The sequence below is a fragment of the Carcharhinus amblyrhynchos genome, chromosome 19, assembly GCF_965287045.1.
Source record: "Carcharhinus amblyrhynchos chromosome 19, sCarAmb.v2.hapA, whole genome shotgun sequence".
Lineage (NCBI taxonomy): Eukaryota > Metazoa > Chordata > Chondrichthyes > Carcharhiniformes > Carcharhinidae > Carcharhinus > Carcharhinus amblyrhynchos.
Window position 1 is genome coordinate 16,192,954 of NC_137342.1, and position 72,089 is coordinate 16,265,042.

At 42.8% G+C, this 72,089-nt stretch overlaps 1 protein-coding gene across 1 annotated transcript; it reads left to right on the forward strand.

Moving 5' to 3' along the window:
• The first annotated feature begins 2,575 nt into the window (after positions 1–2,575).
• Positions 2,576–25,850, forward strand: LOC145355329 (intestinal mucin-like protein). Its single transcript, XM_080207293.1, has 9 exons — positions 2,576–2,748; positions 2,882–3,092; positions 5,326–5,495; positions 8,919–8,988; positions 12,315–12,415; positions 12,558–12,589; positions 17,897–18,007; positions 20,090–20,141; positions 25,708–25,850. The coding sequence occupies exons 1-9, from the start codon at positions 2,583–2,585 to the stop codon at positions 25,827–25,829; spliced, it is 1,035 nt and encodes a 344-aa protein (XP_080063419.1). The 5' UTR covers positions 2,576–2,582; the 3' UTR covers positions 25,830–25,850.
• Positions 25,851–72,089: the final 46,239 nt, after the last annotated feature.

Genomic DNA, 72,089 nt, shown 5'->3' on the forward strand with positions numbered 1-72,089 from the left:
GATTGCAGTTGTTCTCCTTGGAGCAAACAAGACTGAGGTGTGGCATGATTGTGATGTGTAAACCTGTGAGGGGCATAGATAGAGTAAACACAGTAAGAAGTCTCACAACACCAGGTTAAAGTCCAACAGATTTATTTGGTAGCAAAAGCCACTAGCTTTCAGTGCACTGCACCTTCATGCACTCACTTCAGTGAGTGGGATTTCTGTTCACAAACAGGGCATATAAAGACACAGACTCAATTTACAAAATAATGGTTGGAATGTGAGTCTTTACAGGTAATCAAGTCTTAAAGGTACAGACAATATGAGTGGAGAGAGGGTTAAGCACAGGTTAAAGAGATGTGTATTGTCTCCTGCCAGGACAGTTATGAGATTTTGCAAGTTCAGGCAAGTCATGGGGGTTACACAGAGTGTGACATAAACCCAAGATCCCGGTTGAGGCCATCTTCGTGTGTGTGGAGCTTGGCTATCAGTCTCTGCTAAGTGAATCTGCGTTGTTGTGTGTTGTGAAGGCCACCTTGAAGAACGCTTACCCAAAGATCAGAGGCCAAATGCTTGTGACTGCTGAAGTGTTCCCCAACAGGAAGAGAAACTCTTGCCTGGTGATTGTCGAGCAGTGTTCATTCCTCTGTTGTCCTAGCATCTGCATGGTCTCCCCAATGTACCATGCCTCGGGACATCATTTCCTGCAGCATATCAGGTAGACAACGTTAGCTGAGTTGCAAGAGTATGTACTGTATACCTGGTGGATGATGTTCTCATGTGATATGATGGCATTCGTGTTGATGATCTAGCACATCTTGCAGAGGTTGCTGTGGCAGGGTTGTGTGGTACCATGGTCACAGTTCTCCTGAAGGCTGGGTAGTTTGCAGTGGACAATAGCCTGTTTGAGGTTGTGCGGTTGTTTGAAGGCAAGAAGTGGGGGTGTGGGGCTGGCCTTGGCGAGATGTTCGTCTTCATCAATAACATGTTGAAGGCTCCAGAGAAGACTATCTATGTGGAGTTTACATATTCTCCACATGTCTGAGTGGGTTTCCTCCGGGTGGCTCAGGTTTCCTCCCACAATCCAAAGCTGAGTGGGTTAGGTTGATTGACCATGCTAAATTACCCCCTAGAGTCAGGGGGATTAGCAGGGTAAATGTTTGGAATTACGGGGATACGACCTGGGTGGGATTGTTGTCGGTGCAGGATCAGTAGGTCAAATGGCCTCCTTCTGCACTGCAGACTCTATGGGCCTAATTTTACCATTGCATTGCACCCGTTTTTGGTGCTAAAACTTTGTAAAATCGGGCATGAGACGAATAGAGCGATCTGCGCCCGCACCGATTCCCCTTTTACCAAGGCCCGAAAATGGACGCGATTGGGACTGCTACTGAAATGGGTGCGATGTCAATTTAAATGCATTTGTATGCAAAAAAGTGGCCTGGGAGCAATGTGGCAGGAGAATGTTTTTCAAATTTTTTTCACTGCACTTGCACAGTTAAAGGCACCAATCAGAGTTGCAGCGTTTTGGTTCCATAAGCCCCACCCACAGCACGATTCAGATTTGTGACTTTTTTGTTCAGGCTGAGTGTGTATGGGGGCACCTGAGAGCGGGTTTACAAGTGGGATCTCAATCATGCCCAGGTTCAGCACTGAGAATCAAAATGGTAAAATCGGGCCCTTTGATTCTATGATCATCAACCTGCAACATTGGGCAGGATTTTGCCAAAACCTATAAAACCCTGACATTCATCAGAAGTGTGTATTGGCAACAGACATGGGTGATTGACGGAACTCCCCCGACAGTTTTATGGATGGCAGCTCATTGTGTCATGATGTAGAGATGCCGGCATTGTGGCTGAATGAGACGTCTCATTGTGTCACCAGGAGCCATGCGGTCAGGCTGGCTGCACAGCACAAAGTGCTGAGTGCTACCAGAGAACATAGCCACTGTAGGGAAAGGCATGTTTCCTGCAGCCTCCAGCAGTACAGGCCAACAAGGTTTTTGAATAATAACAAATCTATTGATGGTAGAGGGGGCAACCTTCTGAGGAAATTACTGGCGCATAAGGGCTGCCTTCCCCGCTTAAAAAAAAATGATCGCCTCTCAGCTGATCCTTTGGGAGACATTTAGACAATCATCTTGCCGCTCTGGAGAGCTTGATCTGCTTTCTGCAAGATGCCAGTGACGTGGTAAAACAGCCTTTAATAGGACTTCTGCAAAGTCAAGTGACCTCCCTGGAGAGAAACCTATCCGTTTCCATCAGTGAAATGCCCTGACTGCATGACATAGTCAGGGAGTCTCTTGCCATGGTTCCTTGCAATCTTACCTGCACCCTACTGCCTCATTCCTGTAGCACGCAGGGCTGATAAAATTCTCACCATCTCGCTCTCTCCGCAGGTGCCACCTGGCCTGCCGAGTATTTCCAGCATTTTCAGGATTTGTTCTGAATCTCCAGCATCCGCAACATCTTGCTTTTGTTATAGTTAACAATGTCCAAATTTACAATGTTGGAGACGTGATAGGCTGCTTGCTCATTCGGGATGGTTCGAATAAAACCGTGTTTTAAATCTTGCAGCTAACAGTTGATGGAAATGAAATGGAAATTCCCTACGCAGCAGGTGAAATAAGTGTCACGCAACAGAACTCCAGATCTTTGCGTATTTATTTCAGTGAGATTAAAACAACAATCACTGCTAGCCTTCACGACTTTAGAATCATGGTGGCTGGAAGGTTTTTCTTCAATAATACACAAGGACAGTGTGGTATGTGATTTCACAAATTCTGAATACATTGCTTGCCATATTTATGTTCCATTGCAGTGTAAAGTTGCTGCTGATTTGATGTTAGTCATGCAATTAGGACAAATGTTTCACATTTTTTTTCCCTCTTTCTCAGGTACTTGCACAAATGCTCCCACTGATGATTGCATGAGACCAGATGGCAAAATAGAAAGCTCCAACTGTTGTCACAAAACAGCATTGGACTGGAAGGTTAATGACCCCAGCAAGCCGTATTGTAAGTCAGCTCCTCAGAACGAGACCTGTACACCATCTCCAACTCCTCCACCTTGTGACATGCCACCAGTGTGCGAGATCCTTTCAGGGCCGTAAGTAAAACTTTAAATTATAACTTGATACATTTCAAAGATAGTTTTCAAATGTCTATGGGCTGATTTTCCTTCTGGCGCTGCTCTCTGAGGTGGGGAGCATTTCCAGGTCGTGACACCCTTGTTGGTGCCTGATAGGACATTTAATGCACGGGCCAGTCGGTGGCCTTGGTGAATGCTGACCACTCATGTAGGCGCACGAGGTAAGAGGGAATATAGGAGCCCCTCCAGCACAGAGATATTGGTAGACAGGAGAGAATGTGGGCACTTCGAGATGGACGAACTTACTGAAAAGCCTCATAACTCTTTAACGTACAAAAACGCCACAGCTTCCAGACTTGAGTTGTGCAGGGGCATCCCCTCCACCAGGTGATCACAGCTGTGGCCCTATGGTTATTGTGAGCGTGAGGGACTGTGTTTCCAAACTGGACAGATTCTCCCTCTCTGCTCCCAACTCCTAGTTTGTTGCTCTCGGGAGGAGGGGTGCGGCACCTGAAATTCTCAGCCATATTTCAACTGACGGACTTGCATGTCAACTGGAAAATTCTAGATGGTGCCTGGGAACTGGAATTAATTGGCCTAGCAGACTACCCACTGTTTGTGGGCAGGCAGCCATCACCAATCCCTACCCCACTCCAAGCCTGAATGAAACGGCCTGGTGGCAGATGGGAGGGAGCCCAGTGTGCTTGCTGGCAGAAATAAACCATGGAGTCACCCACATCTGGTCCCACCTCGTCATGATGTGAAGATGCCGTTGTTGGACTGGGGTGGGCACAGTAAGACGTCTCACAACACCAGGTTAACGTCCAACAGGTTTATTTGGTAGCACGAGCTTTCGGAGTGTCGCCCTTTCTTCAGTTGAATGAGGAGCTGTGCTCACAAACGGGGCATATACAGACACAAACTCAATTTACAAGATAATGGTGGGAATGCAATTCTTTACAGGTAATCAAGTCTTAAAGGTACTGACAATTTGAGTGGAGAGAGGGTTAAGCACAGTTAAAAAGATGTGTATTGTCTCCAACCAGGACAATTAGTGAGATTTTGCAAGCCCAGGCAAGCCATGGAGGTTACAGATAGTGTAACATGAACCCAAGATCCTGGTTGACGCCATCCTCATGTGTGCAGAACTTGTCAGGCAGTTAGAAATTTTGCACCATGTGACTAGGGAGTAATATTTGTTGAAAGGTCAGCAGGAAGTCTGGTGATTATTTATGGAGTAATGGAACATGCACATCCCATGAACATCAGTTCTCGTGACAGCTGCCCACTTGTGGAATCATTTGACAGGATTTTTTTGTTGGTTAATGCATCAGATAGAAACTTGTACCTTCATAGGTACACCTTTGTACCTTTATATTGCCCTCAGTGGTTACTTCCAATCTCACAATGCTCATTGTGTTGAAGTGCTGAGCTTTCTCCTTTGTTAACTCAATGTGTTTTAAGGTACATGATTTGATAAACTGCTGTATAAATACAAACATTATAATTGTAGAATTGGAGAGAAAAAGACAGATACTGCTGGGTTGGCTCAACAATATGCATCACATCATCAATTCTTCTCTTCCAAACCTAATGAAACATGAGACCATGCATTTCTTGCACTGCTGTAGAACTAACAGGTCACGCTCTGGAGAGTTTTCATGAGAAACTTTTTATTAACTCATTTGTCTAACTTTCTCTACTTGGAAAATCAGATATGAAGTTGGGGGGAGGGAATGGGAGGGGCTGGAGCGTTTTGGGGGGGAAATGATGAACTATCTCATTGGATGGAGAGGTTCTGCTGAATGTCAAGGCAGTAGTTATAAACTGACTCTTGCCTCTGTGTGTCAGCGTACATTATCTGTGGGTGTTCTGTACGTAATTCTTCCTGGCTTCTTCCTTTCACCTATTCAACCCTGTGTCCTGCACTTTCCGATCGGTTCCTCATCTTTAGAATGAGAAACACAGTGATAGATTCTGCAGTGATGCATTAGCTTGTGAATGCACACATCTGTAAAATGGTTAAGAAAGAGAAAAATTGATAATCCCTAAAAAATCCCTAAAAGAAATGTGGTTTTCACTCTTTTAATGTGTTGAAGTGTCAATTTAGTTAACATTTCAACTAAATAAACTGTCATTTTAGCCATCACATTGGTGCCTAGAATTAACTAAAAATGTAACTTGAAATTTAATAAGATATTGCTCACAGTCTTGTGGCTTTTTCTCAGTGATATTTGTGTTTCCTCCACAGAGCATTTGAAAAATGTGACCCAAAGGAACTTATGCGTTACAAAAAAACCTGTAGAACTGACCACTGCCTGACCAACTCTACAGAACTGGAATGTGGCAATGTTGAATCAGCTGCCATCAGCTGCAGAGAAAACACATGTGTTGACTGGAGATCTTTGACTGATGAATGCCGTGAGTATCCTGCACTGAGAAAACAGTCAAATCAAACTTTATTAAGAAAATACAGCTTTGAAACAGTCAATGGCTTATTTTAATAAATGTGAGAACTTGGGGACAATCCTGATCCCATGTGGATCTTGGGTCAGCTGGTATTAAAGGGAAAAATGGAGTAAGTTGCTTGCCCTGATTTTCAGCCTGGAGCATTTTAATGCCTGGGCCCCACCTATATGTTTCCAGAAATCATCCCCAAATAGGCAGAAAGCAGCAACTGCCTGGCTAGCTGGTTGGAGATGTTCAGTTGGAGAAGATTTGTTGATTTCAAAGGAAAGCATGTTCAGAAGCAGGTAGTCCCGGGGAGAGACTTCAGGATGGTCTTGTGAGGGAAGGTTTGAGATATGTTGGGGGCAGGATTGGGGGTGTGAGGCCAATGGTTTGGAGTCCTTCGCAGGTGAGGCTGTGACTTTTCTTGTGGATCTAGGAGTAGCATTTCTGTCCTTCCTGGCAAAAAAAGGTAAGATTTCAAATAAAAATAATTAAAATACTTCTACTCCCACCCATATATGCCTCGAAGAGCATACACACAGACTGCTAAGGTACAAAAGAAAGGATAGCTTAAGTAGATTTTAAAAGTCCAATAAAATTTCTGGTATACAAACATTGTACTTTGATGACTTGGGTAGTTTCAAACTGGGCTTGATGATATTTCTGGATTCGTGCACTGAGACCATTTCAAGATGTTGACAGATAACATATCTTTTCTCCTGGAGTCGGTAACTGTTGGGTTGATTTTTAAAATACTGCCTACACTGTGTGAATGCTCAACTAACAGCCAGGGAAGATTGTAAGATCGATGGAGAGAGAGAGAGTACTCAGTTAAAATACTTTCTTAGGCTCTCTGACTTGGAAAAAAGCAGTTTATAAAAAACAAAAACAAGGGTTAGCTGGCTCATCACATGATCCCTTCTCTCCATCTGACCAATTACCCAAACAAGGTCATAGCAAGTTGATTCCCGATTCCTGCTTTAGACATGATTAGATTATGGCTGGGAGTGTTCTTTTCTCAACCATAGCCCATTGTCCAAAGTAATTTTGTCCAATGACATGTTCCCCATTTACTTGTATATGTAGGTGAGTGTCTGAATGATTTGTGGATGGGTTGGGAAATGTGGGCTTGAATTCTCTGAACTCGCCTGTGACTGGGATTCTTCGTTCTCATTGGTAGAGGTAGTAGGTTATGCGAGACCAGAGAATTCTGGCTGTGGTTATTTGCATTCCTCCAAGTCGATTGTCTTTGATGGGTTCTTCTGAATAGCCTGGCTCACTTTTCAATGGCATTAGAATGTTTAAGATACCGTCCTGCAAACGTTTCCTCCCCTGCTCCTTCCTTAGAAGCTGATGTTTTGAGTCACTGAATCACTTTTGTTCAGTATTCTAAAACTCAACCAGTGATTTCAGCCCACTAAATAAGTGAGGCCATTGCTAATATATGGCATGACTTTCTAACAATACCCCACCTCAAGCTTCACTTTCCCACTGCTGATCGTGATGTCGGACGTAGAAATGACAATGCCAGTGTCTCCTGTGGTGTCTGCAGATTGGCAGGGTGAACATAGAGTTGGTGTCTCCCTCCTGCAGGAAGACTTGAAAAGGATAACCATGTACCTGGACAAGACATGCAATCAATTATTGGCTTCTCCTTCCTCCCTCCTCCTGACTAATCTTTGCTCTGTCCATCTACTTAAATCCATGTGAGGAGACCAAAATTTGTTTCTGTGGGCACAATCTTACCAAAAGAATGGCAGTGTTGGTTCCAGCTAGAAAAATGACATGTTTCTCTCCAGATCTTATGACACTCTATCAAAAAAAGGGTGTGCTTCACACTGTTGTGTAGAGGCGCGGAGCCTAAACATACTGGAAAAGCCTGGCTGCACTGAGATCAGGGTGCCAAGTTTAAAGGGCACCCCAATTAGAGGAAAAAGTAACCTCCCTTTCACCTCACTACAGAGGTCTCAGGGATTCCTCCCTCTCCCTGCAACCAGAGCCAGCATTCACCCCTTCCTGCAATCACCCCACGCCCTCTCTCCCTTGCAATCAGAGCTGGCATTCACTGCCACCCCCACTCTCCCCCACCCTGTCCCCCCCACCACCATCCTCCTCCCATCTATGACTAGAGCCAACATTCACCACTCTCTCTCTCTCTCTCACTCATGATTAGACCCAGCACCCCAACTCCTCCCCCAAACAGTCACAGCCAACAGACCCCACCCCACATAGCCAGTGATGGCACCCTCCCCCCTCCCCCCTTCCCCCTTCCCATCTAATATTGGACCTATCCTCCCCCAAGCCCACTGCTGATCGTGATGTCGGATGTAGAAATGACAACGCCAGTGTCTTCTGTGGTGTCTGCAGATGGGCAGGGTGAACATAGAGTTGGTGTCTCCCTCCTGCAGGAAGACTTGAAGAGGATAAACATGTACCTGGACAAGACATGCAACCCCAAGCAGTCAGTGCTGGCACACCTCTCACCACCCCCCCCACCCCCATACAGTCAATGATGGCACCCCATTGTCTCACACATTGGAGCTCCTATTTTCGCTGCCCCCACCCCACCACCACAAATAAATGATTCATCCCCTACCCCCCCATGAGGCTCCCACTAGGGTCTGCCCCTGACATTGCCCCTAGCATAGGTTGCCAATTGCCAAGGCACTGCCTGACCACATCCCTCTCTCCTGGGAAATCTCCACAACAGGTTCACAGCTGAGTGAAACTGCTGTAGATTGTGCAAATGTGACGTCACTTTAACAAAGTTAGCACCGTTTGGGCTCCATATACAGTGAGGAGGATAGTTAATAGTATGTTAATGCATTCAAATGTATTAAAATCAGGTTCACGCCAGTTGTGGTTTCGCTAGATCTTGAGCCCCCGCTACCATTCCCATGGACGGCGAGCACGGGCTCAAGGTCGCCCTCTTTGGTTCTATTTCACGTGCCCAAAATGTTTTATTCTGTTTCACTCCCAAACTTCTTAAACAAAACTTGCTTTCTCTGTAATAGACCTAAAGATAAAACCAAAATATTGCGGATGCTGGAATCTGAATTAAAAACAGAAAATGCTGAAAAATCTCAGGAGGTCTGACAACATCTGTGGGGGAGAGAATAGAGCCAATGTTTCGAGTCAGGATGACTCTTCATCAGAGCTAAAGAACATATTACAGTCAAAGAACTAAAAAAAAACTGCATGAGCATATTTTAGAACATTCTCTGGTAGAAAATACAACTAACCTCAATTTCAAAGTTTAGAAATGCCAGTGGGTGTGTGTGCTAATGTTTGTACCAGGGTACTGGCATTACTAGTTTTAAAATTAGGTCATGATTTCTTTAATTTCTGATGGTTTTTCTGAATGCTTACTTATTTTTAAATCACTTTGAATAGCTTTTGAATGCAACGTAGGATTCGTATATAAGCCTTGTGAAAAGAAGAGAGATGATTATTGTGTAAACAAGTAAGTATGATATAGTTTCCTTTATATAGTTTCAGTTTGACCCTGTTTTGTATGTTATCTAATGCTTATGATAAATGCTTAGCATCAAAAGTACCTTTCCCCTCACCAGTCTGTCCACAACAAGCAAACAAAGCTGGAATTGTCCAACTTGTGCTGCTGCCCACAGAGCTTTGTGTATGAGAATCACATATCATCCTACACGGCCTGGAGTTACAGTCCATGTCGTCTGGAGCTCATGAAGAAATAAAGAGATTGAGTGGACTAAGCCTTCATATCCCAGAGTTTGGGAGAACGAGACGTGATGTCATTGAAATATGAAATCCTAAGAGTAGATGTTAGGGGGATATTTTCTCCGGTTGGTCAGCCTAAAAGAAGGTTATCTTGGATTGCAACAGTATCTTGATCAATTGGGCCAGTGGACTGATGAATGGCAGATGGAGTTTAATTTAAATAAATGTGAGGTGATGCATTTTGGTTGATTGAACCGGGGCAGGTCTTATTCAGTAATGGTAGGGTGTTGCGGAGAGTTACAGAACAAAGAGATCTCAGAGTATAGGTTCATAGCTGCTTGTAAGTGGAGTCACAGGTGGACAGGGTGGTAAAAAAGGCATTCAGCATTCTTGGTTTCATTGGTGAGAGCATTGAATACAGGTGTTGAAGTTGTATAAGACATTGGTAAGGCTGCCCTTGAAATACTGTGTACAGCTCTGGTCACCCTATTATAGAAAGGATACTATTAAACTAGAAAGAGTTAAAAAAAAAATTACTAGGATGCTACCGGGACTTGATGGTTTGAGTTGTAAGGAGAGGCTTGATAAACTGGGACTTCTTTCTCTGGAGCGTAGAAGGCTGACGGGTGATCTTATAGAGGTCTATAAAATAATGAGGGGCATAAATCAGCTAGAAAGTTAATATCTTTCCCAAAGGTAAGGGAGTCTAAAACCAGAGGACATAGGTTTAAGGTGAGAGGAGAGAGATTCATAAGGATCCAGAGGAGCAATTTTTTCACACAAACGTTTGTGGTGTCTGGAAGAACCTGCCAGAGATAGTAGTAAAGGCGGGCACAGTTTTGTCTTTTAAAAAGCGTTTAGACAGTTACATGGGTAAGATAAGTATAGAGGGATATGGGCCAAAGGTGGGCAATTGGGACTAGCTTAGGGGTTTTAAAAGAAAGGGTGGCATGGACAAGTTGGGCCAAAGGGCCTGTTTCCATGCTGTAAACCTCTATGAATCTATGACTATATGAAAAAAAAGGGTAAAAGATCTAATGGCACCATCTCGAAGAAGAGCAGGGAGTCATCACAGTCTCTCTCTCTCTCTCTCTCTATATGTATATATATTCCTCAATCAACCTCACAAAAACAGATTATGTGATCAGCATCAATTGCTGTGCGCAAATAGGCTACTGCATTTTCTAAACTGCAAGTGATTACACTTCAAATGCACTCCTTTGAATAAAGCTCTTTGAAATTTCTGGTGGTCATGAAAAGCTCTATATATGTATATATATATACATATACACAAGTTTTAGATTTTTTGTGGACACAGTTTGAGAAGAAAGGATTAACCATTTAGGGCTGAGATGAAATCACCATAGGAGACCTTCAGGGTAATGGCATCATCAGCTGCTTCATCAATGACCTTCCCTCCATCATGATGATTGCACAATGTTTAACACCATTCATAGCCGGTCAGATACCAAAGAAGTCCATATTCAAATTCAGTAAGACCTGAAAAATATCCTGGCTTGGGCTGAGGAGGGCAAATAACATTACTGGATTCAGTTCATTTAAAATTAGGTTATGATTTCTTTAATTTCTGATGGTTTTCATGACTGCTCAGAAGGTTCATCAATAACCTTTCTTCCATCATAGGATCAGAAGCGGCAATGTTCACTGATGATTGTGTAATACTCAGTTCCATTTGCAGCTTCTCAGAAAATAAAGTTGTCTCTGCCTGTTTGCAGTAAGACCAGAACAAAATTCACTCTCAGGCTGATAAATGGCAAGTAACTTCTGCTCCACAAGTGTCCAGCAATGAGTGTGAGCATCAAGAAGACATGATACAACCTTGCTTAACATTCAGCAGCCTTGCCATTATCAAATGCCTGGCATCAGCATCCAGGATAAAAGAAGAGTTGTTACTGTTGACCAAAAATTGAATTGGATCAGGAAGATAAATAATGTGCTTGTAAAAAATGGCCAGAGCCTTGGTTTTGTAAGGTGTAGCGTTACTTGCAGGCTCTAAAACTTCTTCATTGTCTACAAGATTCAAGTCAAGAGTGTGATGAAATACCACTATTTGCCTGCATGTGTCAATCTCCATAAACACTGAAGAGGTTTGTCACCATGCAAGATAAAGCAGCTTTCTTGATTGGCACTTTAAACATTCACTTCCTCCATCATTGGCATGGAAAGGTACCATCTACAAGATGCACTGCAGAAACACTCCTCATCGACAGTGATTTCTGAACCCACTACTTCTACCACCTACAGGAACAGGCAGAAGGTTTATAGGACCATCAAGCCACTTACCTGACTTGGAACTATAATGCCACTCCTTCATCTTTACTGTGTCAAAATGCTGGAAATTTATCCCCAACACTATGGATGTACCTACAATACCCAGTGGTTCAAGAATGCCATTCACCACCACCTTCTCATGGGTCATAAATAATGGACATTAATGAGTCTACATCCCTTGAATGAATAAGCAAAAAAAAAGCAACTCATTAGATTAAAACTAAAGAAACATAATCACTGTTTAATACCAATTCTTCCAAATCCCAAACAATCAAACCAAGTGTGCAATTTAATTCGGATATTAGTTCATTAAAAAAGTATGTTACAAGCAATGATTGACAACCATATTTTATTGCATCCCAGTTTAATTTTTCAAATTTTAATATTAACATATTAACATTTTAATTTAGGCTTGAATTCCCTCAGTCTTTCCTCAATAATCTGGTTGTAACTCCCGACTGCATTGGGTCCCCACCATTCCTGAGAATTCCTGGTCAAACTTGTGGGAACCGGAACCCCCATCACTTTTTTACAGGCCCAATGACAGCAAGAATGGGACATGAGAAACTTGCTGCCATCTTCCACTAATAGAAGTCAGGCCAATTCTGGATTTTCCAACTACATTGGGCAGGCAGATGCCAGATACGTGTCTGAAGTAACCCTCTAGTCCCATGCTTTCCCATCAGACTCACAAAATGTGGCAGGGTCAGTGCTGGAGCATTACTGCTGGGTTAAGTCCTGAAGACATGTGTGGCCATTATTGGGTACTCTTTAGAATACTAACAGCAGCATTCTCATTTTCAGTACGGTGATGCAGGGGACGAATTACTCCTCCTATGAAGAAGGCTGTTTTTGCCCAGCTGGAAAGAAGTTATCTGAAGACAAAACCACATGTGTTTCTACATGTAAGTTTGTTTACCTTCACTCAATATGCAAACCAATTGATAGTTTTGTAGTCAGTCAGATGAAAATAGGAATTCATGAATAGCTTTGATCATTGTATCACATAACATCATGGAACTGATGAAGCTTTTCCTTTTTCATCAGGTTGTCTGGACAATAACGGAACACGAAGAAGGGTAAGTGATTCGGAATTTGATGTTTCCTTTATGCAGAATAGGTTTGTAAATAGTTATTTATTAATTGTGGCACACTTGTCATATTAGAGAATGGAATTGTTTCATCATTCCAAGGCTTTCATTTGAATAGTGGCATTGAAGAGTTTTGATTGGTTATGGGGATTTATTTGGAGAAGAGGCTCAAAGTGAACACCTGCCTTTTGGAATTGTGTTGTTTTATTACACTTAAACAGTGTCATCTTCTGTTAACATGTAATATGTTGTATCTAATATGTTACAGTGCATCCAATATGTCAAATAAATTAAGTGCAGCAGTAGCCTTGATTTTTCAAAATGTAAGAATTTGGTTGAGAGTTAATGCATTAACAATTCATTGAAGTGATGATGTTCTATGCTGCTTCTTGAAGTATCATTATTGCCCATATTATTTTTGAAAGAAAAAAGAAATGCTGGTGAAGTTAGTCTTCTTGCACTCATCAGAGCAGATATAAAAACACTGGGGGCGATCTTACCTTCTTGTCCTGCCTATTGATTGGTGGAATGAGCTGGCAAGATCTCGAGAGAGACAGAAAAATCGGGTTTGTGTCCGATATCTAGCCTCTCACGATCTTACTGGGCCTGAATATCCAGTGAGATCAGCCTCACGCAGTCATCGGGGTTCTCAACTTTGCAACATTTTGTTTGTGGCAAACACCCCTTGTGTTGCCACTGCAAACTAGCAGCATGAAACAGTAGATTCACTTGTTGCTCAAATTTTTGAGATGCTTTACCTCCAGGGTAATTTGAGGTAAACTGACCACTTTTTAGGTCTCAGGGCCAGCAAGCAATGTTCACATGAGGGAACATTCTCGCTCAGGATGGCTTTGATGTGCCCTATTTTAGCATCAAGCTTACATATTGAACAAATGGATCAGGCCCTGTTCACAAGATTTCTGCTAAGTCCAATCCTGTAGCGAGTGAAGCCATACAAATCCCAATATGTATATTGACCATTGAAGTAAGTTTGTGGCTGGCCTGAGGGATAATACTAACCTGATCAGATCATTGAATCATCCCAGAACATTGTGGGAAGCTAGGGAGGAAATTGCTGGTCCCTAGCCAAGATATTTGAATCATCGATAGTCACAGGTGATGTGCCTGAACACTGGAGAGCGGTAAATGTTGTGCCTTTGTTTAAGAAGGGCTGCAGGGAAAAGCCTGGGAACTACAGGCCAGTGTGCTTCATATCTGTGGTGGGTAAATTGTTGGAAGGTATGTTGAGAGACAGGATCTACAGGCACGCAAGGACTGATTAGGGACAGTCAGCATGGCTTGTCCACTGACAGGTCGCTGCCATCAAGCCAAAAAGATCTTCTCCCTATCACACAAATAAGTCATCTGGGGTATGTATTTCAGTGTCTCTGTGATGTCAGGTAATAAGCTGTACATCCCAATGACTGTGTTAGGGTGCTGGACCAGAATCCCAAATTACATTTGGAAGATGGAATCCAACAATTTTTCTGTTGTGGCATAAATATGAGGATAAGATGCTTTACTCCAGGAGTAATTCCACTGACAAATTAGAGGTCCTTTGTAGGAAAACAAATTTTATTTAATAACATTGTTTAAATATTACTCGAACAAATTAAGTAGCTTAACTATTGAAAGTTGAACATTATTTACAATTGAAGGGAAGAACTTTACTTTCTAGCTTATGTCTATTTCAGTTCCAAATAAACAACATTCCTCTTAGAGATGCAAGTGCCACTTTAATACAGTTAGCAACCATAAGTGTACTTGTTATAAATGGTATCAGCAGTCCTAAAGTTTTCAGAGATTTTGTGGGGAGAGAGAGAGATCACAGGACAGCCTATACATGCTTCTGACTTTAACAGAGCAGCCACTCCAACTGTAAAACACCTTTTTCTCTATATAGACCCAGTTCTTTATATTATCAGATGACCCTGTCAATCAACCTCCTAAGAGTATATTTCAAAATAAGAAAAAGCCCATCTGCTCTATAAAAGTAACAAATTACTAGCTGAAGTGAATAACTAACATGCTTTTACATCCTGGAGTAAAGTGTTTTCTGAACACGCTGGTTGCATGCAGAAAACATTGGAAGTTTAAACATTCCTTGTAAACAAGAAAAAATATATATTTATATAGATCATGTGTGTATCATCACAACTGGCAGAACAAATCAAACCAGCACTCCCCTTCAGTTGTTCACAATAAGCAGAGTACTGACCATACTCAAACAACACATGCTTGTAAAACTCTGAACATGATGTCTAACTTGTGATTCTGCAATTGGAAAGCATTTGCTGAACAATCCTGAGTGTGCTAACAATTCATAATTATTAGTTGGGCTCACAGTGTGACTTAAAGTAAAGTTTATTTATTAGTCACATTTTTATTTATTAAGCTTGCATTAACACTGCAATGAAGTTATTGTGAAAATAACTCGTCGCCACACTGAGTACACTAAGGGACAATTTAGCATGGCCAGTCCACCTAATCAGCACATTTTTTGGATTGTGGGAGGAAATCCACACAGACACAGGGAGAATGTGCAAACTCCACACAGACACTGACCTAAGCCAGGAATTGAACCCGGGTCCCTGGCGCTGCGAGGTAGCAGGTCTAACCACTATGCCATGAAGTTACGTATAGCCTTCTGCAGAGACATGTCCTCAGCAGGCAAAATTAATATGTCCAAACATTATACCTCAGAGCCAACTTGCCAGCCAATCAGCACCCTTTTCTTGTGCAGTATAAAATACTGTTTCCTTTTAAATCTGGCATTTTTGCACTCCTGGTGAGTGCAAAACAGAAATCTTTGACAGAATGTCTCTTTTTGCACCCAAACTCAAGTTCTGTACTACCAATCAACTAGTTGCCTAGATTGGCAATATTTTGAAACCCCCAGGTTTGTTGAGAAGATGTATCACTTGATGGGAGGATTTAGGGTAATTTGGAAACTTGCTTGTTGCAGGTGGGAAGTCTGGATCTCGGTACTTTAATATTTCACATGTGGCAGTTTTCAAGTTTCTAGGTTTAACCACAATAAAAAAAATAGACAAATATGAAAATGAAATTATATTTAGCTTCCAGCAGCAATGTAATTTTTGACAACCGAAAAGCATAGTGGCAGAGTAGAATTTGTGTGCTTTTCTTTGTAACTTCTAACATAAGAACATAAGAAATAGGAGCAGGAGTAGGCCATCTAGCCCTTTGAGCCTGCCTTGCCATTCAACAAAATCATGGCTGATCTGAAGTGGATCAGTTCCACTTACCCACCTGCTCCCCATAATCCTTAATTCCCTTAACGATCAGAAATCTATCTACCTGTGACTTAAACATATTCAACAAGGTAGCCTCCACCACTTCAATGGGCAGAGAATTCTAGAGATTCACCACCCTCTGAGAGAAGAAGTTCCTCCTCAACTCTGTTCTAAATTGCACCCCCCCCCACCCCCCACTTATTTTGAGGCTGTGCCTTCCAGTTCTGGTTTACTTTCTAAGTGGAAAGAATCTCTCTACCTCTACCCTATCTAGTCCCTTCATTATCTTGTAAGTCTCCACAAGATCCCCCCCTCAGCCTTCTAAACTCCAACGAGTACAGGCCCAGTCTATTCAATCTCTCCTCATAAGCTAACCCCCTCACCTCTGCTATCAGCCTGGTAAACCTTCTCTGTACTTCCCTCCAAGGCCAATATATCCTTTCGCAAATAAGGGGACCAAAACTGCACTCCAGTTGCAGCCTCACCAGTGCCTTGTACAGTTGCAGCAAGACGTCCCTGCTTTTATATTCTATCCTCCTTGTGATAAAGGCCAACATTCCATTCGCCTTCTTGATCACCTGCTGCACCTGCAGACTGAGTTTTTGCAATTCATGCACAAGGACCCCCAGATCCCTCTGTACAGTAGTATGCTGCAACTTTTCACCATTTAAATAATATCCCATCCTACAATTATTTCTTCCAAAGTGGGTAACTTCACATTTGCTAATGTTATACCCCATCTGCCAGGTCCTCGCCCACTCACTCAGCCTATCCAAATCTCTCCGCAGACTTTCCGCATCCTCCACGCAATTCGCTTTTCCACTCAGCTTCGTGTTATCAGCAAATTTTGTTACCCTACATTCAGCCCCCTCCTCCAGATCGTCTATGTATATGGTAAACAGTTGAGGTCCCAGCACCAATCCCTGCGGAATGCCCCTAGTCACCAACTGCCAACCAGAAAAGCATCCATTGATTCCAACACTCTGCTTCCTGTCAGATGGCCAATCCTCAATCCATGCTAACACTTTATCCCCAACTCCGTGTACCCTAACCTCCTGCAACCATCTTTTGTGAAGCACCTTATTGAACACCTTCTGGAAATCTAAAAACACCACATCCACCAGTTCCCCTCTGTCTACCGCACTAGTCACATCTTCATAAAAATCCAGTAAATTCGTCAAGCACGACTTCCCCTTCATGAATCCGTGCTGCGTCTGCTTGATTGAACCATTCTTTTCTAGATGTCCTGCTATTTCTTCTTTAATATGGACTCTAGCATTTTCCCAACTACGGACTACCTTAACTACCTTCTACCTTAACTTCAACAGAATCCTCAGCTAAATTGTGTAAAAGGCTACTTGAATCATTTCCGCAGGGATTCACTGCTTTCCAGTGCTATAACCCCTGCAGAAATTTCAGGCAGACATTTCTATTCAATCATAGTTTTAACTCTGCTTTACAACTTTGAGGTTAATCAATCCTTTTTTTTCCTAAAGAGTTGTTCATGTTTGTTTGATGTGCAACCAGGATATTCTTCCTGGAAATTCACCTACCTTCTTGATAAACCTTATAGCCACCATGTCTGATGACAGCAGACATTCCAAATGGTAAACATGGGACCAGGATCCTGACCTGGAACTCTAAAGAGTTTTAACGCATATAGAAACTCTTCTGCACATAGTTCCCTGAGAAAATCGTCCAGTCTCTTCAGTGGGTGGGTGCTTAAGGTGCACCTCTAGTGGCAAGCGTGTGGAACTGAAGGAATCCATCCCTGAACTTGTAAATAAAGCAGAAAATGCTGGAAAATCTCAGCAACTCTGACAGCATCTGTGGAGAGAGAATAGAGCCAACGTTTCAAGTCTGGATGACTGTTTGTCCAAGCTCTATTATATTAAATAAGTATATTGAGATTATTTATTATGTTGATTATGAAAACCCTACAAATTTCCCCTTAATGGTGACATTAAATTATTTGCTTTATTGGCTTTGGAAGCATCAGTTGCATTTCCTTTTTTCATTGTGTTGCATTTGTCATTCCTAGGAAAATGAAATTTGGGATCATCCCAGCAATGGCTGTATTACCTACAAATGTACTTCCTCTGGTGTCACAACACAGGAACGGACTTGTGGCTATCAGCCTGTTTGCGAAGAGGTTTGTACAGTATTTTGATCACCTTTACCAGATGTTCCTTCATTTTGAAGAATCCTAATCAAGTACAGATAAAGTAGTTAGATTAAACTGGCATTGTTCAGAGGATATGACTACAGGCATCAATACATGATGGAAGAAATTATATTGTGAAATAATTTTAACTGCAGTGAATAATCCAGCTTAAATTTTTATACTTTATTTAATTAGGAACATCTAGAATAAAATATATACAACAATATTCTATTTAACTATTTTTTTTTAACTATCATAGAATCCCAACAGTGCAGAAGAAGGCCATTTGGCCCATTGAGTCTGCACCAACCACAATCTTACCTAGGCCCTATCCCCATAACTCCACATATTTACCCTGCTAATCCCCTTGATACTAAGGTCAATTTAGCATAGCCAATCAACCTAATCCGCACATCTTTATCTGGGACTTAAGAATCTACTGATGACCGTGAAACCATTGTTGATTATGGAAAAACCCATCTGGTTCATTAATGTCATTCAGGGAAGGAAATTTGCTGTCCTTACCCAGTCTGGCCTGCATGTGACTCCAGAGCCACATGTGACTCTCCACTGCCCTCCAAAGGCAATTAGGGATGGCAAAAAATGCTGGCCAGCTGGTGATGCCCACATTCCATGAATTAGTAATTAAAAAAAACTTTGAACTGTGGGAGGAAACCAGAGCACCTACAGGAAACCCACGCAGACATGGGGAGAATGTGCAAACTCCACACAGACAGTGACTTGAGGGCAGAATTGAACCCAGCTCCCTGGCGCTGTGAGGCAGCAGTGCTAACTATTGTGCTGCCCCAAATATGGAGTTATAGAATGCATATTTTTTATGTAACCTCATATTGCTAATCTGAACCAATATCATTTGATATCCATCAAAAAACTAAAAAGAAAATTATTACTTTAACATTGCTTCCATGTCAGCATTAATATTACTGCAGGATGCTCTGCTCAACTTATGACAATATGAAATTTTGTCTTATGCTGTTGCTTCTGTAATTCAGGACAAGCTAATAATATATTCAGCAGGAAGTGTAATAGCTGCTAATGGGTATCACTGAAGTTCTTCATACAGTTTGCAGATGTTATAGTTATTACAAGTGTTAAATCTGCAGGTTATTATCATTAGCTGCTCTCACACGATGAGGTAGCACCTCTTTCTTCATCCATTATTGTTCATTTGCTTGACCTCTTTTCTAATTTGCTACTCCCTGTCTCAATCTCTCTGTGGCTCCACAGTTTCATCCCTCTTCTTTCCCTCTCCTGCAATTTTTATGTGGCTGTTACACAATTCAGTTTCTGTTTTTTTTTCTTACATCTTACAATCTCTCTGCATTCCAATTGTACATTGGTGCTGATTTTGTCTTGCCTTCTCTCCCAAACTTATTACATGGTATTAGTTAGTATACCAGGACTGCATTCTGCCTGACGTGTTTGAATCCACATATATTTCTGGGTTAACACCAGTCTTGCAAAGACGGGTGATCATCCACTACAGCAGTACTGTCTGGCTACTGTGGGACTGTCCATCTCCTCACCAAAAATAAATCTTCCATTGCATAAAAACAAAGTAAGTCACTCACCTTTCATTCAATAAGCCTCTGTGCGCACATTTATCTTTCCTCTTATCTGTATTTCTGCTCTTTCTTTCTCGTTTCTTTCTTTCTGTTAAAGAATGTATCTTGTGAAGGTAAGGGTGAGCGGATTAGGACTGTCTCAAACTCAACCAGGTATCAGAAACAGATGTCATAGAGTGGTGAAATGGTAACAACATCAGAAGACTCTGATTCTTAGAAGTGGTTTGCCAATGACTAGCTCTGTAAATAAAAAAGATGGTGATTCTCTAAAGCCTAACAGAATTTGTTTTAAACTGAATGTGTTGTTGGTGGAGGAATTTCAGAAAAATATGAGTGAGTAAATGAAAAGTTTAAGTTCTCCCTTTTTTCGTCATGCATTAAAACATATGATCATTGTATATTTTTTCAGGCACAGAAGTTATATTACTGTAGATTTGAAGAGTATGTAAATATTAACTATTTACTGTTTATTTTCTTTGTTTAGTCTGACAAAATATGGGATGACAGAAAATGCTGTTATAAATGTAGACCCCCAGGTAACTATTTTCGAACATGTTCAATTTTAGGGAAGCATTTGTGAATCCAAATTTATGAGAAATATTTCTAATTTCTAAATCAATCATTATTCACCAATCACCCATATTGCTAGATCCAAATAATTCACCCTTTGCCTACCATAGCTTCAGGCTGCAGAGAATGTTAAACAGTGTGATACAGTTAAATGAACAATGAACCTTCCTCTAACTCTACGATTCTGGGTTCATTTAACCCAGAATAAAGGAATAACAATCTCCCCTGTTTTCTGACTGTAAAGAAGAAACCTGTATTTATACAGTGGCCTTCACAATTTCAGGACTTCCTCAAGTATTTGCAACCAACACCAAAGTATTTCTGAAATGCCATATTGTAGGTGTAGTATCTTGCAAAGATGGGCAACTGCCAAGTAAATTGATGAATGAACGGTTCATTAAGGTAAGTAACTATTTACAGAGAGTGACATAAAGGCTGACGTACTCCATGAGTCCAGGCACCGAACTGGCAAGGAAAACCCACACTCAGCTCCAGGATTTGAGTGTTTCAGCCCAAATGGCTAAATGGCTCAAATGGCCCTATGGAAACTTGCCCTGTAAAGGGGAATGCTACATAGCTCTGACTTGAAGTTCCCGATTAACACATTTCAATAACAATTGAACTATTTACAGTATTATTCAACAAATGGATCTCAAACATGGCCCCTTATAAGATAAGTGGGTCTAAGGACTTCCTGGTCCTTTGGGAGTGCTGTAGTTCACTAACGGATGCTCTGGCAGTAGAGGCTTGAACTTCAATGAGTGGACTCTCGACTTGCAAAGATGTGTCAGTGCAGATAGCTTCTCCAGTTTCCACTGGAACATTACTTGGCTCTTCCTCGGGGTAGCTTGCTGAAGCATTATTTTCATCTGGAGCAATATCACTGACAGGCACACTAGGGACAAAGTGTCCCACTGGTCCTGTGTGGGATTCTCTCCTTCTCAAATGGTTCTGGGTTTCTTTTTAACCCTTTTCTCTTGGACAGCTATTTCATTTGACACTGAACCTGTTCAGGCCATGACCATTCCAGGGATCCACTTTAGACCAGTACTATAATTCTCTGCATATACCAAGTCATCTGCCTCAAATACCCTTTCTGTTTTTGTAGCGTCGTGATGCTTCATCTGTGTGTTCTGCTTTGCCTCTACCCTCCCCACCGAATTCAGGAATATCAGATCCAACTTTGTTCTAATGCATCTGCCCATTAGTAACTCAGTAGGTGCTAAATTGAGATCTAATTCTATGGGTGATCAGGAAGCGGGCCAGTTTTGTTTGTAGAGAAGCTGATGACTGTTTATACATGGTGGCTTTGAACGGCTCTCTCGGCCAGTCCATTTGAAGCAGGGTGGTAGGGTGCAGTTCAAATGTGTTGAACTCCATTGGTTCTCATGAAATGCTGGAACTCTTCACTAGTGAAAGCAGTCCTATTATCTGAGACTAGCACCTTGGCAACCCATGGATGGCGAATGTCTGTTGTAATTTCTTGACCATTGTTGATGAGGTCATGGACATCATTTCATTTATGTTCAACTATTTGGAATGTACTTCTATTATGGATAGAACATGGTGCCCGTGAATGGGCCTGTAAAATCAATGTGCAGTTGCACCTGTGGTTCAACTGGCCACTCCCAAGGATGCATTAGGGCCAGAGACAGCAATTCTTGCTGCATTTGACATTGGTCACATTGTGTGACCAAATTCTCAATGTTGGTATCCCTACAGGCCACCACACATAATTGCATGTGAGCATCTTCATCTTTGTCATCACAGGATGGGCACAATGAAACTCCTGTAATAACCACCTTTGCTCTCCTTAATACTCACAACATAACTCATCTTTTTTTATCTGAAAGAACCTTAATTGGTCAGACCTGTCATCATAATGCCAACTGTGAAAGATCATATGTTTGACTTCGATAGAATGGAGTCTTTCTGGGTCCAAAACTCGACCTGTTGCATCAACATGGGCAATGTATTGGAAATGTTTAAGGAAGAACAATTTCCTGTGGCACCAGTGTAGGCGATATTTTTGAATAGCGAAAACTGGTTTAAAGCTTTCATGCTTGAAATATCTGTGCCTGGACTATGTCGAAGAGTATACTTGTAGGCTGTTAGCAATAGAGCCCACTGTTTGACCCTCACTGAAGCTATGGGAGGAATGGACTTATCCACCTTGATAGGCCCAATAAAGGGTTATGGTCAGTGATTATTATGAAATGCTATCCATAAAGGTATTGATGGAATTTCATCAATCTGAAGGTGATAGTATATCCCTCTTCTTCGATTTGAGAGTAAGCTTTTTCAGCATCAGTCAGAGTCCATCTTAGGCAATAAAAACACTCTGATTCCATAAGGAGACATGTTGCAAAGAAGAATTATCTCTTTTGAAAGGTTAAAATGAATTAAGAAACTGGATGACTGCAAAGCTAGTTTTACCCGTTCAATGGCTTCTTTCCAATGTTCTTCCCAACACCACCTCTGGTGCTTCTTGAGCAGTGTGTGTATTGGTGCCAACACTTTAGAAGGATTAGGAGTAAATCTTCCATAAAAGCTCACAATTCCTAAAAAATATTTCAATTCCAATATATTTATGGAGGCTGATACTTCCTTAATTGTTTTTATCTTCTCCATCTTTAGGGAGCAGCCCTTTTGCAACCACTTTGAAGTACATTAATTCATGAGCTTGAAACATATATTACTTCCATTTTAGTCTCATTCTGTCCTTCTTAAGTCTCTTTAAAACTTCTTTGAGATTTGCCAGATGCTCCTGTTTGGATGCTCCTGCGACCAGCACATCATCTAGATAGACAACCACTTTCAGTAAGTCCTGTTATAAGCTTTCCATCGTGTGCTGGAAAATTGCACATGCTGATTAGATTGCGAAGGGTAACTGAGTATACTGGTGTAATCGTCTGTAGGTATTTATTGTAATATATTCTCTAGATGCCTCATCTAATTCTAATCATGTCGAGTTCAGTGTAAGTTACGCTTTCTGCTAATTTAGCATACAAATCTTCAATTCTGGTATTGGGTATCAATATGATTTTTCTGCTTCATTCATGGTTAATCTGTGTTTCCCATGTATCCTAATGGTTCTACCTGACTTAAGCATGGGCATGATGGGAACCGCCCACTCTGAAATCTGCACATGTTTGATGATGCCTAATTCTGCTAGCCACTTAAGTTCAGACTCAGCCTTCTCCCCTGTGGCATTAGGCTATTCTCATAGACTTTGATGTAGCCTCAGGATTCACTTAATTATTTCACTTCTAGGCCCTACATCTTGCCTAATTCATCTTGGAACATTTCCTGGAATATTTTTAAGACATCATGGAAATTTCCATCATTGATTTTGAAAATTTCCAGCCAATTTAATCCAATTTGGTGGTCAATCTCAGGCCATCAAACTTGATCCTTGCCCCCCCCCCCCCCCCCCCCACTATTATTAAAGGCAGTTGAGCTGAGTGATGCTGGTAGCTTTTGGACATTGTTGTTGTCCCTAAGATCCTTAAAGCTTCCCCAGTACATGTTGCAAGCCTGACCGTCATGCATCTTAGAGTTATCAATAGGAGCTGAATCCCTCTTTGTAAATGATGATTTTTATTTGCTCCAACAACTGCAGCAGAGGCACCTGTGTCCATCTGCATTCTGAGTGCCTGACCTTAACTGTCAACACAATTGTAATTAGGACCATTGTCCAACTGTTTACTTTAGAATTGTTTTTCAAGGTTATTCTCTGTGCTGTGTACTGGAGTCAGAATTGTTTTCTTCTTGGTCCCATAGACTCTGCTTAGTCTTGCAGTTGCTCTCATTGTGCCTCCCTCAATTGCAGGCAATGCATGTGGTTTCCCTGAATTTACATGTCTCCTGGGAGTAACCTCCCTCACACTGGTACCATTCTTCATAGCTCCTGGTCTGTGGACTAGATTCTCTTTACCTCTGCACTCTCTTTTGCTCTGAGCTTAGTTGCTCATTACTTCCGTGCCCTCTTTCCTAGTGATTCAAATACCAACAACTTCCTGCCAAACTTGGTGGACCTCACCTACTTGTACGCTCTACAATTCCACACCCCCCTTTTGGCATTTCTTGAAGTTGGGGGTGACTTCTAATGCCTTCTTTAAAGTAATCTCTGTCTCTGCTAATAATCGATTTTGTATAATTTTGCTGTTAACACCACAGACTAGCCTGTCTTTCAACATATCATTGAGTGCAGACTAGAACTTGCGCTGTTCAGCTATTTGTCTTCAGTGTGCCACAAACACCACTATTGACTCTCCGAGGTCTCTTGTTATCAAATTAAATTTGGATCACTATATTATCACCGATGGCTTTGGATGAAAATCTCCCTTGACTAATTCTACAAGTTCCTCAAACGTTTTGCAGCCACGGGCATCTGAAGAAGTCAGACTCCTTATCAGGTTTTAAGTTGGAGCCTGGCAGGCTGCTCATAGGATTACCTGCTGCTTCTTTACCCTGCCCCCTAATTTCATTGCCTTTAAAAATATAGTGACATATTGCACTCACTGCTTCATGTTAGGGTCAAATAGGTCTAGTTTCCCAAAAAAGGGGCATTTTGACACTCGGACTACTGAACAAGTTTGCTTCAAAGAGCTTCCACATGAGGTCTGCTTTCCCGAGTGCTTGAACGTTAGGAAGGCACTCTGATTGATCTTTGTTATCTAATGTAGTATCCTGCACATATGGGTGGCCGCCAAGTAGATTAATAAATATACAGCTTATTAAGGTAAATAATTATTTACAGTGAGTGAGATAAACGCTACTGCACTCCAAGTACTCTATGATGTCAGACTCTTAAGTGACAAGGAAAACTCATGCTCTGCTCAAGGATTCATGTGTTCTGGCCCAATTGGCTGAATGGGTCACATGACCCTCAGAGCTTACATGACACCACTGTAGGAAATGCTATCGCCAATTTGCACTTGGCATGGCCTCGCAATCTGCAATGAAACACCTGTCCCAATCATTTATTTTGGGTGCTGGTTGCAGATTAATCTTTGGCCGGGGCATTGGGAGAACCCACTTGTTATTCCTCAGTGTGGTCATGGGTTTCTCAGTTTCTGAGGGTTTATCATGTCTAAAACTCAGCTGAATTCTGCACCCTAAATTGTCCATCTTATGTAAGGTGCTGGGACACATCCATCCCTTATTTTACCTGGACGTCATCAGTATTGACTGTCCCCCAACATTATTGGCGCTCACCTTCAGCACAAAAATTCATTTTAGAATGTTAAGCTGTATTGAATTGCAGAGCCCCAAATGGCATGTTTCAGTTTCCTGTCAAGGAGTTAATACATTGTTTTGGAATGGTTTGTTTTTGTTTCATTGAGAGTTAATTATTGCATGTGCACAGACATTCTGGAGGAAATAACTAAGTTAAAATTAACTGAGTAAAGGTGAATCTTTTAAAATTTATAATCACTCAGTTCCTGAACCATCCCAGTTTTTAGCTTGTAAAATATATTCAACCATGGCTTAAGTTTTAATCTGTGTTGTTGATTTTATTAGTTCTAGTACGTACCTGCAAACTAAAACCACGGGTAGAAAATGTCACAAAAGTACTGAACAATAAAACATGTTCAAAAGAACTTAATTTGGACTATTGTGAAGGTTCTTGTCCTGGATCAGAAAAGTAAGTATTTCCTTTTATGCTTGGAATTGTGATTTAAATAAGAATCATTAAATATTGTTTCATAATGAATTTTCTGAGATTGGGACTGAAAACACTGTTTACATGCTTAGGAATGACTTTTGATTTATTTTTTAAGTGAATTCAGATGTATACATAGTAATGTGCAACTAAAATTGGCTAATTACAAATCCTAATCATTCGAACTTATGGCTTCAGTAGCACAGTGAAAAAGATTGCTGGTAAATGCATATTCATGTAGTTTGTTCACCATAGTTTTATTCTGTTTGTATCCAAACTGTCCATTGCCAAGTTGTTCAAAAATTGTTTCAGTGCACCTCCAGTATTGACAGCTTCCAGGCAACTGACATAACCAAACTGATGCAGTTCGCTTATTTAAAGTGTCTGTAGGCACAATCTTACGACCTCATCCTGCCTGTCATTCAGTGAGGGGAAGTGGTATGACTGGGTAAGAGGCAAAAAAATCAGAAACACACACTGTTCCTCATCTCCCCCTGTCAAACTGGCCCTGTTTTGCTGGCGAAATAGGCTTGTGCTCAGAAAGGGTGTGGAGCTGATTTAAGTATTAATCACATCAATTAAATGTCATTAGCAAGACCCAGATGTTATCATCCAGGCTCACTTCAACTTATCTGCTTGCCGGTCAAGCTTCTTGGGGACAACTCCTGGAAGTGCCCATAGGGTACGGTGGGCAGTGTCAGGGTGCCCTGTGGCAGTGCCTGGCACTGCCCAGAGGGCACCCTGACACTGCCCACTGGGCACCATAACTGTGCCCAGTGCCCATAACTTGGCCAAGAAGGTGGGGCCTGAGTGGGAGTGGCACACTGTGGGAGGAGGGAAGGGGAGCCTTGTGTTGGGTGGTGATCAGGAAGGGAAGGGAACTCTGCAAGGGTGGTGTTTGAGAATGAAGGTAACACTGCAGGGCTGGTGATTAGGGAGGAAGGGAACTCGGCAGGGAGTGTGATCATAGAGGGAATGGAACTTTGCAGTGGGGGGTGATTGGTGAGGAAACGGGAACTCTGCAGAGATGGTGATCAGGGAAGGCAGGTCTCAGTGTCCAAAGGCAGGTGGGGGTGGTAAAATGGCTCGGAGAGTGATCGGCAAGGTGGGCGGAATGCTAATGCCCATGGGGTGGTTGGAGGTTGGCAGGAGATCTCTTAGTGCACTGGGAGGTCAGGCACGTGTGCAATGGCATCCCAAGACCTCATTAGCCGGCTTAACTGGCAAGCTCAGGCTCCACCCACCCCTCTTTTGCACAAAGTGCCATAAGATTGTGACTCACAGCTTTACGAAATAGGTGTGACTCACTCCCATTTATTTGTTCATTCGACGCTTAGAATTTTTTTCATAAGATTGCACCCTGTATCTTTTGGATAATATTATGTGCATTGTAGATGCTTTGGGCCTGCAATAAGGAATGACTAAGGACTTGTGAACAACAATTCTTTGTTAGCTGCTTCATTTTGCCAATCAGCCGTTCAACTAAGCATTTCTCCCAATAGTGGATTGGCAGTTGGAACCTTTGGTGACCCCTAATAGGAGGAAACCCCGAATTGGTGTAAGCGTTTTTACAAATATATAAAGAAGCGGAGGCTGGCTAGAGTGAATGTTGGACCCTTAGAGGATGAGAGAGGGGATTTAGTGATGGGAGATGAGGAAATGGTGAAGGCCTTAAATAAGTTTTTTGCCTCGGTCTTCACGGAGGAGGACACAAATAGTTTGCCGGATATTAAAGATAGAAGGATGGTAGGAGTTGAGGGCATGAATGCGATTACTGTCACTAGAGAGGTAGTGCTTGATAGACTAACGGGACTGATGGTGGACAAGTCCCCAGGACCGGATGGAATGCATCCCAGGGTTCTGAAGGAAATGGCAGAGGTGATAGTAGATACCTTAGTGATTACTTACCAAACTTTGCTGGATTCCGGGGAAGTGCTGGAAGATTGGAAAACGGCTAACGTTACGCTGCTGCTTAAAAAAGGTAGCAGGCAAAAGGCAGGGAATTATAGGCTGGTTAGTTTAATGTCTGTTGTCAGAAGAATGCTTGAATCTGTCATCAAAGGAGAAATAGCGAGGCACCTAGAAAAGAATGGTTTGATAGAGCAGACGCAGCACGGATTTGTTAAGGGGAAGTCGTGTTTGACGAATTTATTGGATTTCTATGAGGATGTGACTAGTGCGGTAGACAGAGGGGAACCGGTGGATGTGGTGTTTCTCGATTTTCAAAAGGCGTTTGATAAGGTGCCGCACAAAAGGTTGCTTCAGAAGGTTAGGGTGCATGGAATTGGGGGTAAGGTGTTAGCGTGGATAGAGGATTGGTTGTCTAATAGGAGGCAGAGTGGGTGCTATTCTGGTTGGTGGTTGGTAACTAGTGGAGTGCCGCAGGGATGGGTGCTGGGGCCTCAGCTATTTACCATTTATATAGATGATCTGGAGGAAGGGGCTGAGTGTAGGGTAACAAAATTTGCTGATGGCACAAAGATGAGTGGAAAAGCAAATTGTGCGGAGGGTGTGGAAAGTCTGCAGAGGGATCTGGATAGGCTGAGCGAGTGGGCGAGGACCTGGCAGATGGAGTACAATGTTAGCAAGTGTGAGGTTATCCACTTTCACAGAAATAATAGTAGGAGGGATTATTATTTAAACGGCGAAAAGCTGCAGCATGCTACAGTGCAGAGGAACCTGGGGGTCCTTGTGCACGAGTCGCAAAAACCCAGTCTGCAGGTGCAGCAGGTGATCAAGAAGGCGAATGGAATGCTGGCCTTTATAGCGAGGGGGATAGAATATAAAAAACAGGGAGGTCTTGCTGCAACTGTACAGGGCACTGGTGAGGCCACAGCTGAAGTACTGTGTGCAGTTTTGGTCGCCGCACTTGCGCAAGGATATTTTGGCCTTGGAGGGAGTGCAGAGGAGGTTCACTAGGCTGATACCGGAGATGAGGGGGTTGGACTAGGAAGACAGACTAAATAGACTGGGTCTGTACTCGTTGGAGTTTAGAAGGATGAGGGGGGATCTGATAGAGATGTATAAGATAATGAAAGGGATGGATAGGGTAGAGGTAGAGAGATTCTTCCCGCTCAGAAAGGACAGCAGGACTAGAGGGCACAGCCTCAAGATAAGGGGGGAGCAGTTTAGAATGGAGTTGAGGAGGAACTTCTTCACTCAAAGGGTAGTGAATCTCTGGAATTCTCTGCCCGTTGAAGTGGTGGAGGCTACCTTGCTAAATATATTTAAGTCACGGGCAGATAGGTTTTTGACAGACAAGGGAATTAAGGGTTATGGGGAGAAAGCGGGAAAGTGGAACTGATCCACTTCAGATCAGCCATGATCTTATTGAATGGTGGGACAGGCTAGATGGCCTACTCCTGCTCCTATTTCTTATGTCTTGTGTTCTTGTGAAACAAGTTGAGGCTTGGATTTTGAGGGCTAATTAAACCTATGCTCAAATTTTAATGTTCACTTGCTGCTTGAAACTGAAGGACCACACTGCGTCTAAACAGGACCATTGATACACATTACAAAACTTTCTTGGACACTTTGTCAAGATCTCATCAACACTTGACCAACCATTCTCCCAGAAATTCTCTCAGGAATTTACCTATCAAAAGTGCATACTGAGCTACTCTATCTCAATAGAGACAATGGCCCAAAGCCACAAGAGACAGAATTCCTCTATCTGACGCTGATTGGACAGAAAACTACCCACTTACCTGGATCACAGAATCATCTGTTGAAAAGGCTCCAACTTCCAATCCACAGAACAGAATACTCTGTGTAGGAATTGTCACAGAGAGCAAAAGAAAGAATCAGAGCAGATACCGCACTCCCCTTCAATGGGTAGCATGGTGGCACAGTGGTTAGCACTGCTGCCTCACAGCCCCACAGACCAGGTTTAATTCCGGCCTCAGATGCCTGGCTGTGTGGAATTTACACGTTCTCACCGTGTCTGCATGGGTTTCCTCCATGTGCTCCGGTTTCGTCTCACACTCCAAAAATATGCAGGTTAGGTTGATTAGTCATGCTAAATTGCAAAGCAATTGGGTGAGATGGGTGGGTAAATTGGTAGGTTGGGGAAGGGTGCTAGGATGTGCAGGTTCAGTTGATTGGCCATGCTAAATTGCCCCATAGTAAGGTGGTAGGGCAGTATTTAATTGTAAAGCAATTGGGTGAGATTAGGTAGTAGGGTGGCATTTAATTGCAAAGCAATTGGATAAGATGAGTTGGTGGGTGAATTGGTAGATGGATCAAGAGTGGTCAGATGCGCAGGTTAGATTGATTGGCCATGCTAAATTGCCTCTTAGTGCCAAGAGGACTTGTAAGATAAGTATGTGAGATTGTGGGGATATGGTCTGGGTGGGATTGTTGTGGTGCAGGCTTGATGGTCCAAATGCCCTTCTTCTGGTTGTTTGGTTTCTATGATTCTTTATGACATAGATACCCTAAGGAAAGTTTAAATGTCCAGTGTGAATGTTAGTGAATGGGCAAATGGCTGAGTGAATGAATAAGTGAATTGGTAGGATGCATAGGTGGGTGGGCTGACTGGATATAATAGATAGAATGGCAGGTGGTTACAATGATAGGGTGGAAGGTGAGTGAGGTAGTAGGGTGGTATTTAGGTAGGATGGCACTTAATTGCAAAGAAATTGGGTGAGATGGCTTGGTGGGTGAATTGGTAGGTGGGTCAAGGATGGTCAGACTGGGAAATTTGTCAGGTTAGGGGCTATCAATGGTTTCATGGAAGGCTGAAACAGAATTTGGGCTCAAAACTGGAGTTGGTGTGATCAGTTTTGTAGTTACCCAGAGCTTAGACTAAAATTTTTATGCCTAACATTTCCTGAGTAACCACCCAGGTAAGTAAGTCTATCTGAGCTCTTCAACTCTAACTCCAAGTTGGATACTTTTCCAGAGTGTCCCAGGGTGCAGTGGAATTGCCCATTATAAGCTCAAAACTTCTCATACAGTCACTGCATCAGGGATTCCATAGAGTCCTGAAGTGTGACTCGGAGGAATCACCTAGTCACCAATGATCCAGAAAGACAGAAATCTAAGCTCTTAAAAAATGCACCAAGATAAAGGAAATGCTCAGAGTCCTTCTTTCACAGCATGGAGATTGGGGGAGGAGATAAGGGCAGGCAGTGGAGCACTGGTTGCTGAAGGGAAGAGAGAGATAAAGAGAGGAACAGCAGGTTGGTGATGAAGACACCTTGCTTAAAACCTGATTCACTCAGGGTCATCATAGAGTGCTGACCTACCTTCACATGACCAAAGGCACTGAGTGAGGAGGTTGTGCTTCACATAGGAGATCACTAAACAGATTGGTGGTTTTATGGAAGGCAGACACAGAAGTTGCAGCAAGGCTAGGACTACATTGCCTGAGGCAATCAAGGCCCAGGTGCGCTCAATCTTTCTGCTACCGGAACCTTCCAATTTGCTTCAGCTAATGTACATCACGTCATAACCTTCCACGCACTTCTGCATAAGGGCGGTTGGTGAGACCTGATCATTCCAAGGAATAGTCATATACCATTCCCAATTACTAGAGAAGACCCAGAGGCAGACAACTTTATCATTTAGTTGCATTGCCATTTATTTAAACTCAGAGACAACTAGGATTAGGAAGGAATTCAATTTCCTCAACATGCAACTTGTTTCACCAATAAAATGTGCATGATTGACGATGAGGTACCAAGAGATACCTTTGAATGTCCTTACTCATGATTATATTGAAGAAGCCAAAGATGAGCATTGAGAGGCAGTCAGCCACCAGGATGTCATTGAGCAGACCATTGGGCTCCTCAAGCTGAACTTTAGATGAGATGACTGGTCAGGAAGCGACCTGCAGTGCTTGGTCAAGAAAGTCTCCAAATGCATGGTGACTTCCTGTATGCTCCACAATCCAGTGATCAGAACAGACCAGGTGGTACCAACAGCAAGTGAGCAGGAGTGGCAAGATCAGGAGTCAGAGTCATAGTCAGAGTCATACAGCACAGAAAAGGCTCTTTAGCCCATTGACTCTGCACCAACAGTAACTACCACGAAAGGCAAGCTAACCCCATTTTTCTGCACTTTCAAAGATATCTGTAAATTATCCTAATAGCATACGCTTTCTGATCATGTTCTGAATGTGGCAATACATTCTTCAAATCAACATGAACTACTGAACAATTCATCTAACGTGAAGCATTTTAGATATTTCAGACTGAAATGGGCACTGTATAAAATCAAATTCTACCTTTGTGTAACTAGTTATCAAAACTATGTTCCTACGTTTACTTCACTACAACCTTTTAATTTCCAGATACAACGTCATGTTGGACACTATGGAGTATATTTGTCAATGCTGCAAAGGAGAGTCCAAACTCACCACAACGAAACTTCGTTGTGAGGACGGAAGTACTGAAATCTACGAGTATGTTCACATCAAGTCATGTAACTGCTACGATAATGTCTGTATCGAAGGCAATTCCAAATGAACTGGATCTTCAACACTAAAGCTAAATTCAATGCACAATTATCTTTCAAAAGTAATTTATTTTCATCAAATGCTTCACAAAAACAAATGAAAAGTATTACTTAACAACTTTTCCAAAATGGGATGAAGGAATCATTGCAACAATATTTTGTGGAATAAACCTGTCTGCTTTTTCATAATCATAAATAAATATCAATAAATAACTGCAAGCAACAAAATCTCTGGAGTCAATTATTCAGTTCCAAATTTAGTTTCCAACAGTTTATTCAACTTGGGACCGTGAAATTGCCTTTAATGTAGCATCTGTTACTGTCAATTCGGTAGCAAATGGGCTGAGAAGGGCATTTGTCTGAACACTGACAATGAAAATTACATCAATGATACTATCCTAAATATTTTGTTTGTCCCCTTTATGAGCTACCAAAAAACTACTTTTTCCAATTTAAATGATGCCATATGGGAAGATAATGGCCTAGTGGTCTTATCATTAGAGTATGAATCCAGAAACTCAACTAATGTTTTGAATCCCGCTACAACAGGTGGTGGAATTTAAATTCAATTGAAAAAATCTGGAATTAAAAGTCTACTGATAGCCATAAAACCATTGCTGGAAAACTCATCTGGTTCACTAATGTCCTTTAAGGAAGGAAATCTGCTATCCTTACTGGGTCTGACATGCATACGACTCCAGAACTATAGTATGTGGTTGAGCCTCAACTGCCCTCTGAAATGGCCTAGCAAGCCACTCAGTTCAAGGGCAACTAGGGATAGGCAATAAATGTTGGCTGGACAGCGACACTCATGTCCCACAATTGAATAACAAAAAACACTTTTGGATAAATGTCCCCCTGTCCATCTCAAACTATCACCACTACAATATAAGCAATGGCATGCACACTGTTCAATTATCCCAAAAAACAAAAATTCTGTCCAGGTGGCCATTTTGTTGTCTGCAATTGAGGGTTGGTGCTATTTGTCTGATTTTGATACTTTGGAGGTTTGATTCAATCTTTGAAAAGGTCAAGATTTGGACTGGAGAACTGAATTGGAAAATAGTGCAACTTTTATAGGAAAAGTAGTGGTGGTCTATCCCCAAGGAACCAAGTATTTTTTGAGGATGTGTGTAAAGAGCTGTAAGCACCATAAAGGCAGTCAACACAATCTATCATTGCATATTACATATCTCACAGTCCTGTTAATACTCTCTTCGATATATGCAGTAAAACACGTGCCAGCATGTCACGTAGTGATTTAATGATAAGGTCACTGGACTACTAATCTCAAGACCTTGCCTAATACTCTGCATTCAAATCCCACCACATCAATGAGTGGAATTTAAATTCAATGAAAAAGTATTCAGAATTGGAAACTAGTTTCAATATTCGTAACCATGAAACTATCATCAATTGTTATACAGACTTATCTAGTTTGCTAAAGTCCTTTACTTGGCCTGGCTTACCTGTGACTCCAGACCCACAGCAATGTGGTTGACTTCTAATTGCCATCTGAAATGGTTTAGCAAGTCACTCAATTTAAGGGCAATTAGGGCAACAAATACTGGCTTTGCCAGTGACAACAACATCCCATGAATAACAATGTTTTAAAAAGCTACAGGAGGAACTCCCACCATCAATGTTCAAGTTTTAGGTAAGATACTTCTGACAATCTGGCTGCTTCTGCAGAATTTTAGTGGAAGTGGTGTGTTGTCGAAGGGATTGGGAGATTACTATCCTGGGCCTGATAATCATATGGAAATTCAGATGTTAATATGCTAATTAGCTCTGCACCGATTTCTGCCATGGAGCTAATTACTCTGAAAAAGAGGGCCCTGGGAAACTCGTGACCAGTCGGACACTGGTTGTGAATCCTGCTAAAGGTCCCATGAGCAGTACACCAGGCTGGGAGTATCTCACCCAATACATTCAATTCCCTCTTCCAAACCATTAATATATAATGTGAACAGTTGAAGTCCGAGCACAGACTGCTGCAGTCCCTCATTAGTCACTGCCTGCCAATTAGAAAAATACCTATTTATTTACCAACTCTTTGCTTCCTATCTGCCAACCAGCTTTCTACCTATCTCAAGACATTACCCTCAATCCCATGCGCTTTACCTTTACATGGAAGCCTGTGATGTGAGATCTTGTTGAAAGTGTTCTGAAAGTCTAAATAAACTACATCTACTAGTTCTCCTCCTTCGTTCCAAAGGATTCCTCTAAGTGAAGAATGACACAAAGTATGTCATAAAATTTGCACAGTTATGAGCCTCAGGTATTGTTAACAATGGGCCAGGGAGGTTTGGACATGAAGTGAAGTCAGGCCATTGCAACATCACCAGCAGATATGTGAAATTGGGTGACCAGGAGATGGAGTGATTGGATCTGGAAAGAAGCAGGGATTGGGGAAAGAGGTATCGTTTGGGGGTGAGGAGGATATGAGTGGAGATTGCGGGCTGAGGATGGCAACAATGGTAATTTCAAAGTTAGGAAGGATAGCATTAGAAATCTGGAAATGGAGATCCAGTTGCAGTCTACCGTTAATATAATACAGGAAGAAACAGCCCAGCTCTCCTGGCTTTGCAGTCAAGCATATATTAAAAAATGAACTTGGTTGCAGCAGAATAGATGACCCTTTTAAGCATTGCCTGACAGGCCTGTGTAGGCCTGACTTTCCTGAGGGGAGCCAGTGATTGGTTCAATGCAAACCTCTTGCAATGGGGATGTCAAACAGGGTGTTTGTCCTCATGTTTTATGTAAAGGGCTTAAACTTGTTTCAGGGGTCGGTAGTGTAGTCAAATATTTTGGCCTTCCTCAATATGGGAAGTGGCCCTTAATGAATGTGGTCTCCCCCTTGCTGGGAGCTGTCAAACTGCCTTCTCATTATCTTCAGCAACAAATTATACATGCACAGTTTTAAAAGAACGTGCTTTATGGCAGTGCTCACAGACATGGCCAATGTCAAACTTTGTAACCATAAATTATTCCTTGGCTCACACTTTAAATTTTAGCTGTTGCATCTCGATATTGGTTAGTCGGTGTATTTATTAATGGTGGTCATTCCAGTAATGGGAGTTATCAGCAACCTTGTTTTAGAAATAATACCAATCATTCTTTCCACTGAAAGTAAGAAAAGCAAATGTTTTTACTACACTTATCAGATATTAATGGCATGGGGCGGTATAGTGGCATAGTGGTTAGCACTGCTGCTTCACAGTGCTGGGGACCTAGTTCGATTCCTGGCTTGGATCATTGTCTATATGCTCTCCCCAGATCTGCTCAAGTTTTCTTTGGGTGCTTTGGTTTCTTCCCACAATCTTAAAGACATGCTGATTGGACACGGTGCTTCATTGCAGTGCTGACATAAGCCTTACTTGTGACAAATAAAAAAACTTTATGTTTTAACAATGAAAGACTGTATTCGCATTGACTGATTAATGCTGTTAATCAGCAAAAGAAGGAATAGTCACTCAGAGCGGAAATTATTTTTTCTGAAGTGAATTCTCAGAATCGCGCAGTATGAAGAAATAATGTGTGGAAATATCTTGCAATATTGTACTTTCTAAGTTAGATTTTATCCTGAAAGATTAGTAGCTCCATTGTATTTAAGTTACTCAAGCATACAGATGCAGTTCAAAATGCAGTATGGATTATTTGGTTAGATATGTTTCACTTGTCTGTGCAATCATTTTACTGATATGCATACACATTGACCTGAGCTCAAAGTCATCCAAATTTCATTCGTTGTGCAACTTCCATGATGTCGGGTTCAGATAATTAGTTCTCATTGTTTAAGTTGACATTATGAATAAAATTTACCGCCATCTCACAGGGAGTAACTGAACAAAAATAAACAGCAAGTTGGCACGTTTTGGCCTGGTTTCTTCAAAATGAGTGACCTCGCTGCTTACCTCTATCAAAAGACAATTGTGAGAGCCAGTAGTTGCATGGGACACATTGCACAGGAGGTTACTGGGTCTCCTCCCTTGCTAACCCATCAGTGCAGTCGCATGTAAAACAGGTCTGAGGAACTGAACTACAGAGAAGCCCCCTTGTGGAGCCTTTCAAAAGATACCTCAAAACCAAAGTGAGGAGCAACCAGATAGCACCATACAAACATAAATTTCTCTATTTCAATCTTAAAGAGGCAACGGTGACTCAGTCTTAGCTCATACCTCTTTTACTGCTGATCTAACTCCTCAGTGGAAGCACACAAGAAGGGACAGATAGCTGATGAGTGGAAGAGGCCTACAAGATCTGGTATATCTTCCCCGGGAATGATTTTTATGGTCCTCCGTGAAGCTGTCAGGCTGTCTCACCTTCTTCTGCCCCAACATCTTATAACTCAGTGCCTATTGCACTCGCTCTGAGGCACCAGCCTAGCAACTTTCGCCAAGAGGAATAGATGCTTAAAGTGAGGAATTGGCTCTGACAGAGCACAAGAAACATGGAGTGACTGAGAAAGTCCCATCTTCTTTGTCAAGATCAAGCAAAAGGCTGCCAACATTCAGATTTATGGGAGCCAAAGCTCATGGGAAATTAAAGAAGAATGTGTGAAAGGCACTGTATTTATGTGCAGCTCTGAGGTCTATTTCCAAGTATATGATTTGACTTCTAGATGGTGTCTCTTGAGCCAACAGTTATCCTTCATGAGGACATCAGGAAAGCTTTCTCTTTACTAACACCAGTAGAGTCTGCAGCAGCTTCATTTGGTCCCCGCTGAGAAGCAGTAACAATGTATCAGTCAGTGCGTCCACCTCAGAGGAAGGACACAGCATCTTATGAGACAATCGCAGACAGAATGGAGGGTAGAATGAATATCAGCTTCCAGGCTCGGGCAAGTGCTAAGACTGTTGCTTTCTGGGGCTGATAGTTACCATTAGACCAATCGATCTAGTGACTGTTGTAGCCACAGATCCAGTATCCAGTGGAATAATTGTGATTAAATGCACCTCCTCTAACCTAATTATAAGTGTGTGGGAAGTTTTTTTTTCTTTTTTTCTTTTCTGCTGGAAATTGTTTCAGAGATGGCAGTTCAGGCAGTAAACTGCACCTCCTGTGGTATGTATATGGTGAGGGACACCAGTAGTGTTTCTGCTGATTATACCTGTAGGAAGTGTGTTCGATTGCAGCTTCTGGAGGAGCGTGTTAAGGAGCTGGAGTTGGAATTGGAGGAACTCGGGATAATTCGGGAGGCTGAGGCGGACATCGATAGGAGTTACAAGGAGATAGTCACTCCTAGAAATGAGTCTTGGGTAACTGCCAGGAAGAGGGGAAAGAAGCAATTGAGGGGACAATCCCCTGGGGCTGTTCCCCTCCCAAATAGGTTTTCTGTCCTGGAGGCTACAGTTGAGGGGGAATCAACTGGAGATAGCCAAAGGGAGCAGGTCTCTGGAGGTGAGCTTGCTGTGAAGGCTCAGGTGGTTAGGGGATGTAAAAGAGTGGGCCTAGTGATTGGGGACTCCACAGTTAGGGGGACGGATAGGAGAGTCAGAGGTAATGGTAGGGACTCAGGGCTGGTGTGTTGCCTCCCAGGGGCTGGGGTCCGGGATGTTTCAGAGAGGGTGTTTAGGACTCTTAAGGGAGAGGGAGATCAACCCCAAGTTATAGTTCATGTGGGGACGCATGACATAGGTTAAGGGAAGGGGATATTAAGCAGAACTTTATAGAGTTGGGGTGGAAACTTAAGGCCAAGTCGGACAGACTGGTTATCTCGGGACTCTTGCCTGTGCCACGGGATAGTTTAGAGCGGAACAGAGAGAGGGAAAGTTTGAACTCGTGGATGAGGGGATGGTGCAGGAGGGAGGGATTCAGGTTCTTGAGCAATTGGGGCTCATTCTGGGGAAGGTGGGACCTCTACAGGAGTGATGGTCTACACCTGAATCAGAGGGGAACCAATATCTTGGGGGGAAAATTTGCAAAGGCTATGCAGGGGGGTTTAAACTGATTCAGAGGGGGGGTGGGATCCTGAGTAGCAGGGGGGAAATTGAGGGGGGCATAGATGGGGACTGCAATGCACGGCATCGTGGGGGTGAAGCGGAGCAGGGTTTGAAATGTGTATACTTTAATGCGAGGAGTATTCGCAATAAAGTGGATGAACTTGCAGCGTGGATCAGTACCTGGGACTTTGATGTTGTGGCCATTTCAGAGACATGGATAGAGCAAGGTCAGGAATGGTTGTTGCAGGTTCCGGGGTTCAAATGCTTCAGTCGGAGCAGAGAAGGAGGTAGAAGCGGGGGAGGGGTAGCATTATTAGTCAAGGATTGTGTCACGGTGTTAGAGAGGAAGTTTGATGAGGACTTGTCTGTTGAGGTAGTATGGGCTGAGATTAGAAATAGGAGAGGGGAGGTCACGCTGTTGGGAGTCTTTTATAGACCTCCTAAAAGTTCTAGAGAGGTTGAGGAAAGGATTGCAGAGACGATCCTGGATAGGAGTGAAAGTAATAGGGTAATTGTTATGGGGGACTTTAACTTTACTAATATTGATCGGAATAGCTATAGCTCTAGCTCATTAGAGGGGTCAGTTTTTGTGCAAAGCGTGCAGGAAGGTTTTTTGACTCAGTATGTTGATAGGCCAACTAGAGGCGAGGCTATATTGGATTTGGTGCTGGGAAATGAGCCAGACCAGGTGCTAGACTTGGAAGTTGGTGTGCTTTTGGTGATAGTGACCACAATTCGGTTACGTTCACCTTAGTGATGGAAAGGGATAGGCATGAACCTCGGGTCAGTAGTTTTAGCTGGGGGAGGGGTAATTATGAGGCTATTAGGAGAGAATTAGGAAGCATAGGTTGGACTAGGAGACTACAGGGTCTGGGAATGTCCGAAATGTGGAGTTTTTTCAAGGAGTAGCTACTGCGAGTCCTTGATATGTATCTCCCTGTCAGGCAAGGAGGAATTGGTCGAGCTAGGGAACCATGGTGCACTAAGAAAGTTGGTTCGCTGGTTAAAAAGAAAAAGGAGGCTTATGTCCGGATGAGACTTGAGGGCTCAGGTAGTGCACTAGAAAGCTTTAGATTGGCTAGGAGGGAGTTAAAGAGTGAGTTGAGAAGGGCTAAAAGAGGACATGAGAAGACTTTGGCTGATAGGATTAAGGAGAATCCTAGGGCATTCTATAGATATGTTAAGAACAGAAGGTTGGTTAGGGCAAGATTGGGGCCAGTTAGAGACAGCAGTGGGAATTTGTGTGTGGAGCCAGAAGAGATTGGAGAGGCATTGAACCAATATTTCTCTTCGGTGTTCACGCAGGGGGACATAAATGTAGCTGTGGAGAACACTGGGTTACAGGGTTGTAAATTGGACAGTATTGCAGTTGATAAGGAGGATGTGCTAGATATTCTTGAGGGTTTGAAAATAGATAAGCCCCCTGGGCCGGACAGGATTTACCCTAGGATTCTCTGGGAGGCATGAGAGGCGATTGCAGAGCCTCTGGCTCCGATCTTCAGGTCATCGTTGGTCACAGGTATAGTGCCGGAGGATTGGAGGATGGCGAATGTTGTCCCATTGTTTAAGAAGGGGAACAGAGACTTCCCCGGGAATTGTAGACCGGTGAGTCTTACTTCTGTTGTGGGTAACGTTTTAGAAAAAATTATTAGGGATAGGATTTATAGTTATTTGGAGAGTAATGAATTGATTGGAGACAGTCAGCATGGTTTTGTGGAGGGTAGGTCGTGCCTTACTAACCTTATTAAGTTTTTTGAGAAAGTGACCAAAGAGGTGGATGGGGGTAAGGCAGATGACGTGTTATATATGGACTTTAGTAAGGCGTTTGATAAGGTTCACCATGGAAGGCTTCTGCAGAAAATGCAGATGTATGGGATTGAGGGTGATTTAGATAATTGGATCAGGAATTGGCTGGCGGATAGGAGACAGAGGGTGGTGGTTGATGGTAAGTATTCGTCATGGAGTTCAGTTACAAGTGGTGTGCCTCAGGGATCTGTTTTGGGGCCACTGCTGTTTGTAATTTTTATAAATGATCTGGATGAGGGTATAGTTGGGTGGATTAGTAAATTTGCTGATGACACCAAAGTCGGAGGTGTGGTAGATAGTGAGGAAGGGTGTCTTAGTTTACAGGGGGACTTGGACAAGTTGCAGAGCTGGGCCGAGAGGTGGCGGATGGAGTTTAATGCGGAAAAGTGTGAGGTAATTCACTTTGGCAGGAATAACAGATGTGTAGAGTATAGGGCTAACGGTAGGACTCTGAATAGTGTGGATGAACAGAGGGATCTAGGTGTATGTGTACATAGATCCCTGAAAGTTGGGAATCAAGTAGATAGGGTTGTTAGGAAGGCATACGGTGTCTTGGCGTTTATTGGTAGGGGGATTGAATTTAGGAGCCGCAGCGTCATGTTGCAACTGTACAAGACTCTGGTGCGGCTGCACTTGGAGTATTGTGTGCAGTTCTGGTCCCCACATTACAGGAAGGATGTGGAGGCTTTGGAGAGGGTGCAGAGGAGGTTTACCAGGATGTTGCCTGGTATGGAGGGGAGGCCCTATGAGGAGAGACTGAGGGATTTGAGGTTGTTTTCGTTAGAAAGAAGGCGGCTAAGAGGGGACCTTATTGAAACATATAAGATGATTAGAGGTTTAGATAGGGTGGACAGTGATAGCCTTTTTCCTCGGATGGAGAAAGCTAGCACGAGGGGGCATAGCTTTAAATTAAGGGGTGGTAGTTATAGGACGGATGTCAGGGTAGGTTCTTTACCCAGAGGGTGGTGAGGGATTGGAATGCCCTGCCTGCTGCAGTTGTAAATGCGCCTAGTTTGGGGGTGTTTAAGAGATCCGTGGATAGGTTTATGGATGGAAAGGGTTTGGTTTAGGTTAGAGGGTCATTGCTTTTTAACTGGTCGGCGCAACATCGTGGGCCGAAGGGCCTGTTCTGCGCTGTAATGTTCTATGTTCTATGATTACGATTCACTTGCCCATTTCCATCTGTCTACATAAGAACATAAGAACATAAGAAATAGGAGCAGGAGTAGGCCATCTGGCCCCTCGAGCCTGCCCCGCCATTCAATAAGATCATGGCTGATGTAGACAAGAGTCAGAAGTAGATCAGATAGGGTAAGAACACTCGAGGCTAAATTTTCCCGGGGCGGGCTGGTGACTTCAGAGGTGGGAAAATAACAGGAGGCTATGTTGGGATAACTCCCTGACACATGGGGAGATTTCCCAGGGGCTGGCAGTGAGATGGCTTGATTACACAGTGAATGGAGGTGGGAGCCAATATGCATTTTTTTGAAGTCTGAATCAAAAGAGATTTAAAGAGCTCATTAGCACTTTGTCAACAGTGGAGCCGCTATAGAGGTGGCCTCCACATGGCAGTCTGTAAGCCTCTAGAGACTCCATGCCCCAAAGAAAAGAACACAAGACAAGAAAGTCAGCCCCTGTGGCCCCAGTATCAACTGGCAAAATGCCCCTACAACTTTGGACCTTCTGACTTAGTGCCATTCCCTGTCTTTTGCCCTTAACCCTGCACATTGTTTCTATTCAAGTAATTATCTAATGCCCTCTTGAATGACTTGATTGAACCTGCTTCCACCTCTCTCTATTCCAGGTAACACCAAGAAGGCGGGGCATTTCATCATCCAAAAAAAATCCCCAGGCCACTTCAGATGAGGAAAAAGAGGATCCTGGACCAATACAGCATTCATCCGCATCCTCCACCAGTGCAGATTCATACTTCCTGCAGGTGAGAATTACATTGTGGCTCTTTTTGACTAAGTGCCGTAAGGTTGCATTTTTTAACTCGTCCAAAAAATGAAACTCTCCCATTTTCTCGCTCAATCAGCATTTCGTGTGGAATTATATGAAAAAAATTCTATGTGCCGGATGAGTGGGAAAATAGGTAAGTTTCAGACCTGCCTTTTGGGTGAATTTGAAAAGGAAATCTTATGACACCCTGTCACTTTTTTGAACAGAAGTGCAATTCTCACTAATTTTGCAATGGTGGTAGGGCCTACGCTTGTCGGTGAAGCCAGCTGCAGACCCCTCAGAACACCATTGTGCTGGTGACCCAATCTCGCAGTGAATTGAGAGATGTCCTGTTACACCCCCACTCTCCCCACCCCGTCATCAGTGGCAGTGTAATCTTCCCCATGGCAACATGGAACGCTGGCATCAGAGCATTGAGACCCTCCTGATGCATCCCTATTACGATCCTCCATGGCCCACCCATGTTGGTCTCCCCTCGTCTGCCAATCACCTGTTTTGTTGATCTTCCCCACCCCTTGCTGAACAGCCCCCCCTTGCATAACTTCCCCACCAATCACCCCCTCTGCAGAGCTCTCTGTAGATCCTCTTGCCACTCTGCCCCGCAAAGCTCCCCTACCCTCTGTGCCCCCATCATAGCCTCACCCATATATTCCGCCCACGCTCAGGCTCTGTGCCTTGACACTGCCTCTGTATATGTGCGCATTGCTATGGTACCTGATAGGCACTGCCAGGATGCCAGGTCTCCAGTGCCATGGTGTCCAATGGGCATTGCCAGGCTGACACTACTCTATGGGCACTGCCTGGCCATGCCCCAACTGCCCAGGGACTTCAATGGCTCCAGCAAGGGCGTCACATCTGGTCTCCATTGAGGTAAGCGTCTGTGAGGTTGGAGGATGCTATGTGGAATGTATTAAAGATATGCAAAGCATGGTATTAATATGCAAATCGGCTTTGCAACCTTTTTGGTCACGAAGCCAATCCCGCCAGCAAAACAATGCCAGTAACTCTGCATGCAGCACAACTCAAACCCAATTTTTCAGTCCATATGTAATTTTACCAGCTCACTGCGCCAATTAACCAATGCCCTGTCTAAATTCTGTTTGCATCAGCGATACAAAACTTGCCAGGAGAAGTCTATTCGTAGCATCAATGCAGCAAAGGTGGAATTTCAGCTCTCTTTCCTGACTTAGCCTCACATTATGTGATTTCCCCAGCTCTTCTGGCTGCTCTTTTATTGTTCTAGCTGCGGTTCGCTGCGCCAAAATCTTGACATTTGCCAACACTGTTCATGAATTTTGCAATATAAGAATCACTGAACAATAATAAGATGGTTTTAACTGAGATTGCAAAATTACAGGGTGTTAGCAATAAAATGCTTCTCTGATGCACATTTTGGGTAGTTCTGCACCACACCTTTTCACATTGTCAGTATTGTGGTATGGTTGACAACTATTTGTGTATAAGTTGTTCCTGTAGCTAACCCAAAGATGTGCGGGTTAGGTTGATTGGCCATGCTAAAAAATTGCCCTTAGTATCCTGAGATGCATAGTTTAGAGGGATTAGTGGGTAAATATGTAGGGATATGGGGGTAGGGGCTGGGTGGGGTTGTGGTCGGTGCAGACTCGATGGGCTGAATGGCCTCTTTCTGTACTGTAGGGATTCTATTCTATTCTATTCTAATGCTCTTAGCATAAGCTCTACAATTTAATCACACTGTAATTGCATTACACTAAGTAATATGACAGCTAGTTTCCTTTTTTTTGTAATGACTCAGAAAGAATATATACGCTCTAAAGTTGCTATCCAGATGATGCCTTATTACCCAGTCCAGTCGGCAGCTGTTTGCAGAAAAAGCTGAAAGCCCAAGATGTAATTTTTCAACCTGCACTACAATTCATGTGGACTGGAGTGCAGTAAGCTTTTTCTTTGCCAGCTTCTCAAAGTGATTTCTCACATTTAACACTGCTTTATTGGATTCGCCAAGTTCTGAGTCCACGATGGGTGTGTGGGGCTAGCGGGCTGCTAAAGTTGCTTGTTGAAGATTGCTTAAAGAGCTGAATCTAAAACTTAAAAGGTTGGACCATGAAAAAGTTAAATTATTGTACTTTTGAGAGCAAAAAGAAGTTCAAGTCTGTGGGTGAGTTACGGAACCGAGCAGCAGCGCAACACCCAGTTTGATTGCTGCCAATATCAATTTTCTGCTGCATGACGTGATCACAAAGGGTGCAGTGGCACAGTGTACCTGTCACCAAGTTGTATGTAGCCTCACCCACTCAATGCCCTACATGCAGGAATCTGGAAATCAGTGCTGAGGGAAGGCAGTGTGTCTTAAAGAACTGAGTTGAGGAGGAACTTCTTCACACAAAGGGTTGTGAATCTGTGGAATTCTCTGCCCAGTGAAGCAGTTGAGGCTACTTCATTGAATGTTTTTAATGCAAGGATGGATAAATTTTTGAACAGCAAAGGAATTAAGGCTTACGGTGAGCAGGCGGGTAAGTGGAGCTGAGTCCACAAAAAATCAGCCATGATCTTATTGAATGGCGGAGCAGGCTCGAGGGGCCAGATGGCCTACTCCTGCTCCTAGTTCTTACATTCTTAAAGAGGTCTCCGTGGTGAAAATAAGCAAAATTACCAACTATTCAGCTTCAAACATAAATCACAAAGGCTGTCTGTCAAACTATTGCCTATTTGCTGCTGCCTTAGGCTGATTTCTCCCACGAGCTCACAACACTTCTGATGCCACCTATGCAACAACAACAGCAGTGTGCATTCACACACCATCTTTAATATAATGCAACATTTAAAGGCCCTTCCCAAGAGTGTTACCAGACACAGTTTGATGGCACATAAGCAGAAATTAAGACAGGTCATCAAATTTTGGTCAAAGAGTGTTCTTTAAGGAGCACCTTCACAGGGAGAGAAATAGAGAAATGGAAGCATTTCAGGAGGGAATTCAAGAATTTGGAATCTACTGTGGATCATGGTGTTTAAGTCAGCCTGGTATACAAGACAATTCAATTTTTACCACCAAAAATCGGTCTTTTCCATTTACTCCTGGTGCTGCAGTGAGTGTCCTGCTCCAGCACTGCCAAATTTGTAGCCTTCAAGATAGCAGGATGTCTTTTGTGATGATGTTGACAGTAGATATACCTAATGAGCTCTGACTCACAGAAACAGGTTACAGCAGGGTGAAACCAGTTGGCAGTCATCCTACCTTGGCACATTTCCTCAACAAAATGTAGAACCAGGCTAAAATTTCTGCTTACATTAGATGGTGCATAAGCTAAAGAAACAAACTTGACCTTGAGGAAACATAGAAACACAGAAAAACTACAGCGCAAACAGGCCCTTCGGCCCTCAAGTTGCGCCGAATGTGTCCCTACCTACTCGATATACCTATAACGCTCTAACTTACCAAGTTCCATGTACTTATCCAAGACCCTATTGAATCTGCCTCCACCACCACTGCCGGCAGCTGATTCCACATACCCACAACCCTCTGAGTGAAAAACTTACCCTGACTTCTCCTCTGTACCTACTCCCCAGCACCCTAAACCTGTGTCCTCTTGTGGCAACCATTTCAGCCCTGAAAAAAAGCCTCTGAGGATCCACTCGATCAATACCTCTCATCATCTGATACACCTCTATCAGGTCATCCCTCATCCTTCGTCGCTCCAAGGAGAAAAGACCGAGCTCTCTCAACCTATCCTCATAAGGCATGCCACCTAATCCAGGCAACATCCTTGTAAATCTCCTCTGCACCCTTTCCATTGCTTCCACATCCTTTCTGTAATGAGGCGACCACACCTGAGCACAGTACTCCAAGTGGGGTCTGACAAGGGTCTTATACAGCCGCAGCATTATCTCCTGACTCCTAAACTCAATGTCAGCACACCAAACGCGTTCTTAACCACATCCTCTACCTGAGAAGTTGCTTTGAGCATCCTATGAAGAAAGCTCAGCAGTCATAAGATCTTGACATACACTGACTGAAGTCACCCTGAACATTGCTACATAGATTGAGACAGTGGCGTAGTGGTATTGTCACTGGACTAGTAATCCAGATAGTACTCTGGGGACCAAAGTTCAAATCCCAGCACAGTGAAATTTGAATTCAATAAAAAAAAGTGGAATTAAATGTCTAATGGTGACCATGAAACCATTGTTAATTGTTGCACAAACCCATCTGATTCTCCTTTAAGGAAGGAAATCTCCTGCCCTTACTTGGTCTGACCTGCATGTGATCCACATCAATATGGTTGACTTGCAAATGCCCTCTGAAATGAAGGGCAGTTAGGGATGCACAATAAATGCTGGTCCACTCAGCGATGCCAACGTCCTGTGAACTGATTCTTTTTTTTTAAAAAGAAGGGCAGTAAGAAAAGGCAATGTTATGAAGGCTCCTCCAACACTATCTACCCCTTGTGTCCACGTTCCTTGGTTTTTATGTACCATTTTAACAATGAAATGTCACTATTGCAGAGATCACACCACTGATTGCTGTGGGAGAACTGTGTCAGGATTCTATCGCCTGCAGTTAGTTGAATTGATAACAACCAAAATCAACCACAATTGCTCAGATCAAAACCTGAGTTTTGACGAGGTGGTAACCAGAAAATTCAGTCAATGTGTGGAAACCAGTACCCGGGAGTAGAACTCAACTTAGGCTGAAACTGGTTTAGAATTTCTCTTGTGAAGTGCTTCCCTTTAAAGGCACTCAACTCAGTGGTGCATTCTCATGATGGGAAGTCTATTTTGAACCTGTACCCATTCTGAATTAGGTGTGTCTACGAATGTTGGCAAATCACACAGGCCTGTAAAGGAGGCTGCCCAACTTTCTTGCCGAGGAGAGTTCAATGGAGCTAAAAACCTGTGCACAATGTAAGTTCAATTTCATTCATATTTATCAGCAAATTCATCAAAACATTTTATTTAACCTTGGTGAGGTTTTCTATTTCTATGTAGCGCCTTTGTGGATGGGTGCCAATGGAGATGTGAAGATGTGAATATTGTTGGGTTATATAGCGAGCATTTATTCACAGAACCCATGCGGTGCAGAAGGAGCCTGCACCAACAACACCCTTCCCATCCCCGAAGCCGCACATAATTACCCTTGACACTAAGGGCGAAATTTTACTGGCACGCCCGCCCGAGGTTAGTACGATCCTACCCAATGCTAATGAAGGATGCTATTTTCCGAGCCTCGCCCAGCCCCAGAATTGGGCGGGGGTGGAGGATGTGCTGGTAAAATTCAAGTCTAAGTGGCAATTTAGCATGGCCAATCAATCTAACCCGCACACCTTTGGACTGTGGGAAGAAACCGGAGTACCCGGAGTAAACCCACACAGACACAAGGAGAACGTGTGAACTCCACACGGATAGTCACCCAAGGCCAGAATTGAACCTGGGTCCCTGGAACTCTGACGCAGCAGTGCTAACCGCTGTACCACCATGCCACCCATTGTATCCATCCTTCTTTTCAGTTTGGTTGTTGAATGATTTTGGCTGACTATTGTTGCTTGGAAATTCCAGAAGGCGGTTAAGAGTCAATCACATTGTTATAGGTCTGGAGTCACATGTTGGCCAAACAGATTCAGGAAATTTATCCTCTGAAGGATATTACAGGACCATATGGATTTTTACAACAATCCAGTAGTTACATGATCATTATTAATATGATTTGTTTATCCCAGATTTATTAATCAATTGTCATTGAGTTTCCCCAGCTGTCAAGGATAGGATTTGAACTCAGAATTTTTGGACCATTCATCCAGGCCTCTGGAGTGGTTTCAAGAAATGAAACAACAATGTATTTGCCCATTCCTTTATGAATGATTTGTAACTTTATATCATTTTAAAAACAGAACAAGGGAAGAAGCACTGCTTTTTATTCCCCCAGCATGGCAGGACAAAGGAGTAAAGGTGACACAGAGAAAGGCAAGTTGCTGAAACAGGGAGGAGAGGAGGGAAAGGGCTCGCAGCAGGAGGATAAACCCACCAGGGTTTTTAGGGAACAATTCTCCGACCTCACCCTTAGTGAGGAACAGTAGACCACATAATTTAACAAATTTAGGCTTGGTGCAAAGGTGCCAAGTTTGTGCGGACTCCTCCCTCCACCTCGACAGTGACCTCAGGTTTGCTGGAAGTCCTGCTGAAGCACCAGATGTTTAATTGTGCATGCCCCCCCCCTGCTTGCATTATACTCCCATGTGCACAAGCAATTTGCTAAGTACATGGGCCCGATAAACTTTTCACATGGTGGTGCATGTGTGGTAATTACAAATTGTGGGCAGGCTCTGTGGGAACTATGAGCAGCCATGCAGCTGAGCCGCTCAGAGAGACTATTGTGACCATTGATCAAAGTATTCATCTAAGGTCCCTTAACAAGAATTAATGTACAACTCTGACTTTGGGTGAGCTGGAATCCGTGCTGCCCTTGTCCACTGAACTGGCTGCCGGCAAGTCATGTCCGACATCTCCTCATGTGTGTGTCCTGCCCCCAAGTAACCCTCTAAATTATACCTTGTGTTAGTTTCTGTCATGGTGGCTGTGAGTGAGAAAGCAAGTGACAGACATCCATTCTCAGCATTGTCTTCCTGCTCTTCTACCACTGCCTGGCCAGGTAGTAGTAATTCTTGGGCATCTAAAAATAGAAAGACTGAAGGGTAGACTTGTTTTGAGGGAACTGGGGGTAAAAGCAAGGCATTCGCATTTGCAACGCAACACATTAGGTCACAAACCAAAAGTGACAAGAAAAGCAAGTGTGAAGGGAGAAGGAGGATTAAGTATGAGCATACCATCATCTTCAATATTCTCACTGCTGTCAGTGGTTTCTCCAATAATAACAGGTGCCATCTCTTGCACCAGGGTGAGAACATACAGTCATGCCTGCCCCCTGCCAGTTTGTTGTGGCTGCCTGTGGTTGTGAGCAACTGTACGACTTATATGGATTGTGCAGCTGCCATAGCTGGCATTAAGTACAAGCTGTGAGATATGGTTGTGAGGTTTGCAGCATTGCGAAGTGAGAATGAGGCAAGCTTGTGAAAGGGAGATATTGGCCATGATTCTCGAGATAGATGACTTGAGCAATGATTGGCTGAAGCTCATGATTCATCACCAGGAAATGCGAGTGGAGAACTGTCTGCATCAATGGGGACAAAGTAGAAATGGTCGAAGCTTCAGGTTTTTAGGTGTCCAGATCATCGACAACCTGACCTAGTTTCTTCATGCCGACGCTACAGTTTAGAAAGCCCAACAATGTCTCTACTTTCTCAGGAGGCTAAGGAAATTTGGCATGTCAGCTATGACTCTCACCAGCTTTTCCATGCACCATAGAAAGCATTGTTTCTGGTTGTGTCACAGCTTGGTATGGCTTCTGCTCTGCCCAAGACCGCAAAAAACTACAAAGGGTAGTGAATGAAGCCTGGTGCATCACGCAAACCTCCCATCCATCTACTCTGTCTACACTTCCCGTTACTTCAGAAAATCAGCCAGCATAATCAAGGATTCCATCCATCCTGGACATACTTTCTTCCACCTCCTTCTGTTGGGAAAAGTCTGTGATCACATACCAACTGATTCAAGAACAACTTATTCCTTGGTACCCTTAGATTTTTGAATGGACCTTCCTCGAATTAAGTTGATTTTTTTCTATACCCTAACTATGACTGTGACATCACATCCTGAGCTCTCTCCTTTTTTTCTCTGCCTGTGGTATGCTTTGTCTGTACAGCGCACAAGAAACAATACTTTTCACTGTATATTAATACATGTGACAATAATAAATCAAATCAGATCAATGCCGGCATCTGCCACCGCACCCGTCCAAATGGCCATCACCAGCATCCCCAGCTCTCACATCTGCTCCCCCTACCACCACCCCAAATAAATTAATCCCTCTCCCCCACGTGGCTCCCATCAGGGTCCGCTCCAGCACTGCCCCTTGGCATTAATTTGCATTGGCAGGTGGTTACTGCCAGGTCGACAGTGTCAATGAGAAACAATAAGCTTCAGCAGATTCCGTATGATGTAGAGTTGCTGCACGTGCTTTTAAAACATGGATTCATTTACTCCCCTCTGATTCCCTCTGCTAGCACATGGATATGATGCACTTAAATGGTCAAATGCACAACGCAATTTTTAGTACGCTATGTCTGAAATTCCAGGGCAGGCGAGGTTCGAAGAACAGCATTTTCTGATGGCCTTGGGCAGGATTGTATGAAACTCAGGCGGACGTGCTGGTAAAATTCCACCCTACATCTTTTCTCTTATTAATAAATGAGATGCATGGAATGTTTCATTGGCTTATTTCAAAAAGTGTAAATAATAAACTTATGCATAATTTGAAAATTCAACTTTCCAGTCACACTATTGCATATTGTAATTTTATATCAAGTTTTAACAATGAACTCAGTCGTATGCAATGGTACAAAACATTTGCTCATCAACTGAAAATAGATTCTTCATAACATAATTACTTAAGTAGGGTGAATGTATTTTCTCACAAGTAGGATTCATCCAACATCAACTGTGGCCTTATTTAACTTCCATTCTTTGTCTGAGATGTCTATGTCAGAATCGGATCCAGTGATTACAAAGTGATTGAAGAATGGCACATTATTATAAGAATGGCATATTATTTATAAACAGTGCTTAGCAGTGCGGTGGTAAGCATTACTATCTCACAGTACCTGGGACCCGAGTTTGATTCCCTGCTTGGTCTGCTGTCTGTGTAGAGTTTGCACATTCTCCCCATGTCTCCATGGGTTTCCTCCAGGTTCTCCGGTTTCCTCCCACAGTCCAAAGAGGTGTGGGTTAGGAGGATTGGCCGTACTAAATTGCCCCTTAGTGTCAAGGGGAGTAGACAGGGTAAATGTATGGGGATATGGGAGATAGAGCTGGGTGGGATTGTGGCCAGTGCAGACTTGATGGGCTGAATGACCTCCTGTTTTGTAGGATTCTATGATTCCGTAGGATTCTATTCTAGCAATGTTGATTAGCCCCTGCTGACTTTCCAGGTGGCAGTGGAAATCCCACCATCCAAAAATGCTGCTCCTGGATACCTTTATTCTCCTTCTAGATTTCCTCTGCTGGTCCATGCATACAGTAGCCTTAAGTGGACAAAATGCCACTCACTGACATGCCCAATTTTGGTCAAATTTATTTTATGGAACCATACTCAGAAACCAAACGAGATCATTTTGAACTTGCCATTTCAATTTAAACCTGGGCCCATGTTCTAATTGGCTGCACTCCCTCAGCCCCTGAGTTTTTCCAAATTTGATCAACGGTTTGACTGCAAATGACATACATTCCCCCCTGAAACCTAACTTTGAGAGCTTAGGGCCAAGGCAGGTGAAGGCAATGCTGCCAATGATACAGCAATGACAACTGGGGCTGAGCAAGAGACCAGGATTAGAGGAATGCAGAGCAATCGGGGTTGTATTTGTTGCATGTGACTTGAAGGGAGTTGAGAACGGCTTCATGAAATATTGTATAGGTGGCTCCATGACAGCCAAACAAAGGATGACCTGAGGACATTCATGGTGCAACAGAATTGACACTTGTAACTTTAATAATTTCATTTCCGCTGGGTATTTTAATCAGTGCAGTCAAACAGGCTTGACCAGACTGACAGCAGAGCAGAACATTAAAGGCATGCATTTATGTTGGAAAGTTTTTATATGACCAAAATTAGTACGGTTACAGATAAAACATTAGAAGATAGTACAAAGTTTGATTATCACAAACAAAATATATGTTCACGTTAAACCCTTCTTATTTAATATGATTCCATTACTGGGCACACGACAAATATCTAGAAATGGAAGGGTTGGGGAGGGGGCAACCTTACCAAAGAATGATGTTTCTGGTGAGTAAACTGGCATGTTGCTCTCAGAGAAACATGCCAACTTCTGTCTAAGTTTTACAACACTCTGCCCAAAACAAAATCACCAGGCCTCTTTCACTGATGGTGAGTCTGGGCTCAAGGTTGTCCCCAGGCATTTGAAAACAGGATCAGAAAATTAGATTTTTTTCTCTTATATTCTCTTTATTTAAGTAATTCCAATTTAAAGAACAAAGAACAAAGGAAAGTACAGCACAGGAACAGGCTCTTCGGCCCTCTAAGCCTGCACCGATCATGATGCTTGCCTAAACTAAAACTGTATCCTTCCATACCCATTCTATCCATGCATTCGCCCAGTTGCTCCTAAATGCTGCTATCGCATCTGAGGGGTCACAGGCTCAAGGTGAGAGGTGCAAGGTTTAACTCAGCTATTAGAGGGACGTTTTTCTACACAGAGGGTGGTGGGGGCCTGGAATGCACTGCCAAGTAGGGTGGTGGAGGTGGACATGCTGGGATTGTTTAAGACTTACCTGGATAGTCACATGAACAGACTGGGAATGGAGGTATGCAATCGAATGGTCTAGTTGGACCAATGAGCGGCACAGGCTTGGAGGGCCAAAGGGCCTGTTTCCTGTGCTGTACTGTTCTTTGTTCTTTGTTCCCACCACCTCCTTGGGCAGCATGTTCCAGACATTTATTCCCCTTTATGCAAAAAACTTTGCTTCGCACATCTCCTCCAAACATTTCCCGACACATTGTTTCCAGATGAGCAGTTGGGGTGGAGACTCAGTGCAGAGAGCTTGAAGGTAAGAGGGGTTTTTACCTTGCTTTTTTGGAGGTTTCTTTTTCTAAACTGGGAGTGTAAAACTGGAAATAGGCCCCAGTGACCCCTGGGAAGGATTTTTTCCCCCCAATAAATTTGAACGGAGAGGAAACCTTCTAGATTCTCCCCACCTCCCCCCCCCCGTCTAGACTTCTAGAGTCTCCCACCCTCCCCCCTCCTCTAACCTAATAAAAAGACTTGAAGTGACAGCAAGTAAGCTTTATTCTTTTTTCACTTATTCCTCTAATCTAAGCAAGTGAGGAAAATCAGGCAAGATTTTTCTTTCTTTTTATCTAGAGGGAATGGCAGTGAAAGCAGTGCAATGTTCCTCCTGCAGGATGTTTGAGGTTAGTGCCTCTACTGAATTCACCTGTGGGAAGTGCACCCATCTCCAGCTCCTTAAAGATCGCGTTAGGGAACTGGAGCTAGAGCTGGATGAACTTCACATCATTCAGGAGGCAAAGGTGATCATAGATAAGAGCTTCAGGGATTTGGAGACTCTAAAAAATGAAAATAAATGGGTGACGGTGAGGGGGACTGGGAGGAAGCAGCCAGTGCAGGATTCCCCTGTGGTTGTTCCCCTCAGCAACAAGTATTCTGTGTTGGATTCTGTCGAGGAGAATGACCTACCAGTGGTAAGTTAGAGTGACCAGACTTTGAGCACTGAGTCCATCCCTGTGCCTCAGAAGGGAAGGAAGGAGAGTAGGAGAGCAATAGTAATTGGGGACACGATGGTTAGAGGGACAGACAGGAGGTTCTGCAGCAGCAAAAGAGACTCAAGGATGGTTTGCTGCCTCCCAGGTGCAAGAGTCCATGATGTCTCGGACCATGTTTTCAAGATCCTTAAGGGGGAGGAGGATCAGTCTCAGGTTGTGGTGCACATTGGTACCAATGATGTAGGTAGAAAGAGGGATGGGGATTTAAAACAGGAATTTAGGGAGCTAGGCTGGGAGCTGAAAGCTAGGACAAAGCATGTAGTCATCTCTGGTTTGTTGCTGGTGCCATGTGCTAATGAGTTGACGAACAGGGAGAGAGTGCAGATTAACATGTGGCTGCAGGGATGGTGTAGGAGTGAGGGTTTCATTTACTTGGATAATTGGAGCACATTCCGGGGAAGGTGGGACCTGTACAAACAGGACGGTTTGCACCTGAACCAGAGGGGCACAAATATCCTGGGAGGGAAATTTGCATTGGCTCTTTGGAGGGGTTTAAACTAATTTGTCAAGGGGATGGGAAAATCAGATGTAGTCCAAAAGCCAGTGTTGAGGATTGCGAGGTACTGAGGAAGATACCAAGGTTGCAGGAGTGTACAGGCAGACAGGATGGTGGATTGAAGAATATCTACTTCAATGCAAGGAGCATCAGGAATAAGGTAGGTGAACTTGGAGTGTGGATTGGTACTTGGGACTGTGATGTTGTGGCCGTTACGGAGACATGGTTAGAACAGGGACAAGAATGGTTGTTGGCAGTTCTGGGGTATAGATGTTTCAGTAAGAGTAGGGAAGGCAGTAAAAGAGGTGGAGGAGTAGCATTGTTAATCAAGGATAGTTTAATGGCTGCTGAAAGGCATTTTGAGGGGGATCTACCTACTGAGGTAATATGGGCTGAAGTTAGAAATAGGAAAGGATCAGTCATGTTGTTAGGAGTTTTCTATAGGCCCCCAAATAGTAATGGAGATATGGAGGAGGAAATAGCAAAACGGATTATGGATAGGTTGGAGGTCACAGGGTAGTTATTATGGGTGACTTTAACTTTCCAAATATTGATTGGAACCTTTATAGGTTGAATAGTTCAGATGGGACACTTTTTGTACAGTGTGTGCAGGAGAATTTCCTGACACAATATGTAGATAAGTCTGCAAGAGTTGGGGCCACATTGGACTCAGTACAGGGTAATGAACCGGGCCAAGTGTTAGATTTGTTTGTGGGAGAGCACTTTGGAGATAGTGACCACAATTCGATGTCCTTCATTATTGCAATGGAGAGGGATAGAGTCACATGACAGGGCAAGGTTTATAATTGGGGCAGGGATAGTTATGATGCAATTAGGCAAGAATTAGGGAGCATAAGATGGGAGCAGAAACTGTCAGGTATGGCACAAACGAAAAGTGGAGCTTTTTCAAAGACCGAGTACTGTGTGTCCTTGATAGGTATGTTTCTGGCAGGCAGGGAGGAAATGGCTGAGTGAAGGAACCATGGTTCACAAAGGAGGTTGAATGCCTTGTTAAGAGGAAAAAGGAAGCGTATATAAGGATGAAAAAACAAGGTTCAGTTGGGTCGCTTGAGTGTTACAAGCTAGGAATGAGTTAAAGAAAGGGCTTAGGAGAGCTAGGAGGGGGCATGAGAAGTCCTTGGCGGGTCAGATAAAAGAAAACCCCAAGGATTTTTAGTCTTATGTGAGAAATAAAAGAATGACCAGGGTGAGGTTAGGGCCAGTCAAGGATAGTAGTGGGAACTTGTGCATGGAGTCAGAAGAGATAGGTGAGGCATTGAGTGAATACTTTTCTTCAGTGCTCACTAAGGAGAGGGGCCATGTTTTTGACGAGCAGTGCGTGATACAGGCTGATAGGATGGAGGAGGTAGATGTTCTGAGGGAAGATCTATTAGCAAGTTTGAAAAAACCTGAGGGTGGATAAGTCCCCTGGGCCAGATGGGATATATCCGAGGATACTTTGGGAGGCAAGGGATGAGATTGTGGAGCCTTTAGCTTTGATCTTTGGGTCCTCACTGTCTACAGGGATAGTGCCAGAGGACTGGAGAGTGGCAAATGTTGTTCCTCATTTCAAGAAACAAAATAGGAATGACCCTGGTAATTATAGGCCAGTTAGTCTTACTTCGGTGGTTGGTAAGTTAATGGAAAGGGTACTGAGAGATAGGATTTATGACCATTTGGAAAGATTCAGTTTAATCCAGGATACTCAGCACGGTTTCATGAGGGGTAAGTCCTGCCTCACAAATTTGATTGAATTCTTTGAGGAGGTAACTAAGTGTGTAGACGAAGGTAGAGCAGTTGATGTCATATACATGGATTTTAGTAAGGCGTTTGATAAGGTTCCCCATGGTAGGCTCATGAAGAAGATAAGGAGGTATGGGATAGAAGGAAATTTGGCCAATTGGTTAAATAACTGTGTGTATCATAGAAGACAGAGGGTGGTGGTGGAGGGAAAATTTTCAGACTGGAGGCCAGTTATCAGCGGTGTACCACAGGGGTCAGTGCTGGGTCCTCTGCTTTTTGTGATTTTTATCAATGACTTGGAAGAAGGGGCTGAAGGGTGGGTTAGTAAATTTGCTGACAACACCAAGATTGGTGGAGTAATGGATGAGGTGGAGGGCCCTTGTAGGCTGCAAAGAAACATTGATAGGATACAGAGCTGGGCCAAAAAGTGGCAGATAGAGTTTAACCCTGATAAGTGTGAGGTGATTCATTTTGGTAGGACAAACTTGAATGCAGATTACAGGGTCAAAGGCAGGATTCTAAGGAATGTGGAGGAACAGAGAGATCTTGGGGTTCATATCCACAGATCCCTGAAGGTTGCCACTCAAGTGGATAGAGCCGTGAAGAAGGCTTATAGTGTGTTAGCGTTTATTAACGGGGGTTTGAGTTTAAGAGCCGCGGGGTTATGCTGCAACTATACGGATGTTGGTGAGACCACATTTGGAATATTGTGCTCAGTTCTGGGCACCTCATTATAAGAAGGATGTGGAAGCATTGAGAGTGTGCAGAGGAGATTTACCAGGATGCTGCCTGGTTTGGAGGGTAGGTCTTATGAGGAAAGGTTGAGGGAGCTGGGGCTTTTCTCTTTGGAACGGAGGAGGATGAGAGGCGACTTAATCGAGGTTTATAAGATGATGAGAGGGATTGATAGAGTGGACGTGCAGAGACTATTTCCTCAGGTGGATGTAGCTGTACTAGGGGGCAGAACTATCAGGTTCATAGTGGGAGATATAGGCGGGATGTCCGAGGTAGATTCATTACTCAGAGTGGTTGGGATGTGGAATAGACTGCCTGCTGTGATAGTGGAGTCGGACACTTTAGGAACTTTCAAGCGGTTATTGGATAGCCTTATGGAGCACTCTAGAATTATAGGGAGGGGATAGCTTGGTCTTGGGATTGGACATAGCTTGGCACAACATTGAGGGCTGAAGGGCCTGTACTGTGCTGTAAATGTTCTATGTTTCTCTATGTTTCTATGACACATTTTAAACTTATGTCCCCTAGTACTTGACTTTTCTATCCAAGGAAAGAACATCTGACTATCCTGTTTGTCCATGCCACTCATTGTCTTGTAAACCTCTGTCAGGTTATGCCTCAACCTCCGTTGTTCCAGTGAGAACAAACCGAGTTTATCTAACCTCTCCTCATTGCTAATACCCTCCAGACCAGGCAACATCCAGTAAACCTCTTCTATACCCTCACCAAAGCATACACATCCTCCTAGTAATGTGGTGACCAGAATTGTACACCATATTCTAAAATGAGGCCTAACTAAGGTTCAATACAGCTGCAGCTTGACCTGCGAATTTTTATACTCAATGCTGCTAACAATTAAGGCAAGCACGCCTTATGCTTTCTTGACTACCTTATCCACCTGTGTTGCCATTTTCAGTGATCAGTGGACATGTACACCCTGATCTCTCTGCCTATCAATACTCCTGAGGGTTCTGCTATTTACTGTTTAATTCCTACATGCATTGGACCTTCCAAAATCCATTATCTGACACTGAGTAGTAAGGGCATGGAATGCCCTGCCTGCAACAATAGTGGACTTGCCAAAATTAAGGGCATTTAAATGGTTATTGGATAAACATATGAATGATATTGGAATAGTGTAGCCCAGATGGGCTTTAGATTGGTTTCACAAGTCAGCGCAACATCGAGGGCTGAAGGGCCTGTACTGCGCTGTAATGTTCTATGTTCTATGTTCTACTTGTCCGGATTAAACTCTATCTGCCTATTCTCCACCCAAGTCTCAAACAATCTATTTCTTGCTGTATCCTCTGACAATCCTCTCTTTCCTATCCGCAACTCCACCAACTTTTGTGTCACCTGTGAACTTACTAATCAGACAAACTACATTTTCCTCCAAATCATTTATATATACTGCCAATAACAAAGATCCAGAACTGATCCCTGTGGAACACCGCTAGTCTCAGCCTTCCATTCAGAAAAGCACTTCTCTACTGCTACCCTCTGTCTGCTGTGGCCAAGCCAGTTCTGTATCCATCTTGCCAGTTGTCCTCTAATACTGTGTGACTTCACCTTTCATACCAGTCTACCACGAGCTACCTTGTCAAAGGTACTGTCAAGTACTGGAAGAACATATTTTGTTTCTTTGGTTAGTAAACAGAGAGTTTCACAATAACTAGGGTTGTTTTAATATGAAATTTATTTTCTCCTCTTAACCTATGGTGATTTATGCACTTTTAACAGGCTAATCATCTTAAAATTTCTTCGCTCATCATTTTTATTGCACCCAATATTTCACACTCGTTCTCCTTAGCTACAGGATGGAATTTTACTGGCACATCCGCGTGAGGTTCGTACGATCCCACCCGAGACTAACGGAGAATGCCATTCTCCAAGCCTCGCCCTCCCCCGGAATCAGGGTGGGTGTGCCAATAAAATTCTGGCTACAATCTCTGCGTTATAGAATCCTTACTGTGCAGAAGGAGGCCATTCGGCCCATTGGGTCTGCACCGTCTCTCCAAAAGATCATTTTACCCCTGCCCTATCATCGTAACCCCATGTATTTACCCCTGTAACACCCCTAACCTACACACCTTGGGGCACTAAGGGGTAATTTAGCATGGGTGATCGATCCAACCTGCACAGCTTTGGACAGTGGGAGGAAACTGGAGCATCCAGCGAGAACCCACACAGACATAGAAAGAATGTGCAAACTCTAAGCAGACAGATATCCAAGGCTGGAATCAAACCTGGGTGCCTGGCACTGAGTCAACAGTGCTAACAACTGTTCCACTGTGTTGCCTCTTATGTGAAGGCAGATACAAAATATTCATCAAGATACTTGCCCACATCTCCCACCTCCACACATAGATTATCTTTTAGGTTTCTCTTTGGCCCTATTTTTTCCTTAGTTATCCTTTTTGTTCCTTATATATTTATAAAGCATATTTGGCTTTTCATTGATTTGACTTGTCAATAATTTTTCAAGCACTTCTTGCTTTCTAATTTCCCACTTAATTTCATCTCTGTATTTCTTGTACTTCTCTTGGTATTCTGTTATATTGAACTCCTTGTATCTGAGTAAAATAAGAGCCATGGTGTTAAAGGCAAGGCACCAGCATGGATAAAAGATTGGCTGACTGGCAGAAGGCAGAGAGTAGGGATAAAAGAGTCCTTTTCAGGATGGCAGTCAGTGGCTAATGAAATTCCGCAGGGGTTAGTGTTGGGACCACAACCTTTCACTTTATACATCAATGATCTAGATGAATAAACTGAGGGCAGGTGATACAAAGATAGGTGGTGGAACAGGTAGTATTGAGGAGGTGGGGAGCTGCAGTAGGACTTGGACAGGTTAAGAGAGTGGGCGATGAAGCGGTAGATGAAACACAAAGTGGAAAAGTATGAGGTTATGCACTTTGGTAGGAAGAATATTGGCAGGGGTTATTTTCTCAATGGGGAAAGAATTCAGAAATCAGGAGTACAAAGTGACTTGGGAGTTCTAGTTCAGGATTCTTTTGAGGTTAACTTGCAGGTTGAGTTGGTAAGAAGACAAATGCGTTGTTAGCATTCATTTCAAGAGGACTAGAATACAAAAGCAGGGATATACCGCTGAGGCTTTATAAGGCCAGGGTCAGACCACATTTGGAATATTGTGAGCAATTTTGGGCTTGGTATCTAAGCTTGGTATCTGGACCCCTTGGAGGGGGGCCAGAGGACGTTCATGAGAATGATTCCGGGAATAAAATCTTGATGTATGAGGAGCGTTTGATGACTCTGGGTCCGTATCTGATGGAGTTTAGAAGGATGAGAGGGCATCTCATTGAAACTTAAAGCGTGGATAGACTGGAGGTTGGTAAACTGTTTCCATTCGTAGGAGAGACTAGGATCTGAGGGCATAGCCTCAGAGTGAAGGGATGACCTTTAGAACCGAGTTGAGGAAGAATTTCTTCAGCCAAAGGGTCGTGAATCTATGGAATTCATTGCCACAAAAGGCTATGGAGGCTAGGTCAGTTAGTGTTTCTAAGACAAAGATAGAAATCGAAATGCGAAGATAGAGCTCTTGTACACATGGTGTTCCAGAAGACTTGGGGTGAAGTTTCCTCAAAAGAATTCTAAATGTCAACAGATGAGAAAATGATAGGTTTTCTTGCCAAAAAAGCAGAAAATGCTGGAAAATCTCAGCAGGTCTGACAGCATCTGTGGCGAGAGAATAAACTAACGTTTCACGTCAGGACCACCCAGCTACCTGTGATCCGTCAGAATGTGACCCACATGCTGAGTAGTTGTATCTTCCAGAATTCCAGGAGACTACTCTGGAAAAGGTTCCTGAAACGAGGATACAGATGCTGCAAAATTGCCATCTCACTGATAGAGTCATTCTGCAGAATTTTCCCATCGGGCCTGCCACAGGAATTGTAGTGGGTGGGACACAGATCATGGAAATGTCAGTTGACTTTAAGTGGGATTTTCTTGTCTCAGGGCAAGCGCAGCTGGAAAAATCTGCCCATTATGTCCATGTGAACTATTGGGAGGAACTTTACATTGGGGACTTTGGTTGCTTGCGATGCTCTGTATAAATAGTAGTCATTATGTGTAAATATGCTCTTCCTTGTTTGTATATATGTTCTAAGGTGGGGAAGTTTTGCATTTAAGGGGAAGGGTGTGATATTTATATTTTATGTTGATGATTTGGATGCAGATTGCCCCTTTAAGAGTGTGGGTCAGGTGACCCCTGGGCAATCAGCTCCTTCCAGTGTCTTAGACCTGACTGTGCACAACTGAAATTAAGAGTTCCCACTGTTCAAGTTATCAAGACTACCTTGTGATTCTTTATGCACCCTTTGTCTATAGGGGTATACATAATACTCTGAAAATGTAGGATACCTTTGGTAATACTGGTGTCACTCAGTCTTGATGTTTGTGCTTAAGCCCTGGAGTGGGACTTGAACCCATGATCTTATGCTTCAAAGGAAGGAAGACTGTTGCTGACACCAACTGAGCTACAACTAATAAGGGATAGAATGAATAATTAAAGGCCAATCATTTTAACATCAATGGTGAGTAAATTATTGCAAATAATTCTGAAGAATAATATAAATCAACAGTTAGAGAGATGAGGAGCAGAATCTTTCATTCTCAGCTGGTGTCTCATAGGCTGCCTAAAATAGTGGCAGGTTACCCACACTGGCTCTGAGGAGAAATGTCTACCTGTCCATATAGTAAATCGAAGCAGGCGTAGGTCATTTAGCCCTGAGCTTACTCTGCCATTTATTATGATCATTAAAGTCAATTCGGATCGGATTCGGATTGGCGGTTGGTGACTAGTGGGGTGCCCCAGGGGTCGGTGCTGGGGCCTCAGCTATTTACCATTTATATAGATGATCTGGAGGAGGGAACCGAGTGTAGGGTGTCGAAATTTGCTGATGACACCAAGATTGGGGGAAAGGCAAATTGTGCGGAGGGTGTGGAGAGTCTGCAGAAGGATCTAGATAGGCTGGGCGAATGGGCCAGGAAATGGCAAATGGAATTTAATGTTGGCAAGTGTGAGGTGGTCCACTTTGGTAGGAAGAATGGTAGGAAGGACTATTACTTACGTGGCGAAAAACTGCAGCAGGCGACGGTGCAGAGGGACCTCGGGGTCCTTGTGCATGAGTCGCAAAAACCCAGCCTGCAAGTGCAGCAGGTGGTCAGGAAGGCGAATGGGATGCTGGCCTTCATAGCGAGGGGGATTGAATATAAAAGTAGGGAGGTCTTGCTGCAGCTGTATAGGGCATTGGTGAGGCCGCAGCTGGAGTACTGTGTGCAGTTTTGGGCGCCGCACCTGCGCAAGGATATTTTGGCCCTGGAGGGAGTGCAGAGGAGGTTTACTAGGCTGATACCGGAGTTGAGGGGGTTGAGCTATGAGGAGAGGCTGAATAAACTAGGCTTGTACTCGTTAGAGTTTAGAAGAATGAGGGGAGATCTCATTGAGACGTATAAGATGATGAATGGGATGGATAGGATAGAGGTGGAAAGACTCTTCCCGCTCAAAAAAGACAGTAGGACTAGGGGGCACAGCCTCAAGATAAAGGGGGGGCGGTTCAGAACGGAGTTGAGGAGGAACTTCTTCACTCAAAGGGTGGTGAATCTCTGGAATTCTCTGCCCGTTGAAGTGGTGGAGGCTGCCTCGCTAAATATTTTTAAGAAGCGGGTTGATGGGTTTTTGATAAGAGAGGGGATTAAGGGTTATGGGGAGAGGGCGGGAAAGTGGAACTGAGCCACGACAGATCAGCCATGATCTTATTGAATGGCGGGGCAGGCTCGAAGGGCCAGATGGCCTACTCCTGCTCCTATTTCTTATGTTCTTATGTTCTTATGTAATATCCTGATCTCTGTTTTTCCCCATGTCCCATGATCCCTTTAGTCCCAAGAGCTATATCTAATTCTTCTTAAAATCACACTATGTTTTGGCTTCAACTACTTTCTGTGGTAATAAATTCCACACCTTTGCCACTGTCTGGATGAATACATTTTTCCTCACTTCAGTTCTAAAAGGTTTACCTCTTCTCACCAAAGTATGATCCCTAGTCCAAAAGGCATTTAAGAGGGCAGCAGTGGGCCTTCCCCCTCAGAGAGGACCCCAGCCACAAGGTGCTGGCAGCTCTTGCATTCAGCAGTGCCATAGAGGAGGCTATGGCTGGAAAAACATTCCCTGGAGATCCTGGAAAAAAGGTAAGGGTTGTTGCAGGTTAGAGTTCTTTTTTTGAGTGGAGGAGGTCAGCAGAAAGGAATTAGGCTGGTTGTTAGTGACCAACTACTGCTTTATATCTGCATCCTTGTTCATGCACGGGTTAGTGCAATTCAAGAGACACTGTTCCCTTCTTGTTGAGGTCATATAACAGCAGGCCCACCCAGAGATTTATACATTGGAGAAGAGATAGGAAGTTGCCTTAATTTGTCATTAATTGGGCACTTAAAGGTCTCAAGTCATGGTGGATGGGACAGGGAAGTTGGCCATATCCCTTCAAGCCCAGTACTTATTACCAGTGAAGGTGGAAATGTGTCAGATATCGGTCTCAATGCAAACCTACCAAATTTGTAGGTCCCCCTGCTCTTTCTTCCTCTTTCCCCTGAGGATAGAGAATTCTGCTGACTCATTAATGAAGGACTGTCAGCATGGAGTGGTGAAGGGGAGGCCATGTTTGACACACTTGATTGAATATTTTGAGGAAGTAACATAGAGCATTGTTGAAGTAATGAGTTTGATGTAGTCTGCTTGGGTTTCAGTAAGCTGTTTAATAAGATCCCACAGGATAGAAAAATAAATGCCCATAAGATTCAAGGGAAAGTGGAATTAGACAATTAATTGGAAGCAAATAGTAATAGTCAATAAGTGTTTTTATGACTGAAAGGCTGATTTCTATCTTCAGTGCTCAGTACAAGATCACTTGCTTTTCATGGTATAGGTCAGTGATTTAGTCTTAAATGAAGGGAGAATGGTTTAGAAGTTTGCAGACAACACACAGAAAAATACAGCACAGGGACAGGCCCTTCAGCCCACCAAGCCTGCACTGATTTACATTTTCTAACCCTCTGCCTCCTGTTCATGTGTCTATCAAGATACACCTTGAACCTTGCTAACGTGCCTGCTTCCACCATATCAAGTGGCAGCGCTTTCCAGGCATCCACCACCCTGTGTATGGAAAAACATTCACTGTATGCTTCCCCTAATATGATAAGTTGTTGTGATTGATTGATTGTGAGGGAATAGAAAGGAGGAAGATATCCACGGATCTGTCAGGTGGACAGACAATCTAATTCATTCTGGACTACTGTGAAGTAAATGACGCAACATGGTTGTTCTGATAGTAATGTCAAATATGCAATCACCTGCCTCCTCCCCCGCTTACTTAGAAAAAATATTTCCACTTCTGCCTTAAAAATATTCAGACTCTCCACATTTTTGAGGAAGAGAGTTCCAAAGTTTCACAGCACTCTGTGAAAGGATTTCACCTCATCTCCATTTTAAATGGGCAACCCCTTATTTTTAAAAAGTGGCCCCAACCCTAGATTCTCCCACAAGAACACAAGAGCAAACAACCTCTCCACAGGATGTGGATCCCTGTCGAGCCTCGACAGCATCTAATGTTTCGATCAAGCCACTTCTATTTCTTCTAAATGCCAGCAGATAGCAGCCTAGCTTGTCCAATCTTTCCTGATAAGATAACCCACCCATTCCAGGGATGAGTCTGGTAAACCTTCTAAACTGCTAAAGCATTGACATATTTACGTAGACAAGGTGATTTAATACTGTGTACACGTAAGTCCAAATGTCTCAATAGTGCTCTGTACAATTGAATCATAGCCTCCCTACTTTTGTGTTCAATTCCCCTCAGTATAAATGATATTCTATTAGCTTTTCTAATTACTTCCTGTACCTGTATACTAGCTCTTTATATCTAAACAGGCACGAGGCTGTGGCAAACAGGGGATTTTCATAGTAACCTCATTGCAGTGCTAATGTGAGCCTACTCGTGACACTCTTCAAAAAAAGAATTGTGTATTTGTGCATTAATTTTATGCTCCCTTTGGCTGTTCCCCACTGAGAGTACAGCTATTAATTGGTTCAAGATTTTTGGTTTGTAGTTTCTGAATACAATATTATGACAGCCTTCTTTTATTCATTTTGTTGGCATTTGAATGAGAAATGTTTTGAATGTTTCTTTTTTAATCAGAAACTTGTGGGACAGCTTAAATGAAAGTTAAAACAGCCAGACATTGACTAGAATTTTACTGCCCTGCCCACCATGGGAATTGGAGCGGGTGAGGGATGGACCACGGAAAGGCCTGTTGACCTCAGGTGGGATTTTATGGTTTCAAGATGAGCGAGGCCATAAAATCAAGCCTGCTGTTTGTTAATTCAAAGGAAGATTGACTGCTGTTGAACTATTTATCAGAATCTCAGTAGTTAACAAAAAGAGGGTTCTGCATGCAAACTTTGATAGCAGCTTGGGAAAATTCCAAGGTCCACATGTCCATTTTTGGCCTTTTGCAATGTTCCCATGATGCCCAAAGTAGACTGGAGGAATAGGATGCCATCTTCCAATTAGGCATTTTACAACCTTCCAGATTGAATATTGAGTTCAACAACTCCAGAGCGTGGAATTACACTGCCACCTTCACTCCATTTCCATTTTTATTTTATTTCTCTACTTTTCATGTTATGAATCCATTTTATTACTAATTTTTATGTTTCCAGTTCTAAAATCTCGTTTTCCAACTTGTTTCAACCTCCTCCCACCCGAACAGACTTGGGCCATCAGTTACATTCCTACACACTGCAACTTTGTTCTGCTACTTACCCATTCTGATCTCTTAATGGGCGCTATTGGCGCCATTCCTAATCTTTGTCATCATGATTTACATTCCCTTTGTCTTTTTACCTAAGCCATCTCTATCAATTACAACACCCCACATCCTTATAGCATAAATCTAAACCTCGTTTCTTTGTCTTCAGCTCTGACAAAGGGTCATCCTGACTCAAAACATTGACTCTATTCTATCTCCACCAATGCTGTCAACCCTCCTGAGATTTTCTAGCATTTTCTATTTTTTTTCAGATTCGAATAGAAATGGCAGTACGTAGCATGTTAATCCATCAGGTATGAAGATTACAAATCTCTGATACCTATGTGTTAGTTGTAACTAGATTTCTGATATTAGTAATCAAATGCCAATTAAACCGAAGATTCTTACAATTAAAGTAGGATATGTTGAATTCTTATAGAACCTACAGTTTTGTTACTTAGCAATTTAACTTAGGCCTGTAATGGAATTAATTCTTATTAAACTCAGTAACCATGATAGTAGCCTTGAATTTTTTTTATTGTGATTACCAGGAAGTCTGAGAAAATCTGTTTTGCCACTCATTTTAATCTGATTTATTATTGTCACATGTATTGGGATATAGTGAAAAGTATTGTTTCTTGTGCATTATACAGACAAAGCATATCATTCATAGAGCACATAGGGGAGAAGGAAAGGAGAGGGTGCAGAATATAGTATTATAGTTATAGCTAGGGTGTAGGGAATGATCAATTTTATAAGGCAGGTGCATTCAGAAATCTGAAGACTGATAGCCAAGTTCCGCACACGTGGGGACAGCCTCAACCAGGATCTTGGGTTCATGTCACACTATCTGTAACCCCTGTGACTTGCCTGGACTTGAAAAATCCCACTAACTGTCCTGGCTGGAGACAATACACATTTCTTTAACCTGTGCTTAACCCGCTCTTCACTCACATTGTCTGTACCTTTAAGACTTGATTATCTGTAAAGACTTGCATTCCAACCATTATTTTGTAAATTGAGTGTGTCTTTATATGCCCTGTTTGTGAACTGAAATTCCACTCATCTGATAAAGGGGCAGTGCTCTGAAAGCTTGTGGCTTGTGCTACCAAATAAATCTGTTGGACTTTAACCTGGTGTTGTGAGACTTCTTACTAAAACTGATGGCAGCTGGGAAGAACCTATTCTTGAGCCAATTGAGGGGACCTACGCAAGGTTTAAAAAAAAGTCTGTCAAATCACATTGACCAATCAATATAATCTAGATACAAAGGGGCTGGACTTTGACTATCAGATTCAAATTTCACAGGTTTTATTGATATTCTATGCTATTTTTCATTATTTGATGCATAGTTATGTTGTTCAAGTCGTCTGTCACGTTGCTATGAAATATATTGGGTTGAATTCTCTCGACAGTTCCTTCAGTCTGAGGTGGAGGTTCAGGGGAAATGAAGCTGTATTCTTGGATGCTTGGATGAGATGGAGACGTTTGGCATAGTGATTAAGGGAATGCGTAGAGGTCTGTTGTGTGTGAGGATGGGGAAAAAAGGAGACTTGTATGTATTTGTTCTTCACAGCCAATAAGAGCTTTACAAGTGTAGTTGCTGTTTTAATATAGGAAATGTGATTACAAGTATATGCACAGTAAGTTCTCTCAGACAGCAACATCTTAATAAACAGACAAGCTGTTTTTGTCATTTTGGTTGAGGGATAAATATTGATCAGGGCACCAGTAATAACTCCTCTGACCTTCTTCCATACAGCACCATCACTACTTTACCATTCACCTGAACAGGCAAATAGGTCCTCAATTTAACATCTCATCTGAAAGACACACCTTCAACAGTGCAGCACTTCCTTAGTACTGCACTGGAATATTAAACTTGATTTTATGAACAGGTACCCACAGTGGTATTTGAACCTGCAAGAATCTCCAACTGACTCACGCACAACATTAAGGCTATACATGAAAGACTTTTAGTTGGATCATGTTGAGGGGCACACTATTCTCTCTCGTGCTCAACCTCATATTTGTCAGTTTGTTATGACCTTTCTTTTCATCAGTTTTGTAAGATACAACCAAGATGTTCCATAATTGCCTGGGAGGAACTTGTTGGGTAAGAGTTCAAAGCACTGAGCCAATAATAGCACTGTTTGATGAGTTCTTTCACATGCTGACAGGAATCTGAAACGGCATTGTTTTATTCCAGGCATTTTCTGTTTGTATAGGTATCAATGTAAGGGTGTGTCTCAGTCATGTCTAGTGTGTCATTTCAAAAGTCACGCATTCTCGACTGTTCTTCTTCCTACTCGCACACCTTATCTTCTAATAGCAGATGAGAAAAAGGAATGTCCAATAAAACCTGTAACTAAATGTCAATGCATTTCCTTGCACAGTCATGATTGAAAGACATTGCACTATTTTAAATAGGTGTCAGGAATTTCTATAGTGAACTTTCTAATTCTGGGTATGAATCAGGCCTGTAGAAGCTGAAGGGGACATAAAAGCATCAGGCCGCAAATGTTTGGGGTCCGGACCACCTCTTGGGACCCATGGAAAAGAATTGTGGCAAGTTATGCATGGACTGGGGTTGGGATGGGAATAGTTTGGGAGCAGGCCCAACGTCTCCTTGTGGGTTCAGAAGTTGCCCTCCCATCCCTCCGACTCACAGGGAAACTTTCAAAACGAATGTTACATAATAAACAGTGAAAAGTATTGTTACTTGCACACTGTGCAGACAAAGCATACTGTACATAAAGAAGGAAAGAAGAGGGTAGTGTAGGGTGTAGAAAAAGAACAAATTAATGAGGTAGGTCCATTGCAAATATTTTAATGACATTGAGACTTGACACACAATCTAAATTCATAAATGAGCATACTCCCACCACTGTTACCTATGCATGCACACACCAATTCTTTGGGGCTGGCAATCATCTCATGTTTGAATATTCAAATGGTTAAAGCAAATGCAGTTGCACCCAGATCATGTTCAAATTATTTCTCTGCCCAAATTTTGCCTATTGGGCATGGGAATTGTGACATTAGTTGTTTGATTGCAGTTCTTAAATGTTTCAATTATTTTCTTTATTTCTTTATTTTGATCTTCATGGAAAATAATCAGTTGCCAAGTGATTCAAGGAACAAAAATATTTGTTTCATACCTGTTTTATGGCAGATCATGTACCAACCAACTCAAGAATAGCTTCTCCCCAGCTGCCACACCTGTTTTATATCCAGCACTGCTGCTACCTCTGGGGTGCATTGGCCTTTGTTCAAACATTCAAAGCTTTACTTAGCTCTTTACGAAGCAATAAAAGATTCCATGCTTATACTGCCTATGTCTGTTGTATTATCTCTTTAATCCTTCGAAATTACCAGCCCATTTCCAACCACCTTTTCCTCTACAAAATTTGGCATGTCTGCTACAACACTCACCAACTTTTACACTTGCACCATAGAAAGTATTCTTTCTAGTTGTATCACAGCTTGGTATGGCTCTGTCCAAGACTGCAAAAAATTACAAAGAATCATGAACGAAGCCCAGTCCATCACACAAACCAGCCTCCCATCCATTGACTCTGTCGGCAATTCCCACTGCCTCAGAAAAGCAGCTAGCATAGTCAAGGACCCCACCCACTCCTGACATATTCTGTTTCACCTTCTTCTGTAAGGAAAAAGGTACAAAAGTTTGAAATCACCTACCAACCGACTCAAGATCAGCTTCTTCCCTGCTGCCATCAGACTTTTGAATGGAGCTACCTCACGTTGAGTTGATTTTTCTCTACATCCTAAGCTAGTACTGTAACACTACATTCTGCATTCCCTTCTTCTCTATGAAAACTTAGTATAGCGCACAGGAAACAATACTTTTCACTGTATACCAATGCATGTGACAATAAATCAAACCAAAATCCTTGGGCATGTTGTGGCCTCTAAAAATCTGTCCATGTTTGAGTACCTCCAATCAGGTTTCCACCCTGCCACTGTACCGCTGTACTGAAACAGTTCTTATCAATGTCACAATTGTCCTTCTATGTATCTGTGGCAAAAGTAAGCTCCTCATTCTTCATGACTTGGCTGCATCTTTTGACATGATTGACCATATCCTCCTCCTTCAACACTTCTCCATAATCATCCAGCTGGCTGGAACTGCTCTCATCTGGTTCCATTCTTAGCTATCTAATCGTACGTGAGTATCATTTGTGATGATTTTTCTTCCCATTTCATTATCTCTAGTGTTTGGCACTTCGCTGCTTCTCACCTTCAGCATGGGAATTGTGACATTAGTTGTTTAATCGCAGTTCTTCAATGTTATAATTATTTTCTTTATTTCTGTATTTTCCGTGAAGATCAAAATAATCAGTTGCCAAGTGATTCAAGGAACAAAAATATTTGTTTCATACCTGTTTAATGGCAAGTCACGTACCAACCAACTCAAGAATAGCTTCTCACCTGCTGCCACATCTGTTTTATATCCAGCACTGCTGCTACCTCTGGGGTGCATTGGCCTTTGTTCAAACGTTCAAAGCTTTACTTAGCTCTTTAATAAGCAATGAAAGATTCCATGCTTACACTGCCTATGTCTGTTGTGTCGTCTCTTTAATCCTTCTCTCTTTTGAAATTACCAGCCCATTTCCAACCACTTTTCCGCTACAAAATTTGGCATGTCTGCTATGACTTTCGCCAACTTTTACACTTACAACTAGAAAGAATACTTTCTATGGTGTATCACAGCTTGGTATGGCTCTGTCCAAGGCTGCAAAAATTTCTTATCTTCATTCCATCTCTCTTTTTGGTAGTTTTCACGCGGAGTACAGCAAAAGTTTACCAGGCTGATTCCTAGGATGGCAGGTCTACCATATGAGTAAAGATTAATTTGGTTAGGATTATGTTCATTGGAATTGGAGTTTAGAAGACTGAGGGAATCTCATTGAAACTTATAAAATTCTAACAAGGTTAGATAGAGTAGATTCAGAAAGAGTGTTCTCAATGGTGGGAGAGTCAGAACTGGGGGTCATAGTTTGAGGAGAAGGGGTAAACCTTTTAGAACTGAAGTGAGGAGAAGTTTATTCACTCAGCAGTGAATGTGTGCAGTTCACTACCACAGAAGGTAGTTGCGGACGAAACATTGTGTGATTTCAAGAAGAAATTAGATATAGTTTTTGGGACTAAAGGAATCAAGAGATATGGAGGAAAGGGGGGAATCAGCCATGATCATAATGAGTAGTGGAATAAGCTTGAAGGGCTAAATGGCTTACTCCTGTTTCTAATTTCTATGTTTCATAATGCTGAAAAGACCCATCTTTATCTCAGCTTTCTGATTTCATCACTCTTGCTATATTTTCAGATTGCTTATCTGACATCAGTACTTGATGAGCAGAAATTTCCTCAAATTAAATGTTAGGGAATGATTTGATTTAGAAGATATGCTGGGCGAGGCTTGCACGAAGTCGCCTTGTTAAGGTGCCATTTCAGGATCTTTTTCCCAGTCCCCATTGTTCCCTATAACTACTAATTGCATCTGAGATTAAGACAGGCTGTTCAGAACCTTGATTTCACATTAACCCCAGGACTAGGTTCCAACCTCATTTGTGCTACCCCTTATTTCTAGCTCCATAACCACCCGTGACTTCACCCATTTCAGCTTGTCTCCCTCTGAAATCTTTAATCATACATTCATTGCCTCATTACTTGACAACTGCAACACACTTTGTCTCCCAAACTCTACCCTTCATAAACCTGAGGTCCGATAAACCTCTGCTGTCTTCATCTGAATGTCCTTTACTGGGCCACACAATGGTTGGCACCGCTACCTCACCAGTGCCAGGGATCCCGGTATGGATCACGGTCTGTGCAGGGTCTGCGTGTACTCCCCATTGTCTGCATGGGTCTCTCCAGGTGCGCAGGTTTCCTCCCACAGTCCAAAAGACATACTGGTTAGGTGCAGTGGCCGTGCTAAAATATCCTTCAGTGTACCTGAACAAGTGCTGGAGTGTGGCAATTAGAAGATTTTCACAGTAGCTTCATTGTAGTCTTAACATAAGCCTACTTGTGACATAAATGAACTTTAAATTTTATACATCCCTATACCTGATCAACATTCGCTCGTGGTTAAGCAATGTCTTGATATTGAAATCCTTGTATCCAAATCCTTCCATGTCCTTATCCCTTCCTATCTGTGTGATCTCTGACAACCCCACAACCTTCCAAGATGTTTGTAGTCCTCAAATTCTGTTTTTGCGAGAAACTCCAATATGAATTGCTCCATGACTTTTGGCAGCACCTTCAGTTGTCCAGGTCTCAATCTCTGGAATACCTTCTGTACGCATCTCCATGTCTCTAAATCACCTTTCTCCTTTAAGACAGTTCTTAAAATATATCTTTAATCACCAGGAGCTAGGTATCTGACATCGTGGGTGGGATTTTACGGCTTCGCTTGTCCCAAAACCATAAAATTCTGTTCTGATGTCAATAGATCTTTCCATGGACTGCCCATCGCTTGTTCCGATTCCCATGGCAAGCGAGGCTGTAAAATTCTGGTAAGTATCTCTTTCTGTGGCTTGGTGGCATACTTGGTTTTATAATGTTCCTGTGAAGCAACTTGGACTATTTTATTACGTTTAAGGTGTGTTATAGATAGAAGTTGTTTTATATGATACACCTGGGTACATTGGACTTTGTCTTAAACCAACAGACACAATGCACAGAACCAGTCTGATGCTTAACATTGCAACATTTTTTTGGCCTATTTTCTGCTCTTCAAATTCAAAATGTGTTTATAAGGAAAGGTTGCACAAAGCCAACACAGTGACGTGTACTGTAGGTGGAGAGGGCAAGATGGGACCCTCCTAGTCCTCACTCAATTCAAGAGAATTTCTTAAGTCATAGAAA

Excerpts from the sequence above, each read along its gene's own strand:
- LOC145355329 (XM_080207293.1), top strand. The coding sequence starts at position 2,583 with ATGGAAATTCCCTACGCAGCAGGTGAAATAAGTGTCACGCAACAGAAC. Across the intron at positions 8,989-12,314 it reads GATGATTATTGTGTAAACAA|TACGGTGATGCAGGGGACGA; the intron begins GTAAGTATGATA and ends TCTCATTTTCAG. Across the intron at positions 12,590-17,896 it reads ATAACGGAACACGAAGAAGG|GAAAATGAAATTTGGGATCA; the intron begins GTAAGTGATTCG and ends TGTCATTCCTAG.